The 72,089-nt window shown below is 39.0% G+C and overlaps 1 protein-coding gene across 1 annotated transcript; it reads left to right on the top strand.

The window, feature by feature from the left end:
* Nucleotides 1-16,612: 16,612 nt before the first annotated feature.
* On the top strand, nt 16,613-63,761 carry LOC137913539 (contactin-5-like). The gene is made up of 22 exons (XM_068757183.1): nt 16,613-16,790; nt 21,571-21,694; nt 21,801-21,976; nt 29,497-29,592; nt 33,101-33,304; nt 36,452-36,554; nt 39,891-40,072; nt 43,699-43,835; nt 43,983-44,112; nt 46,584-46,728; nt 50,309-50,436; nt 50,848-51,035; nt 52,322-52,442; nt 54,663-54,821; nt 56,486-56,635; nt 57,497-57,567; nt 61,250-61,484; nt 61,563-61,672; nt 61,748-61,934; nt 62,087-62,199; nt 62,953-63,121; nt 63,572-63,761. Exons 1-22 carry the CDS (start codon nt 16,613-16,615, stop codon nt 63,661-63,663), a joined length of 3,198 nt encoding a protein of 1,065 aa, XP_068613284.1. The 3' UTR covers nt 63,664-63,761.
* The last annotated feature ends 8,328 nt before the right edge of the window (nt 63,762-72,089 follow it).

Genomic DNA, 72,089 nt, shown 5'->3' with positions numbered 1-72,089 from the left:
TTCTCATTTGCCTCCTCTTTGTATCAAAGTTGTGGTGTAAGTGAATGGGGGAAGAGGAGGAGGAGAGGCGCTCAGAGGTGGTTACTTATTTTAAATGTTTACCTAATCCGTATTTTCTCATCGAGCCAGGGACCAAAAAGTATGTACTTCCATGAAACAACCCACGTTTCTGCAGAGTCACAATGATTCCCTCTGACACCTGGTCCATCTCATCAGTTTAAATAATTTGCTGTAGACTGAAGATGACTGGGCTAAATGCTAGTAGAGTCAAAATAAGGTCCTATTTTTTAAGTCAAATGAGTGAAAATGTGATGAGCATAATCCCTGTATTATCCTGTTTTGACATCCCGTTGCTTTTGGATTAAAACCTCAGCTGTGTGTAATGAGGCTGATCCTGAATAGCTTTGGTTTCTTCATGTAGAAATATCTCTGCATTGTCAAGGACCAAATGTCACTATCAAAATAAGCTTATGAAGGAGTTTACAGTATGAGTTCTGATGACTTTTAAAATTATCTGATCCCAGTATGTGGTACCTCTGTGTCTGTTTTATTTCCCAGGTCTGCACCTTAACCTGCTTTATGACGTAGAATATTGTGGGCCTAGCAGTTACATTAGTTTATAGCATTATAATGCACAGATCAACACTGATAGTTCTGAATCATATTAGTATATACATTCTACCACTAACAATATACAAAACTGTATGTGTAGTGCACATGTCAAAATTCTAATAGAAAATGATCTAAATGACAAATAATGTTTATTGATCTTTACTAGTCTACTTAATTCCTATAGTGGTATAACAGCATGAATGCGTGCGTGTGTGTGCTATAAGTATTGAATGCCCTACTCTGTTAGATTGAAACTGAATACATCTTTATTTTAGATATTATGTCCTTGTTTTCTAATTGGAATCGGTGTCGCAGCAGGATAATAGGTGGTTGTGGGAATCCGAATCTGAGTATATTTCAGTTTCTGGTTGTAAACATGGTCTTGGACCCGCCTTTGACCCTTTGTTAAAATATACAAAGGTTAGCCCGAGACATCTTTGTGTTTTAATCATGATTTAAGAAACAGACAAGTTGAAAGTAATCCACTATGCATACGCAACATGGCACTGTGGCAATCCTCCACGACTTGTGCGACAAGTTTTATGAGCATATTGTTAACACGCCATGGTTTTTCCAGTATGTCAGCGCATCACTGTCTTGCTTTTGTCTTGAAATGGTGCAGCAATGCCTTGTAGAAACACAGCCGTGATCCAGGGAAGATGTAACACATTCAGAGATGTCATCGGAGAGAAGCTCCATAGAGAGCATTCTAGTGCTATTCTCTTGTTGCCCATTATGCTTGTCTTTAGGATTTTTGCTTTCACATGATTACTGAGGAGAAGCCAGATGCTGCTTCAGCAACTGTCAGATACTTGTGCTGCTTCTCTTGGATGCTTATAGACGACACTAGAATAATGCTTCTACGACTCTCCCTTGAATTCTCCTAATCATCAATTCCTCTACCATTTATTAGCCCAAATTATATGAGTGATGTCTGAATTTGCTTCACATGAAGCACATCTTGCAGAAGCACTGCCATGATCCACATTCAGAGATGTCAAGACACCTTGTTGCACCTCGTGCACTACCTCATTAATAACCATTTGGTGCAGCTGTGATTGTCTCGACTGCTCCGCAGCTCCCGATGGTAAACGGCACACCTGGAAAAGTCAGTTGCAACACAAGTTATTGTGAAAAATTATGTCTTTATAGAGCACAAAATGAAGCAGAATCCACTTTCAGAGACAAACAAGCATAAAGGTGAGCGTCTATCTACTATACTGCATCCTACCTCTTCTCTTCAGAAGAGGAAGAAGAGCTGTCTATTAATACTTTTTGAGGATATTAAAATTAAGATAATTTTATATTTTTAATTGATAGGTTGTTTATGTTTCATGTTAATGTTCCCTCTTTCGTAATGCCATTTTCTCATTCCTACATGATTGAAGTGACTTTTTCTTGCTGTGGTCGTCTCATCAAAACAGATTCCACCAATTTATAATTCCCTGACTCCAATGTCTGGCAGATTTCTGTGAATCACTGAGCAGCAAAGTCTGGTGAACTTTAAGATGCATTTGTGCAGACCAACTTCATTTGAAATACACAAGAGACCCATGTTCTCTCAGAACCATAAATCTTTGACAGTAGACAAGAAATCCAAAAACAGTTACTCATGTAACACAGGCATGTAGGATATTACATTGCAAAGGCATTAGACTGTACTTTATCCTCAAACAATATCTGAAATATTCATATTCTGGAAGATACTGGTGTTTGATTTTACAATGCAAGCCTGATTTGAGATGTATAATATGATTCAAATGTCGATTTTGGGTGGACCTATGCAGCCAGGAACAAAGTGCTGAAGACAAGGGACAACTGTCAGGGTCGCAGACGGTAAGAACCCAAATGCACGACAGGAGAAGGGAGTTCCAGGGAAACAGAGCTTTAATGTTCAGATTCCGTAGGTCAGTCCAAATAACCAGCAGACACATCAGGATAGGGCCAGGAAATAAGGCTGTTCCAGAATTCATGCAGCGATCACAAACCAGGTAATCAGTACTATCAGGCAGAAATTCAAGACAGGCAAGGGCAGGTACACAAGAATTAATAAATAGAGGGGTGTGGCATGAGCAGAGCGTAAGTTGAGTCTGGGCTGATAAGCGATGAGCTGCAGGTGATCACAGGAGCACAGGTGACCGGAATGAACTGATTGCAGGAGGATGATCTGGGAAGACAGGAGAAGTTAGTGCATGGAAAAGTGCTGGTCCTCCTCATGCTGTGACAACAACGAAAGCTTTCTTATCAGAACTGTTCAATCTGATTGTTGGACTTATGGTGCTTTTATGTACAGAATAGACTTACAATAATGTTCTTTCACACTAACGGTACTTTTTTCTTAATCCATGTATTGTTTTCCACGTGTGTGTGAGAGAGATGAACAGAATAGAGAGGTAAAGGATGATGGGAGCCTTTTCATAAATAGGAGTAGTTTTCAGGAGTCTGACTGGAAGGCAGGCTTATTTAATTCTTTATATTAATTAATATCAATTTCGTGGTCTTACATTTAGTGAGAAGACTCGTTGATTATAATGAGCTAACATTCTGCAAAAATGTAGCAAAAATGGCTTATATTACATTATGTTTTTTCTTTCTTCACCTCTCATTCAACATTTAAATTTTTCTTTTTGCCTCTAATCACCAAGCCGCTAGTTATTTAATCTGGTATCATGCTGGTGCATTATTTGAGAATAAGGGCTAAATGAGGTGACGCAAAGACAAGGAGGCATAAATGATGAATGCAAGACGGCTCCTGCTGGATCTGGACATCTTTCCCCTCAACCCTCAGAGCTCTCTGTGGCACTTCATTAATAACAGACAACTTAAATGGAAATGAGTGAGGCAGTTTGTGAGACAGGAGAGGGGGGGGAGAGAGTGCACAAGGACATTCGGACTTAACAAGACTGCCGCAGTTTTGGTAATATGATTGCTACCAAACACAAAATCATACATGATGCTACACATTACACAACTCGTACTGTTTTCGGTGTGCTTGCATGCCGTCCCCCTGGAAAAGGGACTGGCTTGCAGCTGGAAATAGTTTTAAACAGTATTTTCAATCAATGTGTTGGGTGTGTTAAATGACAAGTACATAATGAAGCAATGTGAATACTTTTACTCAGAATGATTCCAACCACAATGAATTAAATTAACTGCAAACTCTTATAAAGTAATGGTTTGTTATGCACTGTATGGAATGATATAATCAGAAATATCCTACTATTGAAAATGAAAGCAATGAAGAAAATACCGTTAACGGTGCTTCAGAAAATAGTTCATGCTGATAGTACAGATGCAGTTTTTGTTTGTTTGTTTGTTTAGGGCACTTACATTATGCACTCTGAATAATAATAATGATTTGTACAACAGGATATGTAGTGTTTAAATGGGCTACTCCCTGGTGGAAGAGGATTCATGCTGAACTCTCAAATCCCAAACTCAACAGTAAGTGTTACTGGACGGGACTTCCTTAATGCAGATGGCTAGCTCATGCTTTATGATACAGTTCAATGGAGGTCAGTGCGTTAGGTCCACATTATGTTTCTGGCTCTACGTTCAGTTCACTGCTTTCATACAAATGATCATAATGTGTTCATAGGTCATGTCTCTCATCCATATCTATGACTCCCTCTTTCCTTCAACAGCCGGCACGGCAGCGTGTCTGAGGAAAAGGTGATCTCGTGGGCAGCATATAAATAACATGCCATTTAAAATGCATCTTGTCATTGTCTTCAATGTAAGCCTTTTTCGTGTCATTAATACCGCCCCCATGACATCAAAATGTTCAAGTGTTTTGCTATATATAACCTTCGTTGTCACGTTTTTGAAGCTGAAATGTACAGATCAAAACTGCTTGGTGACTGTGTTGTCTGGGTTCAAATAAATTAACTTGATGATGTAAGTTAAAAATTAGTGTGTATATTAAAATATGGATGCATGTGTGTCAAAACCACTGATTTCAGAAGACAAACATTCCTTGGTGAGCATCCTCCCTTTGTCCCATCTGTGACTCGAGCCTCCCTCATGTACAGACCTTCTCTTCAGACCGCATCACCTGACAATGTTTGCTTTGTGCCATCTGTTCTTAAAATGACATGAGGAAAGCTACTTCAGATTGTGTTAAATGGCATGTAAAAGGACACTTCGTTTGTGATAATACTATAAATGAGTCCTCGTTTTCATACATCATTTGGTTAGACTGCCCAGGACTGGGCGGAGGGGAGCTAGTTGGAGGAGTAGTCCCGATGCTGATGATGTTGGGTCTGGGCTGGGCTTTCTGTCTCCACAGAATTTTAAATGTATCAGTGAAGATTTTTTTATTTTCTATTATTATCACATGTAGGACAAAAACAGTTGTGCCCTTATGTGTTCCAACTTCTTCATTATGTTTGGACCTTGTTGTCTCTAAAATTCTTATACCATGTACATACAGTATAGCGAAAAGGTAAGCCAACTTGGTTGTAAAACGGGCAATGGCCCATGTTAAATTACCACCAGATGATGTTGCAAACAGTCACAGTTTGAATTATGGGCCCTCATAGTTTCAAATAGGAACACTTTTTGGCAACTCGTTTGCTTTGATGGATGGCAAAAATATATATTCTACTTACGCAACAGGAACACATTCGCTGCAAATCAACCAGGCCAACAACTCGTCTCTTGCTCAACTTGCTGTACCGTGTCTGTAGTGATCTATTTGAATCAATTGTAATTGAGGAATAGTTTATTTACAGCATTTTTTAGAGGTGGTTTGGATGTGAATCAGCAGCACAGTGGCGTAGTGGTTAGCTCTGTCAACCCACAGCAAGAAGGTATAGCAAGCTGGGATAGGCTCCAGCAACTCCCATGAGCCGCAAAGCAGAAAAGCGGCTGGAGATGAGACAATCATCTAATCTACAAAAAGATGGATGGATGGATGGCAATCATAATCAGATGTTTTCAGAAGTATTTAATTTTAACAGCAACAGATCACAGCACCACTTTCTTCTCACTTTTCAGCAGCTGCACCGATTGGACCTGACTCCATTCATTCACAATATCATCCCCTTTACCAAGTATAGAATGGTCTCAAATGAGATAAAGTGTTTTGTACCACATTCAATTTGTACCGTTAAAAATATAACTTCACAGGCTTCTGCGTTTTTAAAATAATTACCATAGAGGTTACAAAAAACCCGTTGAAGCTGAAACTACGCCCTGCGTGGTCATTAGAGACAGTAAAAGCCATGATATTAATATTTGAATAATTTACTTCGAGGTCATCCTCTGTGATCCATCCTTTATTGATCCAAAATTCTAAATACCATTTAGTGAGACTGGCGGGGTGATTATGGAGGAGGCCGTAAAGTCCTGCTCTTCCTGGCTGTGTGTGTGATACCCAGAGGAATAGCCTCTCACCAACTTATATTTCCTCTCTCTGCTTGTAGGCACAGCTTTAATGAAGAAACAGACCTGCTAACCTTACTGCAGAAGGGACCCTCGCCAGTAAGAATGGGGTCACAATGGAAACTACTTCTCCTCCTGTCTGTCATCAGTGGCCTTTCAGGTAAGAAACTCAATACGCAGTGTTCACCTATAATTGTAAGATATAGCTGCAAAAGAAAAAAAATCAATTGTAAGCTGTGATATTAAGAAGAGTCGTACACTATGCAATGAAAGCATGGCCGTTGCAAATGTGCGTCTAGCTTTTCATGTTAAGATCCACATCTTTAAAATGTCTGCACAGACATTTGACACAAAGTGACAATGGTTCATTTAACGTTCGTTCCCATTTTGTTAGGCAGTGGCGTCTATATTTGAAGGGCTTGCTTCAAATTTTCTTTGAGTCTATGATGGCTGACCTTAACTACAGTAAAAGTGATGAAGCCGCATCACTTCTCAATTATCCACTGTCCTTGAAATAATTTGTATGGTAGGGTTTATAGCATAAATTATGAATATAGCTATTTTCAATGTAAATCAAAAGTAAAAAGAGACGCTATTTTGTGAACATCATTACCAGCCACCTCCTATCTGCTGGTTTCCTTCGTGCCTCAGTGACCCAGTGAGCCAGACCTCAATATGCCACAATTCTGTTGCTGAGACGAGTCTTCCTAGCAGCATATCTTTTTGTGATCAGCATTGAGTGCATAAACTAGTGCTTCTTAGGATTGGCTAGAATATGTTTGCCAGTCTAATGGCTTCTGCCCTCTTAATGGTGAGCAGAGTTCATGCACTCTGTAAAACACATCACTGACTTCTCTCATCTTTGCGTGCTTGTTAATCTTGAATATTAACTACGAACTAGTGCGTCTAAGCTTTCTTCCTTTGCCTCAGAGGACCAAAATTTTATCTGAACAGTTCTGTGACTTCCTGATATTCTTATTCCTGTTTCATGTAAATCAGCAAACTGTTACTATATTGACTGCTATTCTGCTCTTATCTGAGATAGTGGTTATGAGAACATATAATATGGCTCTTTTTTAGAGGGCTTTACCATGGGATTGATTTTCTATTTCTATGTTGCACTCACAGGGAGAGATATTTCTGAGTTTTATTCAAAATGAAACTTCCTGTCAGTAGTTGGTAGATGGTCTGTACCACTTTACGATAAACTTAATCTGAGATCAGGAAATCATTCCCCAAGTACGAATTAGAACACCATGCATTTTCTTTAAGTGTTGCAGTGAAGTTCGTGTTTTTACATGATGATATGGAAATTATTGACTGCAAGTCATTAATTTTTCTGCAATGATACAACATTAGAGTATAATCACAGCGTCAAATTAGTAAGAATGCACGACCAAGAATATCTTGTTTCATATGGTGGCCTTGTTTGTCTGCTCCCAAGGAAGAAAATAAAATAAAAATGCATTGCAGATTTTGAACCACAGAGACTCACGTAATAAAGCTTACCGTTGCATTAAACACTCCTCCATGCAAGAGGTTAAACTTCCTATTTGAATTAAACTGCCTGATCAATGTTTGCATACGGGTATATCTGGAACTCCATAACTTAACATAAATTATTTAAATATTCTGTACATTCATATTCTTAACCGCTTTGTTTGTTACCGGGTCGCGGATTGTGCTGGAGCCTATCCCAACGGGCGAGAGGCGGGGTACACCCTGGACAAGCCGCCAGTTCATCGCCGGGCAACACACAGACAGACAATCATTCACACACACATTCACACCTATGGACAATTTAGAGTAACAATTTCACCTAATTTGAATGTTTTTGGTGGTGGGAGGAAGCCGGAGAACCCGGAGAGAACCCACACAGACACGGGGAGAACATGCAAACTCCACACGCAAGTCAGATTCAAACCTGTGACCTTCGACTGCACCACCGTGCTGCCAACATAACATAAAACTACTCTGATATTACACATAAAACATTTAATTTCCTTAGCAGATGATTTTGTACAGGTGGCACGGTGGCATAGTGGTTAGCGCTGTTGTCTCACAGCAAGAAGCTGTCGGGTTTGGATCCCATCTGTGCGGCGTTTGTACGTTCTCCCTGTGTCTGCGTGGGTTTTGCCGGGCATGCACTTTAGGTCAATTGGCTACCCCAAATTGTCCGTAGTGTGTGAGTGTGTGCGTGAATTGGTTGTCTGTCTCTGTGGCCCTGCGATGCGCTGGCAATGCATTCAGGGTGTACCCCGCCTCTTGCCCATAGCAAGCTGGGATAGGCTGCAGCGACTCCCTTGACCCGCGAAGCGGAAAACGCGCTAGAAAATGAATGAGTTAATGTTTCTGTACGTGAACCTAACCACATTACACCATCAGTCGTGATCACCATAGTCCCTGCACATATTGCTACATCTTGTTTAAATGTATCTGGCCTGCCTCACTCTATTGATTCCTGGATTTTCTTTAAAACAATAAGCCAGAAGCTATAACACCAGTCAGAGTGTTCAGTGTGTTGTTGTCGTTTAAAACCATTGACAGGTCTTTGCTTTCTTTGTTCTTTGACTGCAGGAGAGATTTTTCAACTCATCTCTGTTTACTTGTTTCACAGGATGAATCTCAGAACTTTTATCCATCTCCTAGAAATGCATGTAATACCGCTCATGGTCCATCCACGCATCCACACAACAAAGTGTTGCTTTTATATTGCTTGCAGTGCCAATACCATCATAATAAATACGACTACAAAAACAGAAAAAAAAGCGTTTTGAACTTTAAGAAGCAAAATGTTGAATGGATGCATTTTCTGTGTTTGCAGAAGATTTGTTGATTTTACCCGACAATTACGCCACTGATGTTAACAAAGTAAATCCCTAAAGGCAGGCGGTTTCCACTTCAGGGAAAACAGCGCTCAGACATGAGTGCACTCGAGAGAAATGTGCGGAAATGTGTCATATTTTCATAGAAGTGCTCCTTTTCAAACCGGTTTTTAATAAGATCAGCACAAGCAGCCTCTCCCAGGGGTGTCATACGTTCTTTAGATATTATCACACTTCTGACATGATGACTTGTTTTAATGCCCTGCTGTTCTCACTGAATATTCTGAAAGCACCGGCTTTGATGTCAATAGTGCTCACATTTTGTTGTTTTTATCTCCGTACCTCTATGCACAGCCGAGTCCCTTTGTATGCCATACTTTAGATTCTGTATTTAAATAGCGCAATTAGATTTCTCTCATGTCTAAAAGTAGCTGAACAGGCAGCAGGTATGTCTTGGGGAGTTTTTACCTCTCCTCAGGCTGACGCTTATAGAAGTCCGGTGTGGAATAGTAATTCAACTCTTCCTCAGCTCGGTCTCAGGTCTCTCAATATTAAAAGTAGGTTGCAGGAAATATAGATGCCTAATGTTGTATAAGTGATACATGAAGTAATTTTCACCAAGGGCAAAAGAGTCACGCATGAGAAATGTGGTTGTGTTATGAGTAAATGAAGGACTATTTGCAAGCACAACACAGAGTTGAAGCATGCAATGAATATATTTACTGCATGCGTGAAAAATAGACATTAGAATATTGAGTTTTCTTTAACGTGAGTCCCACGTCATGGAGGTCAGTTCGACATATATGGTTTGTAATGCTTCAGGCAGACAAAAATAAAGTTAGTTTTTATAGAAGACTTTAAGTCATTTTTTTTCTATATCCTAATCGCGGTCAATGCAAGCAGGTGCTCTTGCAGTAACAGGCACTTTCTGAACCAAACTATTCCTTTAATTCAACCCATCCAGACCAGTCTGCTATGTTTCCACCTGCCCACACATACTCTGAGATGCCTTCATCTGGTCTGAACAGAACTGAGAGAGACTATCAAGCCTGGGCTTTCTGCATGCTATGTTGGCTACCCAGATTCTAATTGACTCTATTTTCCCCAGGATTCTTCTTGTCACTCAGGTCAAGATGAGCTATTGTTTTTAAAATGTGCTGAGTTTGAAAAGCTCCACAAACTGCTGTCTGCAGGGGTCGCTTGCTCGCCGGCCTGCTACGCTTTCATAGCTTACTGTGAGCTGGCTGGAGCACTTTCAGTAGACAAGAGGCTTTTATTTCCCTGCTGATGGATGCTTTGTTTCACACAATTGTCCATTATAAAATGACCAGACACATGTCCTTGCCTGCATTGATCTTCTTTGTGTGGCGTTTAGGTCTATGGTCACTGTTGTAATGCAGCAAAGGTGGTCATGAAGGACACCTGCCTCGGGACGCTATTTAGATTAACTGGCTGCACCTGTGTGTGATGAAGACAAGGGGATTGGCTGTGAAGAGAAGAAAGGGAGCGAGTTGGGCAAGGGGTCGTAGGTATGTGGGAATGTCATTTGGCGTGGAGAGGCAAACTGGGTGTTTATTGCTGGTGGTTGGAGCTTAAATAAACCATTAGGTCAAAGCCCACACCCACAACAGCCACCGGGAACCTCCTGAGATGAATAACAAGTGTCGCAGTAGAAACAGACTGCCTACAGAAGCCTCAGTGCAAAACGAACATCCGTCGACTGTAACTACTGTCGGGTATCCATTGTGTTTGAATCATGCTGAGAAAGTATTTCTCTTCCAATGTTTGAAAGTTATATATTGAGTCATTCCTGAATGTTTTTGTACATCCAAAAACATATATGTTTTTGGATGTACAATACTTTATACTCACAGATAAATGAACAGGACAGCATTCAGCTCTTTTCGCCTTGCAATTGTTGTGTGGTTTATACAATACAAATAGAGTGTATAGTGCACCAAGGTTCAGAAAGCAGTCTGCAGGAATAGGAGGTGAGACGAGGTTGCATTTGATTTATGGATTGTTCTATCTCTGATGATATTCTGTAGAATAAATGCTCTCCAGCATAATCGGCTTCAGTCAACATCATCTCCTTGTGAAGGTCTTCATTAATCATACAGGCTATGGCTAATCATGTCCATCTACTTGAGCCCCCATGAGCGCCTCGCCTCTACTTGCTCTGTGTTATTATAATTAAGTTTTCACACCACAGTCCAGAGGTTCACACAGTATGCCTGTTTGAGACGATTTTGAACACCACATCTTGCTGAGTGCACTGCACGGTTATTAGTGATTTTGTCAGACTTGACAGAAAAAAGATTGAGGAATTTGTGGAGGTTTGGCTTCAGCTCTTTTCTTTATGAGCTGCAAAATAGACATTAGCGCGATTTCTTTCCCCCTTTTTTCTTTGGATGGAAGTAAATCGGAGAATTGGTTTTGTATTTTTCATGCAGTATTCAAAATAGACATCACATAGCATATAAGTGTCACGACGCATCTCCTACATCTAACAGGGAAGAAGGTCAATGTTCAGCTCAACCTGAGAATGAAGATGGAAGACCAAAACTATACTTATTATTCAGTGTTTGCTAGTGTCTTGCCTTTGTGTTTTGTATGTATTGTATCTTTTTATGTCTCTTTTTTCTTCTACTTCTTATTTAGAACATTTACAAACAATCAAGTTGGTTTCTTTGTGTCAGTTCCATTGTCTCAAATCCTCATTGGGTCACAGTGCATGATTTGATAAGGTGATTTCCATTCAAGTCATGCTTCTAAAAATATCACAAAGCGATGGCCTTTCGTTCTTTATATAAGTTGGTATATAATGCTGTATTGACATTGTATTTTATCCTTCGGTGAAGATATCATCACGGAGGTGATGTTAATAACTGAGCTCTGTGAAAAGCTTTGAGTTCAACCACAATGAGTGTTTCTTCTTTCCCGGAATGTGAAAGATAGGAATCGGAAGCGCAGCTGTTCAAGGGTCATTGTGTTTATCAGGTGGAGGTGACAGCTTTACAAGATGTTAGTTCATGTTGACTTCAGTCGTCAAAAGAAGAAAAAATACTTTATAAAAGGCTTCACTGTATTTTTTTCAGATTTAGCCTCAGTCTGGAATATTATTTTCCTAGAAAAATGTAATTAGGCTACAAAATGCAAAGGTTGTTATTGACAGAATTTTCATGTAACCTATACTATGACAGTTATGGAGATGGATGGATAAGCACTGCCTATGAATACAAGATCGAAAGTCATGGCAAATGTTCTGTCTCACAAAGAGGAAGTAGCATATGCGCTTTCCATTTAATTTATTTATTTTAAATTGGAGGATTCAAGAGTCCTCAGTGAATTAATTTAGCATATGTTTTCAACCTTAAATGCTTTTAATTTTCAGTTTTTTGACAAAACCATACTTGCATGTATTTCATTTTATCTGCTCATTTAACATTTAATTCACAAATTAGCAACTAAATGAGTAATGTCAAAATATCTACTAGATTTTCCTCAACCTTGGGTCAACCTTGGCATTAAGATTTCTTAATGACTTGCCAACTAATTACTTCTGGAACATCTTGTTATAAATATCACTTCCAATCCAGTATAACCCCTTCGCCCACCCCCATCCCTACCCCATCCTGAACACCATGTTTTAAATACCTTGTGTTATTATAAATGTACAGATGCGCCGGGTCACCAATCAACCTTTCGTTCCAATTTGTTACTCTGCAACAACATTGGCTTTAACATAATCCTGATTATAGGACGCAAACAAGGACGATGACATTTACTACACGTTGAGCCAGCAGGCACTGAGGTAATAGGACATGTTCACATTGTCCATTTAGAAGGATAAATGGACTTTTAGTAGTTATAACCTTGGATAAATGAAGTCGGTGTTGCTGTCATTTTCTTCCAGAACAGTTTCCTTGTGATTGTTCCCTGCTTCTCTCAACCGCACTGCAACTGTCATAGCAGAGATGACACCCGGAGACGATGTGTTGCACCATCTCATAAATCTGATTCAGGTCCAGTCTGCTGCTCCCAGTTTGTTCTAAATCTTCAGACGCGTGGAATGGCAGGTGTGGAGAGGTGTGTGTTTTTTAAAGAAAGATGAAGGACAATTAATTGTCAACGATTACACGTTTAGTATTCTACTAAACGCATTTAGTATTCTACTAAACGCAATGCTATGAAATACGACATCGTAACGGCAAACCAGAATGCCAGTAAGTAAATGAATGTACTGTAAGTAACTATGAACAGCTGGGCATAAACAGTATCGAGAGAATCACAGAAATATAAATTTCTGAGATGAGATCCTGTAGAAACCTTTTTGAGGAACCCAGCAAATGGGGCATGATGATGTATGACCTTGCGGAAGAGATGCAGATGTATTGAGGTCATTTATATGGAATCAGAGGGTATTTTTGCCGTGTCCTTCTTTTCTTCTTCTTTGTATACTACTAGTACTTATAATTTATGTTGGTCTACAAGTTGTATTCCTCTGCAGCACTCAATATTGTTTCCAGTTTTCAAAACCATGCTAATCATTCTGTTCCTGATGCTGCACATAACCACATATTTTCACGAGGAAGTATCCTCCTCTGTTATTGTTCTGTAGATGAACACATTTTAATAAAAAAAAGTTAAAACTGGCAACGTACTTAAAATGCTCAATCAGTAATCGTGTTACTCTATCTAATTCTTGACAATTGGTACTCACCCATGATTAAAATAGTTGTGAAGTATTGTGACAAGACATATGCAACGTTTAAGAATCTGTTATTTCCCTCATCTGTAATGCTAATGTAGAATTTAGTATTGTGTTTCCTTATACTGAACCTAAATGACGAGGAACGGACCAAATCTAAATCACTGAAGAGGTTAATAGCAGACAGTTGATCGGCGTTGCAATGCCAAGGATGTCTTCATAAAGTCAAAACAATTTTAAATAGTGAATCAATAAATCAGACATCCGCATTGGAATTGTAAGAAAATGCATGCTGTCAAATCAATGACACCTAATTCAAAAGAGAACAATAGCCTGAATAAAAAGTGTTGCTAAATAATGCTCTTTGAAGAATTGCCATTTAACATCTTCAACTCATTATCTGCATTTTATGATTATAATTTTGCCTTGTCCAGCTTCCAAACAAAATATTGAACTCTGCATTGAAGAGTTGACCGTGGACATCGACGGCAGGCAGGTGATTTACATCTTAATTGTGCTGATTCTCAGCAAGATTACTTTAACTGACAACAGGCCGACTTCTAATTGCATTGCTTATCAGTTTTCAAACGCGCGTTACCTTTAATCTGAAAAACGGTTCCATATCCTGTTTCTCCCAATGAGATGTGATGCAGTAATTTATAGAAAGCAATATTTTGGAGCTGTCAAGTTCCCTAGGGTAGATAACTCTTTCTCTGTTTTGCTCAGTTCCTTCATAGCACTTTATCATGCAGTGCAAAACACTCCTGCTCCTTGGAAAAGCTCTAATTATTCTCTTGCTGAGCTTTAAGCTTCTCCGATTTGCATTTTTCTTTCAGTATCATGAACAAAACAAAATGGTCCCATATCATTAGTATTATCAGCTATTTGATTTAGCTGTATTGCACTGTATGTATTGGTGATGATCAGTCAATGTGGAACTAATTGTATATGAGTTGTGATATAAAAAAATCCGACACTGACTAAAATAACTTGCAATAGCCTGAAAGTGGCTTTGAAAAAGTGGGCAACCCATGAATATGGGAGTAACAGCAACAGTTTGATTAGATGCGGAGATAATGCTAAATTACTTTTAAGTGAATATTTTATCTCCTACTTGAAATGTGTATAATTTCCTGATATAATTTTTAGTACTATGAAATTAAGATGACAGAGTGAGAAGGAGCTGATGCACTCACTGGCAGCTGCACTGATGGTGATGGGTGTTGGGCGTTCTGATTACAGAATGTTGAGGATTGGTGATTTCCTGTAGATCAAACACACTTCCATACATATGTTGAATTAAATAGTACATTTCAAATTACATTTTAGTCACACAGTGCATGCAAGATAATGTTATTAAAATGTGTTGCTCCCTTGCTGTTTACGACGAGTTCATTACATACTGAGGGTCAATAATCGTTGCTATTGTTGAATTGATGATAATCTAAGACATTTTATTAAGTAAATGTGGTAAGATTTTCAGAAGAGTGACATTGTTCTTTGCATGTGACCACATTTCTTCCAATATTATTCAAGATCATAAATGAGGGCCAGCATGCTGATGGTAATCACGCATGTTAGGGCGTCATTACATTAATTATTTCCTTTTTTACAGTGATCTGATCTGTAAAATATTTTATTGCGGGTTACAGTTTCAGCAGCCCATCTGTCATATTATTTTCTGAATCTTCTTTGAAATGTCTGGATTTTTTTTTTTTTTTTTGGACACCGAGCAGTCACATTCACACCTCTACCCCGCTTGTTTCATTTCTGTGCTGGGCCTGATGCAACTGGTTGATTTAATTGTCAGCTGTTGTACCAAATGCTTGCTCGATTGCACAGAGAATGGTTTGAGGGGCTGGCGATATTTGTTGAACTTTGTTCTGTTGTGCATTTGAAATGACCTTCCGTAGTAGAATAGCTAACTCCAAATGTAAGAAAAAGAGATTTGTGTATCTTAGCTTCACCTCTAAAGCTAACTAATATGAGAACGTGAGAGGAATATCAACAGGCAGGAATCTTTACCGAGCGAACATGCGTGTGACAAGGATAATCTGCTCCCAGACCTCGTTGTCTCATTGAAGCTGCTTGCTCCTCTGCTGTGTCAGACTCAACACTTCATACAGAGTGAGACTTCGCTGCGAGTGAATTTCAGAATTTACAACCAATCTCTGGTGCCTTTGTGTGAAGTGCATCTTTTCAACAGAGCATCATAATTAAATCATTGAGCATTTGTTATGGAAATAGAAAATGGAAACAATAAATGAATATAGTTATTTTAAAGAGGTGTTGTGGTGGTAATTTGGAGAGTTCTTTTTCAATGAAATACATTTTAAGGCTTAAATAAGGGCCAAATTGTTGAATTGGGTTTTTATCTTCAACTATACTGCTTGCTGGCTAAAAGTGGATGTTTCTTCTTAGATATAGTACACAATTTTCTTTTTTTTTCAATGGAAGTTGCTGACTGTTGGAATTGACTTCAAAGTTCCCCTAGCTATTCCATTTAGAGCGAATTTTGAAACACAACGCCTCCACATCTAGCTGTCTCTGTTTCTTTGTTTCTCTTCAGCAAGGTTTCTGCTTTGTGGCACGCTTGTTTGTTTGCAGGTTATTCCTTATATAATTGAAAACTAACATAAGAAGAGTATGATATATGCATAAAAAAAGTAAATACCATTTTAGCATATGAAGGTTATGATATAATAATGTAAGAGTTTCAGTTGCTCCCATCTGGCTAGAATTAGGCAGCCAGAGATGAATGGCTGATGGCTAAATAGAAAGCACATGATAATCTAGTGAAGAAGGAAAGAGAATAAACCAGTGCATAAGGTGATGGGAAATTTTTGTATGCATAAATGGAGCAGAAAGATAGCTTGTATAAAACATGGACAGTCCGATTGTAGTTGTACATAATTGTTGTGTAACTCATCAAATAAAACAAAATTCCTTTTTTTGGTTCAAATATTTGAGTCGATCAATTTTCCTGAATGGCTTGATAATATTTTATGCATCTCTTCACTCTTTCCACCTTTTTTTTTTTTTCTTTTTAGACTTTGCAAGCGCAGTAGCGGCACGGCCTATGTCGTATGCGGCAGTATTAAGAATGAAATCAGACAGCTCGTCGGTGCTCAACTCACGAAGCAGAGTCCGACAATACCACGCTGGTGGGCTGACCGCACCCGACTGGCCAGCTTTCTCCAGTCATCCCCTGTCAGCCCTGAGTCTGCTCAGCTCCCAAGAGGACTACAGGAGCCCAGGTAAAACTAATGGTGCAGGCAAACCAACAGTATGTTTGGGCTTGTCTGAAGCCAAATGAAAGCGTTTTGCTTTTTGATCTGTTCACAGTAAAACTATTCTTTTTTGCTACAATTTTTAAACCAGCAATGCTAGGGGAGATGATGACCCAATAAATGGCTCACCACCGCCCTGCTGGAGAAATGGACAGCAACTAAAATAAATGTAGTTAAATTCATTAAAAAAATTATATATATATATATAGCAATTCCACATTAAATATTTATCAAATTATATGAGTATTGTAGTCTCATGTGACATCTCAGTTGCACAAAATACACAATTAGCACATCATGGGCACATTGTGCATGAAAAAAAAATTCACTAAACATCATTTTATGGAAATATTCCCACAGGAAACCTATTTATTGAGTTTTTCCATACAGTATTCTCAATGTATTTATTTGAATATACAGTACAACTTCGCCCCTGTTCCCACACACCGACGACAGCACTGCGTGTATCTTCTCACAGCAGTACCACAAAGAGATTAAACATAATTGTAGTTTAACCTTTGCAAGTGATCCGTGGATCAAACTATATGTAGTCTGATCTGGGGACACCAATCAAATCAGAACACGGATTTACTGTGGTCAGCTGCATCACTAATTGATAAGCATGTATCTTCAAATGTATAATAAATAAATGGATAAACGATCAGAGTCGGCATTTCTCTGGTCCAGTCCGTCATTATTGACAGATATTGGAATGGATACTGAAATATTTGATAATATTTGGTATAGAAACAATATTTTGCGCCTACTGTTGGACTGGTGTAGGGTCTCATTAGCAATAGGCCTCTACATTATAGAATGAAGATTGTCCCTGTATCGTTGGTAGTGGGTGCCATGAGGAAAGATGAATGCAGTGTGGTTGTCTTTTCAACAGAAGAGACAGGCGTGGGGTTGTCTGCATTCTGCCTGTTTTCACTTCAAGAAAGAGCAATGAAAAATAATGATCACATTGCCTTTTCGTGGTGTTTATTCCCGAAATCTCAGATCTATTTGCCTCTCCTGAATAAATAAACTGAAGGAGTAGACGATCTAAAGTTTGTACTGATGACTGGTGGGAATGCACTCTGCTGTTTCTGCGACTCTCCTCCCTGTCTGGTGACACATGCGAAGATTTGTCCAGATTGAGTTCAGAAATTAATCTTACCTTTATCCATCAACAGCACATGGTCTGCAGTGGCTGGGGTTATGCCCTTTGAGAAATTGAAGTGGGGAACATGGCAATATCCAGCTGTCTGTGTGTTCCTGTCAGTAAAGAAGTGATAGATATGATGGATATCTTTGTCAAATGGGATTTAATATCTCAAAGACAGCATGGAAGCTCGATGATTGGTCACTTCCTAATTTAGAGAACAAATAATCCCAGAGTATGTAATGATGTGTCGATGCTTCACAATGGGATTATGTATGTCATGTTTATTGCATCTGGCATGTTGAATTAATCTGAAACATGAAACATGTGCGTGATTTTCAAAAAGGCTATTAAGCACCCAAGTATTGAGATAAAAAAAATAAAAAACAGGAACACACTCCTCTCTATCTCTGCTTATACTCATCTGTGTTTTTCTATCTGTTTCTTTCTTTATGCGACTCTGCCTACTTTGTCTTCTTTTAACTTTTGTGATAGTGTTATCACTGTGTAGCCATAAAAGGACTTACATCTCTATTACCAAGGTGAGAGCAATGCCTCCCCGTTGTCACTGGTGACAAGTGCATTATGCCATTGCACTGGATTTATGTTCAGTGAATGGAATGGATGCCAAAAAGTAATGCACCTCTCATGGCTTAAAAAGGATATTGCTTTTTTTTGACACACACACACACACACAAAGAGCATTTATCCTCGAGTACTGAAACCTTTCATTCAACTCTTTCAAGTGTTGTATGTGGGCACAGTTTTAATACATGCATCATTACCCTTACTGACTTAATTGTTACCTGCGCAATCACTGCCTTTTAAATGTCTCTGTACTTATATGATATACAATTTATAGACCTGGATCACTTTCGTCTGCAATCAATGGCTCACATTTCGTCGTTTTGGCTTTACCCTTCGTCACAGTGGATTTGAAATTAAGCCTGGAACTGTTTCCATCAACATCACATCATGCATGCAAAATAAATTAAAAAAGTAATACCTGTCTGTCCTCCATTTATGACTCACTAGTGGTGTGTGCTAGTACATCTATCTACAGAAACTTCACTTTACCTGGAATGCACCGTATTTTCATTCACATACTTTACTCTATGTTGCGTAGCTAGCCAATCAGCAGTGGTGGGCTGTTACATCACTGTCTCTGCATCCCTCCTCCGGTTGAGCTACACAGACACAGAGCAGAGAGCTAAACTGCCGGCAAGACGAAACCTGCACCATGGCTCGAAGGATACAAAATGCTGCACCTTAATGTAGAGACATCCAGAGGTGATGATGATGATGATGAATATATTTATTAGATAGAATGTTAGAGTACAAGTACAGTCAAACGGTAGCATGTATTACAGTACAAATACAGTCAAACATCCTGTCTAAGAGGAGCATTTCAAAAAAGCCCTTGCGGTCTTGTTTCCGTTGAAAGTCCTTGGTACATAAATCATTGACATTTAACAATACAAATAAAACTAATATTAAATTACTCAATTGATGCAAAATAACAATAAAATAAAAATAAATTACACCACAGATTCAAATTAACAATAAATTAAAAAGACACATAATATGTACAAGGTGTGAGTGTGTGTGTGTGTGTGTGTGTTTGTAATGTGACCAACATGAAATGACATGCCCCTTTCTTCATTCGGTGTCCACCTCGCGATTACTGCTCTAGTGTCGTTGACGCTATAGAGCGGAAAAGGTCATCATGGTTTGGTGTTTTCAAACAGCAAGAGGTAAATGACTGTTTGTACTCTATATACCCACACACATCAGCAGGTTTTGTATTTCCACTTGTTTCTTGTTTGAATTGAAATTGAGTACCCAAAAAAAACAAAAAAAAAACTTGATGGTTAGAAAGATGAGCTTGTGACCAGGAGGTTGAGAGTCAAATTCCCTAAGGCCCCTAACCCCCCCCCCCCCCCCCCCCCGAGTGAAAAGGCTCACAGGTCAGATAAGACGAGATGTATTGGGCAGCTTCCAGGTGTGAATGAGTGTAATTGTGGAAATGTTAAGGATGCTCTCCTGAACAAGGAGGAAAAAGAGGCATCATTTGAGATACTATTAATTTTCTTATTCAATATGATCCACATGATGAACATGGACAAACTCAGCATGTTGGGTTCATGCCACTTTTAAACACTAGTAACACTGAAATTGATTTTCTTTGTCTGCACAGGCAGGTTTGCAACTTAATACTGATTACTTTTCTCCCACCGATTGAAGGTATTCATTCAGAACTGTTTTATTTCCCTGGAGAGCAGTAAATTACTTATAAAGGTATTGCGAGATTACACATGTCTTGCTTTTTAGTCATTGGGTCTTTCAGAAAGAGACAAAAGGGAAGCCCTCACGATTTGTGGCTTGCATTGTTGAATTATTTATGTTCCAGATCAAATGTGATATAAAAGCTCAATACAACGATGTGCTCTCTGACAAACAGCATGAACATAAATCTATTGTGAAAAAAACAAAAACAAATAGAGTAACTGCTGTTTTGTAGTGACACATGTCATCACATAAAACACAACTCTATGTGTTTACTAAGTTTACAGTCCTAATTGTTGCACTAAGAAACATCTCCTCTGTACATTTGTCTTTAGTAATCTGGTGCAGTACATCCAGGAAAACATTTCCAATAAATGCATCACTTCTGCTCGAACAAAAGGGCAGATCAAAGAGTAGAGCGGTCTGAAGGAACAGAGGAGAATTGCTGCAGGGACTGTCACCCAGAAACTACTACATCAGCAAGCATTTCCATATGGGGGTGCATTTTGTTCTGAGAAGAGGTCAAGTCATGCCAAATCACCAACAGGAGCAGGGCAGGTTAACTGGGGGTAGACTAGTGTACGTAGAAAGAAAAATCTGTGTTTTACTGTTCAAATGAAATTAATTGCAGCATATTGTGACCGACTGTCTGGCTGGGTACACTTGAAAAAAACATTGTTGCTCGCCAGTTGCTAAATATTTCTTTTGAAAATCCTTCAGGTGATAATTTTCTAGTATGCAGCAAATGCTTACTGATTAATATTATCTTAGACTTAACTAATTAACCTACTGTTTAATCTACTGCAATTTGTATTCCAAACAGGTGACCGGTGCACCTAAAAGAGGCAAAACGATCAACCTTACACCTGTTAATAAATGATTAATCCTGTGCAGCTGCAAATAAGATTTGAGAATAATTATCTTTATCGGGTATAATTTGGAAGCATGCCCTTATTGTCACGTAGATTTATAAAGCAAGCTGTTTTATTGCATTCATTTATAAATAGTCTAGAAATAAAGCTATAATGACAACATTAATGGCTGAATTAATTGCGGAACTGTGGTATAGAGTGCAGCACCTCTATCGCACAGCAAGAAGGGCATGGGTTCAAATCCACTCTGGATTTTTCTCTGTGGAGTTTGACATGTCTCTGTGTTCTCCAGCTTTCTTAGTGAGGCTTTAATTAGTGAAGAAAAATAGGACGCTTCATGTTGGTAAATCTCATCTGTCATGATGATGGATGTTAGAACTGATTGATGGTCATGTTGTGATATATCCAATAATCCATGTCTTTGTTTCTGTTCCTGTCACAGAAGGCGAAGCGTTTGGCCCTGTTTTTCTGCATGAACCAGACAGTATGATTTTCCCTTTGGATTCTGACGAAAGGAAAGTGGTGATGCACTGTGAAGCACGCGGGAATCCACCACCCACATACAGGTGTGACATGCATTCTCCTGTCTTCTATTAATTGCGGCCACACTTGCTATTCTAATTAGCTTGTTGTTCATCGCAAATTTAATCCCTCTCTTCTTGTGTTTTCCAGTTGGTACATCAATCAGACACAAGTAGACGCAGAGACAGACTACCGCTACAGTCGTATTGATGGGAACTTCATCATTACCAATGCAAGTGAGATCACAGACTATGGGAAGTACCAGTGTAAAGCAGAGAACAGCTTTGGAACCGTCCTAAGTCACGGCGCTCTTTTACAGTTCGCATGTGAGTAAACTTCATATTTGTCCACTCATAATGTGTAGGGTACGCTCCATCCAGTGACGTTAACCACCTGTGTTTGATAGATGTGCATTTTAATGCATTGGTCTCATGTGAAACAAATCATTTTCCTCAAGCTCTTTGTTTCTCTGATTCAACATCAACAGTTCATTGAGGATATCATGGTCTCGCCGGCTCCATCTGAGTCACTCTGCTAACAGGGTACATGCCCTGAAATGCCATGTCTCACCAGTAAATAAGCGCAAAAAAGCACATTTCTTCCTCCAGTAATCTCCTGGAATAACTCCAAAACATCATTACATTCTAAGGCAGCACACATGGAGAGTCCAGCGGCATTATGCGCAGAGGAAAATGCTCGTTTTCTCTACAGTTTCCTCAGGACCAATGAACTTAATAGCCCTGTTGGCATGTCTATGGTGGGATTTCAGGTTTCTCTCGGTGAGGCGTTGCGAGAAAGCACAGGACAGGTTCTCACAGGTTGCTGAGAGAATTTCCCTCTGAGATGAATAAAGTATTCTGATATTATATATTGTCGTTGTCTTCCATTGGGACTCGTTGCTACAGTAATCACACTTTATATGTTTGTGTGTGTGTGCACTCTATATTAACTATGATCTATATTGGTAGACAGAAATGCCCAGATGGTGAAGCACAAAAAAAATAAAAAATGCTGCTAGTTTATGGGCGACAGAAGCTGCGTCACATTATGTACCCTTATCTCAATTGTCCAGATCGTTATCTACTCCTCTTTCCACTTGAGCATCAAACCTCAATGTGAAAATAAGATTGCAGCATATCAATAAAAAAAAAAAAGCAACTAAGTAAAAACCCTACTTACCTGAGAATGAGCTATTTTAATGTCGATAATCATATATTAGTCATACCTTCAAGCCAAGACATGGCTATCTATTATTATTATTTTAGCTTTGTTATGCATGTTTTTAAACGTAACCCATCACATTACAAGCGTGTAATATTCTCCAAAAAGTTGTAAAACTGTTTGTAATTCTTTTTAGAGAATCAGTGTGGTGAAATGCAACACGCAAACATCAAGATGTTTTGAGTTTATGTACCTGTGTTTAGCTAATTATCATTTTTAGAACTTTTTATATAAGCATTAGTGTGTCAGATATTGAAGGGCATCCGCACTGAGCTCAAGCACCAAAAAAACCCTCTTTGGAGTCCTTGCCCTGGTGGTGGTGTTGATGACTGATGACTCGATATTGAGACTGATGAGGAAGTTATGAAAGCTGTTGATTCTGCAGGTAATGTAGGGTTCACATAATAGCAACATGAATAGCCTACGAAGAATCATATTGAAAGGAGCACGGCAACATAACAGAGGAAAAATGAAATGATGTCACTGTGCCACTGGGTGTTTGCCTTCCGAAACATTTTAAACTCCATTTTTTTGTTCGACTAACGAGTTGTTCGAGAACCGAGGTTCCACTGTACCAAGAATAATCTCATAACCTTTTGATGATGATCCAGATCACCATGTGGACGGTGTAAATCCAATGATGTGGTAAATGATCTGCTTTGCTGAGGTCTGCGCTCTCTGAGTGCTTTTCTAGTTACTATTATTATTATACATTCTGTAATTAATTTGGCAAATTATGATTTCTTTTATTTCAGAAGCTCAAATAGGCATATTGTGGGCCGTGCTTATTTCAGCTTTATTAATTTGGCGTTTCAGGAGAAACAATGGCCACTTGCTTGCCACACATCAATTTCACCCAGGCCACCTTTGTACAAATTGGATTTTCCAGTTCAAATAAGAGGCCGATCAGTCAGTACCCTGTTGTTGAGTTCATGACAGGGCATAATGTTGAAATACTCAGCACAGCCTTTCGGCTTTTGCTACGGGGGTATTTGGAGCCTTTGACCAAAATGTATCACTTATTTGCTAAACACATGTTGTTGTCCCACTTGCACTATTGAGTCAATAACAAATCCCACACCTCACCAACTGCTTTTGTAAGCTGTGAAAAGACTGCCACAAATGTGCATATGAGAAAATTGATCATTCTCTGCAGGCAGTGTATGCAGATTGTCATATAATGAAATCAACATTTAAACAACCATTTGTGCTATGCATCGCCTGAAATAATATAAATAAATAAACAATCTGTAAGAATATCAATAAGCATGCAAGTGGTGAAGTGTGTGAAGCATTGCATTTGTGTTTCTACTGCTTATGCACTTGCACATATTCAGCAATCTTAATGCGTGATAGGCTAGATCTCTTAATATATGACCATTTCAAAAGCAAAACACAGAAATAAAGAGAAAAAAGGTACCCTGCGGTTCACATTTGGATGCAGAAGCTTCCCTCTCTCGCAGCATAACTAATGGTCGGTATTTATCACCCAGCATGGAGCTCAACTTTTACATCTCGTTTCATGTCCCCACATTCTCAAGTTGGCGAGTGCCTTAACGACGCCGATTACACAAGAACAATTATTTTAATTCTGTTAATTTAATTTTATTCCTTTTGAAGAAGTAATTATATGCTTTATGTGTTGTTATTTGTTGAAATAAAAGTTAATTGTTTTGTGCTACACAGTTATTTGACTGAGTTGTCAGAGTCACATTCAGCAAACTTATTTTGTATAAGAAACATTATTCCACCAATTACAAACTACCCAGCAGAGCATGCAAAATCCCTGAATGAGTGGGTCAGGCAGAGTTTTGCATTCTGTTCCACTATACCCTCTGGTCCATCGGGTTGTTAAGTCAAGCTGATGAACTGAACACAGTCTTGCTTCATGCAGGGAATCAGGCGAGAGTTTGAGCAGACCGGCTAGAGTGCATGAGGAAAGGTTCAGTCAAGGCTCTCGATACTCTCCTCCCCGCTGGTCATGTACTCAGCTCGTTTCAGGATGGCTTTTTTTTTTCTATTTTGAAATTCTGAGCTGTTGAACTCACACTTGGGCTGTTTTTCAGCCGTGACTTTGAAGGCAGCAAGCAGAAAGGAGGTCTCTGATCTTACTCCCCAGAGAGTTTCCTCTGTCTCTGCAGATGTAGCTCTGGCTGAGGCTCAGGTATCGAGCCACTCTGAGCAATACAGGAGTAATTAAATTAAAGGAATGCTTCAAATCAAGCATGCCAAAAATCACATGAGAACCACTCTCTGAAATGTGCTATGTATAAATCTGAAATCATCAATTATTAATGTCCATTAATTTAATTCCTACTACTTTTATATTAACTGTTGATTCGTAATTTTTCATGATGATTTAATATCATGAATAATATCAACTGGGGGTTGCAGTTCGGGGTGCTGAGGGTCTCATCGCTGCTTTTTGCAGACGACGTGGTCCTGTTAGCATCATCGGTCTGCAACCTCCAGCACTCACTGGCTCGGTTCGCAGCCGAGTGTGAAGAGGCTGGGATGAGGATTAGCACCTCTAAATCTGAGGCAAAAAAAATCAGGAAACTGATGGATTGACTATCCCGGGTAGGGAATAAGTCCTTACTACAAGTGAAGTTCAAGTACCTCGGGGTCTTGTTTGCGAGTGAGGGGACAATGGGGCGTGAGATTGGCCAGAGAGTTGCGGGGGCAGTATTGCAGTCGCTTTAGCGCACCGTTGTGGCGAAAAGAAAGATGAGCCGGAAGGCAAAGCTATCGATCTACCGGTCAATCTTCGTTCCTACTCTCAGCTATGGTCATGAGGGATGGGTCATGACTGAAAGAACTAGATCGTGGGTACGAGCAGCCGAAATGGGTTACCCTTAGAGATAGGGTGAGAAGCTCAGTCATCCGTGAGGGGCTCGGTGTAGAGCCGCTGCTCCTTTGCGTCAAAATGAGCCAGTTGAGGTGGTTCGGGCATCTGGTAAGGATGCCCCCTGGGCGCCTCCCTTCAGAGGTGTTCCAGGCACGACTAGCTGGGAGGAGACCGCGGGAAAGACCCAGGACTAGATTATTTCTCCACACTAGCCTGGGAGCGCCTCGGGATCCCCCAGTCAGCTGGTTAATGTGGCCCTGGAAAGGGACATTTGGGGTCCTTTGCTGGTGCTGTTGCACCCCGTGATCCGACCCCGGATAAGCAGATGAAGATGAGTTATGAGTGAGAGATCTAATATCCATGGTGTTGTTATACTAATACTGTACCTTTGACATGTCGCCACAACAAATCAGCCTTCTCCACTTCACCCTGTATTTTGCATCGTCCTCTCCACCACTTCTAGTTCCACCTCCTGCACTCTCAATTGAAAAGTATTGCTGAGATATATAAATTAATTGAATCACTTAATGCAAACCTCAGAAATTCAGAATTAATAGTGCACTAAATAAATTTAAAATAGATATGACAGATTTTTTACTGGACTAAAATATAGTTCGGATAAACATTGACTCCTGGTAATACTTGTATGAGTTTAGGAAGGAGTTTAGGAAGGGAAATGATTTGGTTTTGATTAGTCACAGGGCATATGGAAATATGATGTGCTGGGTTTCTAGAAAGCAATATACACCACACACATAAGCTGCTATTGATTTTTTTGACATGGCTAAAATGGGTTTTACTGTCCAGTAGAGTGCATTTAAGGTTCCTTCATCGATGGTATAGCTACTTCTCCAAAGTAGAATTGCATTGTTTGCTGTAAACGTTGGTTTCTTGTCTTTTTTGCACAGAATGCACAATGTTGCTCCTGTCTGTCTGTTTGTCTGTCCGTCCACCCGCCTGCCTTTCTGTCTTGTCATCATTGTCATTTGACCTTTTCAAACACTGTTGACACAATGTTGTGACCTCACTGAGCATCAGTGTTTTCTTCTGCACTTTTCTGGTTTATTTGCCTTCGTGTTTGTATGAAATAGCAAATGACTGAACATTGCCTGGCATTGGACAAGCAGGAGCCTCATACAGCATAAGAAATGCTTATGTCAATGTAAATGATGGAAAGCATCAACAGGATTGCGAAATAAAGGGCATTAAGGGCAGAGTCGTCTTGCAGAGGTGGCCAGTCTCCAGATTTGACTTTTTGGCTACACTGACCCAAATGTCAGGGTAGTGACCGCTGCATGTGAATCAATAGTGAAAATGCTGAAAATCAGTGGCTCTAGTCTATACTCTGGTGTTTCATTAGGACAGATATAACAAATGAGCCATGATTATGGGCTTGGGTTTACCTCACATAGTAGTTTTAAGGTGAGCAATATTCTTCTTTGCAGCCATTCTCATCAGAATGTTTATTTGTCTTTATTGTTGTTCCAGGTTGCATACCATCCAGAGCTGAATAGCTGTAGGACTTGACTGGCATGGCAGATTAAACTAGAAAAGCACTCAGAGAGCGCAGACCTCCGCCGAGCAGCTCATTCCTCTCATAATTAAATGGAAACTCCAAAATAATAAAGCTCAAATAAGCACGACCCACGCCATACCTGTTTGAGCTTCTGAAATGAAAGAAATCATAATTTGCCAAATTAATTACAGAATGTATAATAATAACAAGAAAAGCACTCAGAGAGCATAGCCTTCAGGCAAACAGTTAATTCCCCTCATAATTGGATTTACACCATCCACATGGTGACCTGGATCATCATCAAAAGGTTCTAAATTGTTCTTGGTATCTTTATACACCAACCATGAAAAGTAACAGTGAATCAGAGTTGATGTGTATTTGTAACAGATATTTGAATCCGTAAATGGGGTTTTCAATGTTAAAACTAAACATGTTTTACTGACTACTTTCTGGATCCGATCCGGATGAAATGTGGTGGTGAGATAGAGGACCCCACCCTACATGACTGTGTCCAATTTCATAAGCATTGGTCAATAATCAACCGAAATATTGAGGAACAAAGTATGAAGTTCCATTCCAAGTTCCAATGTTACCAAAAATTTCAAACTGATCCATAATCCAGGATCTCTTCTGGATCATCACCAAAATATAATAATCTGTTTCTGGTAACATTCCCAAAATATCCTCAAAATATCCTTAAGATCCGTCCAGAACGTTTTGACTTATCTTGCTAACAGTCAGACGGACGGACGCTGGCGATTACATTACCTTTCGTCGTTGTCGACTGGTGATTGCTTGCAAATTCAGGTTAACGGGCTTCTCTCCTGGTTGCAGCATTCCACATGAAGTTGTTACATTTCCTCTATTCTTACTGACATTGTTTAGCTGTTTGAAGACTTATCATTACTCAGTACAGTAATTTATTAAAAAGAAACTATTTTTTTTTCCTTGAGCAAATCATTGTTGATGACTGTCAAGCTTGCTGTGCTCTTTACTTTTGGCACTTGTATCCGACCTGGGATGAGGAATCCCTCATCTGTGGCTCTCGCAGAGCATTCTTCTGTATTTTCCCTTTTTAACCTTCTCCGCCAAGGAGGTTATGCTTGTGACGGCATCTTGTCCGTCTGTCTGTCTGTCTGTTAGCAGCATAACTCAAAAGGTTACAGACGGATATTTTCAGGAAATGTTGGGAACAGATTATTACATGTTGGTGATGATCCAGAAGAGATACTGGATTCTGGATCACTTTGACATTTTCTCTAACATTTCCGTAAACAGAGCTTCAAAATGTGTTCCTCAATATCGCTTATTAACCAACGTTTATGGAATTTGGCACAGTCATGTGGGGACCGCTATTTTACCACTGAATTTCATCTGGATTGGATCTGGATTGCGGATATTATCAAGATATTTTGAAAAAATGGGGAGTACACTTGCGTTTGGGCCTACTGTGCATTTAATATTAGAGATAAATATTTCTAACAAGAGTCGTCTTATAGCTGAGTCAATTCTAATAATAATATCACGTGTGAATCTATGCTATCTAAATACAATTTGGACTGGACTTGTAATCAGTACAACTAATAATGCAATTGAGATGTTTTGAAAATAAAATTACGTAGAACAAAAAAAATATTTTGTGTCACAATTTGGAAATTAATAAATGTGCTGGAAAATGAGAGAAAATGCAGGTTTTACGAGTCTCTCTGAGGTGTAATAATCCTTCACTTTGTCAAAGTGATTAACTGAAAGTGCTGACAACACAGACACCCACTCTGGGTCAGAAGCCTGATGCTTTTGACTAATTGCTTCGACTCGAAACAGATATTTTTATTTCTCACAAGGCGGTGGGCTGCTGTGTCTTACTTGCATATAAATAACCAGGTGAAACAAAAATAATGCAACATTTGCAATTAGTAATGGTAATTTTATCTTACAAACAAAATCATGACATTTCATGGCCTTAACATCAACCATAGAAGGTTAATGCCAGTTGCAAGTGAACACTTTACCACTCAACGGTTGTGAAGGCGATCGACGGAAATGATAGATGAAGCCTTTTTTCATTGTGTCAAAACATATATCAAAATGCTGATGGCGCAATGATTTTTCTTTTTTTTTTTTACTTTCATAAAACATGTAAGGAAGTTGAAGGTTGCTTCAGGGCTGCAATGAGATTTCTTGCCCTTTGTGAAATAACATATAACCGTGGTACACTTCACTGTTTTGCTGAGTAAGATTGTCTTTCTATGCTGTTCTAGATCTCGGTGCGTTCAACAAGAAGACCAGAGGTGGGGTTTCTGTGCGTGAAGGCCAAGGTGTGGTACTCATGTGTGCCCCTCCTCCTCATTCACCAGGTCAGATTCAAGACCACCAGTCACTTATATTTATTTGAAAGGATAAAACCCCTTGAGATGAAACCATCTCGTTTTCAAGAGGGTCCTCAATCAAAACAAAACAGAAACAGAAATAACAGCAGTGCAAATATGAAAAAACAACAGCATCAACAACAACAAAAAATAAAAAATACTCTCTCTTTACACACAAACACACATCCACACTCAAACTGCACACATACAAACATGCACACGTAGCTCTGTCAAAATAGTAATAATAAACTAAAATTGAGAGTTATAACATGAGAAAATAAGATAGCAACACAAAATTAAAAGCAGTTACAAACATTTTGAAAATGTAACAATAGGGCATTTTTAAACATATTATAAGATCTTATAGAGCGGATGGAGGATGGAAGACTGTTCCAATCCGCAGGAGCTTTGAAATGGAATGCGAATTTCCCTATTTCCTTTTTTATCCTCGGAACAACAAAAAAGGTTTGGTCAGCATGATGTAAACTATAGGAAGAGAGAGGTTTTCAGTAAACTCGTCGCCATTCAAAACCTGTCCTATGTTTTATTATATATTTATTTTGTGTTAAATTGAAAGTATTTTCTCACTCCTTATTAATCGTTACATATTTTTTACAACTCTTTTCTCATTTGCAGTCATCCGTGATGTCATGAGTTACAATAGAATGAGCTGGAACAATGGAAATGAAGAGAAATGTTATTCTGTCAATTATTTCACATAGGCAGAGCACATAGCTTGAATGTGACTCTGCACGGTCCTCTAATGTAAGCTCTTTTGTGAGCCATGAATCATCCAGGCTTTCTGTTTACATCAGCTCTGTCGCACCACTGCACTGCACCCATGGGATTGTTTGCCAAGTGCTCTTCCGCACCCGTTTCCTTCCCTGGATGGCATTTCAAACAATGCAACAGGAACTATTGTGCTGATTAAGAAAATAATGTTTAATTAATGATTGACTCTGCTTATTGACTGATGAGCTAACAAGTGTACTGCAGATGATAAAATTCAACCAGTTGAAGTTTGCTCCAGGTAGTGTAATTTTTCCACAGTGCATCAGTATTTAAAATTACTGCCCATACATGCTTTCACTAATTCCTGCTAGGTTCTATAAAATGATAAAATGAAATGAAATGGAAAAAATGTGATTGACATGAAATTAAAATCGATTGCTGGACATGTTTTTGTAGAGGGAGGGCAATACAATGGAAATAGTGGTTTTCTGTCATCTAAGATTAGTTACAGTCTGGATGCCATAAGCTGTTAAATTGACTCAGGTTTTAACCAAGATGACATATTCCAATAACCTCATCTAATATAACATCATTCGTATTAGAATGAGTGGCTGGATCAATACAGAATGTATTATATACATTATCATTCAAATGTTGAATGTATAGCTCTCCGAACTTTATAGTGTGGTGAAACACTGGGACCAGTTTTCACGTTTTATTTCTTTGCCTTCAGTTTTTTTGTATTTTACATACATTTGCCAAATAACTGTGAAAGTATTTGCAGCCGCTAAAATGAAAATCGATATCAAAGCTTTTGGAAGTTTACATTTTATTGTATTTATATGGCAGAAAATCAAAGTACGTCTCTAATGAGATACTTGATGATAAATTCTTCACAGGTTTACACAGTCCATCTCTGACTGTGCCGCTAAACTTTACAAAGCAAATGTTACTGTATTGTACCTACACAGTTTATTAACAGTCCTGTTGTTTTCTGATGGTTAATGTTGTTTGAGCCAGCCTTGTCACATACTGTATAGATTACACTTTTAGAATGGGTCTGCATTGCTCCTTCTGGAAAAATTCACCAACATCACAATAGGCTGTCGAGCCTTTATTCTTCGTATTATGCACAAATATACAACATATAATTAATTTCTTTAACATTGCTGACGTATAATAAAAAATGACCTCCAACAACTAAAATAATTTTAAAAATGCCACAGCCATGAAATTCATTGGTGTGATAAATGCCTCTGTGAGTCAGACCATGGCAGAACTAATCTTCACACTGTGTAGGGAGTGTCAAACAATGTTTGCGTTAAATTGGTTCTCATATGATCAGTCATTAAAATGTGAAATGAAATAGGTAGGTGGTATGAATTAAAATTATTTGGAATCAGCTTGATCCAAAATCAAAACTTTCAATAATTAATTTTATAAATAAATAAATACTTTTTCACAGCTATACTATAATACTTATAATACTAATAATAATACTTTATTATTAATACTTTACTATAATAATAATACTAATAATAATAGGAATAATTCATTCATTCATTCGTCTTCTTGAAGATGAGATGATTTTAATGGTCTCGTCTTCAGCCACTTATCCGAATTCGTGGTCAAGGGATGGAGCCTAGCCCAGCTGACTACGGGTGAGAGGCAGGGCACACTCTTTAGCCACTTCATTGCAGTGAGACTAAACAGAAAGATGGACATCCACTCAGGCCCACAATCATTCCTACTGATCATTTATAGTGACCTGCGTTTAGTGTTCGACTAAATTGGAGGTGGGAGAAAACTGGAGGACCCAGAGAGAACCCACATAGACAGAGGGAGAACATGCAAACTCCTCTGTCGTATTTCATCCATCCATCCATCAAATATTGTCATTGTAAAGAAACTATAAACATGATAACAACAGATTCCAAGAGATTACAAAAGATTCAACCCTTAATGTAAAAACCTCCATCATATTTAAAATATTATTAGTTATGCTGTCACAATAATCATGCTCTGCACAGACACGCACACACACGTTCACGCGACCAAACTCACTGGAATCAGATACCATGGATTCTCAATTAACATCAGCAGGTTTTACCTTTCTGGTGATATATCCAATTAATTACAACAACATGAAACAAGAGGTTCATTAGTCTGCATTCCAAGTCATCGACTCTTTGTTGTTCACAGTTTTACATTTTTCAACTTCGAACAGACTAGCACTCATCTCTGCTGACATACAAGCTGCTCATTAGAAAGCCTTGTTGCTGCTCAAATGAAACCCTCAGTGCTTATTTAAGTTATTATTGCATCACAGTCATTGAGCATTGATTACTGGAGACATCATGAATGTTCTGAATTCTAAGTGAAATTATAAATCAAGTAGCACTGAGTGATGAAGTTTTACGTGTGTTGAGGCAGTTTATACAGTATCCAAATGAAAGCATGTGACAAACCCTAAATTTAGGTTATAGCATTAATAACAGTTGAACACATGACATAGCAAATGCACTTTTTTTTTTCAAAACCCAATCCTACAAAATATAAGATGCTATTCCTGCACTCTATTTACCAGCCATCTCTACTCACCAAGGATGGACTATTAAGACTGTTGTTGATACAGCATAAAACAAGACACTGAAAACAATGCGTGCAGTATTCTCTGCACAATTGCTATATGATCAATGCTTTCTGCACAAAATGAGATACCTGCTGCATTTCTAACCTGTATGTTCTCCATTTGCAACTATAGAAATCATCTACAGCTGGGTATTGAATGAGTTCCCCTCCTTTGTTGCTGAGGACAGTCGGCGCTTCATCTCCCAAGACACGGGAAACTTGTACATCTCAAAGGTGCAGCCCTCTGATGTAGGAAGCTACATCTGCCTGGTGAAGAACACAGTGACGAATGAACGAGTCCTGAGCCCTCCAACACCTCTCACGCTTAAAACTGATGGTGAGGCTTTGGGATTTGTAATACATTTCACACAAGATAGGGCTTGAAATGTAGGAAAGCCCTCAGCAGATAAATCTACGGGATTCCATTAGATAAACTGTACAAAAAGCATTGCAGAGACCTGACTCTGTTCACTCCAAAGTACTCAACTGTTGTGAGTTTTTATTTTCAAGATCTATTACAGTACTTCCTTCTTTTTGAAATGTTTTTACAGCTGAAAATGAAAGAAAAGTATAATTTATGTGAATAATTTTAATATCTAATAGGTTAATAACTAATTCTGTCCTCTTCGCACTTATGCTGAGAGGAGCATTGAGAATTCTATGCACACTGTAAATAGATAGTGAGCAGTGCTTTAACATTAGTGTGGGGAGTCTTCTTCACTCACAATTTGCTTTGGTGAAACTGGCCATCAGGGAAATTATTTTCCAGCATAAAATTAACTGAATCAATGGCCCTTGCTGTGGAGGCTCTTTAATACTAGCCTCTCTGGAGCCGTGCTGTGGAGTTGTTTGTTGGATTCAGGTGTGGATTCCCTCTACAGGCTTTTTAAATCTGACTGCACAGAGAAGCGTCCATCACTTCATACAATTGCCTGTCATTGTGAAGGTTTCAAAGAGCCATAGAGATTACATCCCTAGTGAAGCCATGAAAGAGTCTCTGCACCTCAGAAGATGGTTCATTCCAAATGTTGCTACACAAATAAATGTGCATCTTAAGGGTTACATCCCTTCCAGCAAGATTTCGACTGTGTTTTTGCATAACCTTGTATGAAAGGGCCTCGGAGACATATTCAATTCAAATTTATTTATATAGCGCCAGATCATAACAAAAAGTTATCTCAAGGCACTTTACAGGTGTTGCAGGGAAAGACCTGCAGAGAAAGACAGAACCCAACTTGACCCACCAATGAAAGCACTTTGGCGATGGAGGCAAGGAAAAACTTCCTTTTATTAGACAGAAACCTTGGACAGAACCTAAAGCTCATAGTGGGCGGCCATCTGTCTTGACCGGCTCGGTTGAGAAGGAGAGAGAGAGAGCAGGAGCAGACAAAAACATAACGTTTTTGTTCTTGACAGTGGTGCTGGGGGACACTGAAATGCGATTTAGTTCAACTACAACACTAAAGCAAACATTTCTGAGCTGTTTTGGCCCAAGAACCAGTACCTCAGTTTTATTTAGATTTAATAAGGAAGTTAAGGAAGTTATTGGTCATCCAGGAGTTAATGTCCTTAAGGCACGTCTGAAGTCTAACTAACTGATCGGTTTTGTCTGGCTGAACTGACAGGTATAAATGTGTCATCTGCATAGCAGTGGAAATTTATGCTGTGTTTCTTAATGTTACCTAAGGGAAGCATATGCAGCGTGAATAAAATAGGTCCAAGCACCGAACCCTGTGGAACTCCATATTTAACTTCTGTGTACATAGAAGATTTATCATGAACACGTACAAACTGAAATCTATCAGATGAATATGATCAAAACCAGTTCAATGCACATATGTGCAGTAATATAATACATAGCACATAATAAAGGTGCTAAACTGGTTTATGTCTCTTATTAACCAAAAGTCTGCTGTCAGATTATAAATATGGTTAATTGTTTTTAATTTTTTAATAAGAGAAATAACCTTTCTAACATCCATGTTCTGATATGTAACTGTGGCACGTGGGTTAATTGTACTCTTACCTGCACCATAATACAACGCAGCCAAGTCCGATCTCTCTCTACAGCTGCTGCACCATTGTGCCAAAGAACATCTTGGCATATCTTGCCCTGTGAGTCTCATGATGTTTAGCAGCCGTTAATATTGTTAATTGTTGGTGTCAATGTTTTTTAATTGCACTGGCATACACTTTGACTTACAAGTCAACCAAATGTTCCTCTGTTTTGTGCATTCCAAAATAATTGGAAGCAGTCCAATCAATCAGATACCTCAGTCTGCACCTCAGTAAAAGCAAATGTTTATTACTTTATATAGCTGAAAATGTATGACCACTTTCTGTTACAACCATGAGACTATTAAATCACGCTTCTGGGCTTGTATCCCAATGGCGTGTAATTGATCATCAGCCACCTTGGCCAAAGCTTGACCAAAATGTGTTGATTTTAAACAAACATGCAGAATTAATATGTAAATTCCGATATATGAAAACTATACTTTTTCAATATCCGTGTACATTTCTGGATGTGCAAATATTTTTTAATTGGTTTGCAGATAAAACTAACAACTTGAGACTGAATATAATGCTGAATATACTCTGGTTAGTAAAATATAGCAAAGTCATTCTATTTGGAGTTCTCCTGTGGAGCAATAAATGTTGTAAATGAGACTGAAAAGTTATCTGGAATAAATACAAAACCTTTCACTGTCACCCACGATTCAATAACCCCACTCCCTTCATATGGTATGCATTTTTTTCCACACAAAAAGCGTGAAGTGCATGCAAGGGTTGTACATATGGCTTGTCAAATATCATGCGAGTATTTTGTTTTAATGATCATCGACATCCCAGTGCCCACTGAATACACGACCTTTTCTTGGTAAATCAGGAAGGTGCTAGTGAAAGTTTGCAGTGCTCTCCACGTGCTATTATCTGTGTATCCTAAATTAATCTGTAAAGGGCAAAATGCTCATGTAATATTAATTTTGGCCTCACATTTATTAAGTCAGATAATAGCAATTAGATTCCCGCTGAAGGTGATTTGCTTTGTTGCGCCTAATGCTCAGGAATTACATTATGTCAATTTGATATAAATAGCTGCCTTAACATAAAGCTGAATAATAAATACATAAAAACATAACCTGGAAGTGTTACTCAAAGTACCACTTAGCGAGACATAGCATGTTATTGCATGAATCATTTGCAATTTCACTGTTGTGTAGCAGGGTGCGCAACTCCTTAAGGTCTGCATTCCGTTTGTCATCGTCTGTTAGTTGTTTCTACCCTTTTTAGTGATTCAAAAGCCAGTGTATTTTTGAGAGGCCTGTGCATCAGTAATCCTCTACTTGCTTTTTATCATAAATAGGACAATAGAATATATCCTAGCCAGTTTCTCTGCAAGAAAAGACGAGAATGTGGGAAATGGTTGGTTTGTAGATCTCCCAATCTCCTTAGTTCTAATGTTTGCTGTTTCTTTTTCCAGGTGTCATGGGTGAATATGAGCCTAAAATTGAAGTGCATTTCCCCACATCTGTTCTAACTGCCAAAGGAGTCACTGTCAGGCTGGAGTGCTTTGCTCTGGGGAAGTAAGTAAACACGGACATATTGCACAAATATAGGAAATTGTTTATTACAGCAGTTTCATATTAATAACCACGAACCGCCTATCATTGCTCTGTTCCTGAGAGATTCTTTAGATAATCCTTTGTTTTTCCTCACTCCTTTAAATTGCATTATTCCATTACCTGAATGAGAACCAGGCATGTCCTGTCTTCAGGCAGGATGCTAAGTGACTGTGGAGAAGCGCAGTATCGTAACTTGGCTGTTGGGTGGAATGTTAGTGCATGGGGGGGTGGGGCTGAATATGTTGTTCAGCCCTGGGGAGCCATGTGTTCTCATAATTGAGAGCCCTAATGTATCTGTGCTTCCTGGGTGCTTTCAGGGTTTATTATGAATGTAGAAAGCCAAGGCTATGTCTATGATAAAAGGAGAATTCCTAAGAGTAGTCTGCCAGGAAGGGGAAGCACGCTTTTTTCCACTGACACAAAAATCCAGACCACAGATTATAAAAAAATTATTATTGCAGGCCTCTTATCAAAATAAAACGTATTTTAAAGGGCTAACCGTGGGTTAGCTGTATCTGAAAGGAAGGCACCCTTATTTGTACAAATGTGATCATTCAGATCAAATGTAATTACAAATGATTTAGAACCCTTTCTTCTCCGAAGCAAGGTTATCGTGTTAGTCATGTAACAAATAGCTATTATTGTACAATGCGATCTTTTATTATTCCTGCTCCAATTTCTTCATAGTTATTCAGAATGAATTATTCATTAGTGATTCTGATCTTAAGTGCAAACAATCTTTAATCTACAAATGACTAAGGACCTCATTATTGTTTACCTTGATTCCGATTAATCATACACATTACAGTAAGTCATTCTTTAAATATACCGACACTGCATCATGAATTCAGACCCTCAGTTCAAGCTGGGCAGGATGCTTTTGGATGATTGTTGTGCAGACTACAGATGCGAGTCCGTGTCCTGTGCCTCTCTCATTGAAGTAATTTGTGCTTGATAGCTTTCAGTCAGACAGTGATCCCAGTGACTTACCCTTTTATGTAGAGATGAATGATTTATCAATGCACTCTATTAAGAAATGCCAGTCTTTATATAGCACTGAAAATGAAGTTAAAATGGGCTTTGTTCTCCTGTTGATTAATATTTATGATGGCACCACTATCCAAGATGGGATAGGAAAGATCTTTGTGTGAATGCCAAAGCACCTTGATGTGGTTGTCTGTTGTTTACCAGTGACAGTGCCTCATTGGCCCTAATTAGGGCAAAGGAAACAAGGGAAAATGGCAGTTGGTAGTGTGGTTTTGGCTAGAATCGAGTATCAATGGCACTTTTCCATCAATACAGATGGGTTTACCACATATTTAATATTGACTGCACTTGTATTCAAGCAAATTGTGTGTGGTTGAATTTAGCTCAAGAGCCATTATCCAGAATTGCATGACATCTATCACTCAACGTAGAAATAAATCATGCAGACATTGCAAACCAAACAAAAAGATGCTGAGGCACCCCATTTCTTCTTCTTAACTACTTTAGCCCACTGGCCTGACTGGTTTTCAGCTGAGCCTGTATTTCACACAGACACGGCATTAGTCCGCCCTCAGGCTGACAGTAGCCTCACAGGCCAGGAAGTGGGAGAGAATGAGGTAGCCAGGATTCTTGTCCTCTTGTATTGGCTTTTCCCTCCATCAGTACAACTCACCTACAGCTAAAAGCGAGGACAGAAAAAAAAGGATACTAACACATGGCGTTATCATCTGGCCAACAATGTAAAAGGGTGCAACGGGACTATTCAAGAACGTATTGTCTGTTAATGACAGCATGTTTGATCCTCCTAATGTTAAGTTAACATCTTCCACAAGCTGCTGTCAAAATTATGTTGATTGGCTACGAAACGCACTTTTTGTACACTTTGATCAAACCCACAAGATCTGTGTTTTAAATTTAGGCGGATCCCATAAACAGCGCCACACATACGACACTGACACGGAAGGGTCGGGAGTGAGTCTATTCTCTTCAACCCATCTTCAGTCCTACGAACATGGCTGGTCTGATACAAACTGCAAAGACAAGTTCTGCCTTGGACTCGCTAGTTGGGAGTTTAGTTGGAGCAAAGGTCTCGCAAAATGTTCCATCAATAACAATTGAGGGAGGTTTTTGTTGCAACTAAACACTGTATTCATGAATACTCATTCATTTGCTCTGCTGGTTGGCTACGATTTGCTTATGTAGGTTTTACTCCCCACGGGGACATTAAAACGGGTATGTCGTATTAAATGCAATCCTGTTCGACCACAGACATTTGATCTTTCCTCAGGCCTCCTATTTTGCTCATAGCAACCATAATACAGGAGATGGGATGATATTATTTGTGTAGACGACTCATGATTTATGTCTGTTAGTTTTTTCTCTATATGATTTAGTAAATTTGTGAATGACTAGAATTAACAGTGATTAATACATTGCTTGTAAATGTTTATGCATGTATAATTGTGCGTCATTGCCTGCATTATATTATGATCTACCGGTAATATGTTTCTCAACATTTCCACTTCCTTCATAACCATTGCAACCAAAACCACTTTAACATTCTTGTGAATTTAGAAGAGGTAGGGGAAAAAAAAGACGTGGGGTATTTCACATTTCCATCTTAGCTAAGTGATTGATCGGTTCACTGGAGGTTTGCATGGTGTCACATATCCATCTTTTAGACAACTGTCAAATCTGGTTGTTATACAAGAGCAGTACCTTCACTGAACACTGTAGTGCATGTCATCTGTCATCAGGATCTAGAGGAAAGCCATGAATAAACAGCGATGGATGACATTGTTTGAACACTGCTCAGTTGTGCCTGCCTGTTTTGAATATTGACCATGTCCATCTAATGAAACAATGCTGCCGTGGTTTGGTACAACAAATTGCAAGAGGTATAACTTCAATTATTACTATATTCGGAAGATCATGAAATATATTTTTCTTCAAAAAACCATCATACGAATGATAATATGGGTCTAAATTCTAAGGACAGGATTTCATGGTCAATGACTCATATTATTAGTTATATCATCGGACTATTGCTTCAAAGTGCATTGACATGGTGGGTAAAATGGGAGGTCTGCACTCTCTGAGTACTCCTGTCATTTTTCTTTTTTACCGTTATCTATTACTTTATTTATTTCTTACTAATGGCTTTGTTGTAAATCCCTTTCAGCTGCATGTTTATATATAAAAATGGTTTGTTATTATTGTGTTATTACAGTAGCCCACAGCTCATACAGTGCACATGCTGCTTATTCTTTTATGTAGGCCGTTGTTAATCCTACTCTTTTCTTGTCACAGTCCAGTGCCAACAATCACTTGGAGGAAGATAAATGGCAACATCCCCAAAAAGGCAAGACTTAGAAAGTCTCAGGCCGTGTTGGAAATCCCTAACATTCAGCTAGAGGACTCTGGAACTTATGAATGCAAAGCTGAGAATCCCAAGGGAGGAACTGCATTCAAAGGACATCTGCAGGCCTACAGTGAGTCTGAGCATGCTTTCATTCTCTGTTCACGTGTTCACACATCTTTAATTCACAACGAGCAGAAATGATGCTGTGCTGTGGATACATTGTATTCCAGGGGAGGCTCTAAATATAGTCTTTAAAAACACAGATACAAGTTATTTTATTCATTTGCACATTTTCATCACCTTTGATAGTTAATTGTTACATTGTTAAATGTTTGAAAGCTTGGGACAAGTCTTGGTCCGTGTGTTTTTCCTGGGAAGTTCAGGAATTAGAGTTAGGGCGTTCAACTAGGTGTGTGAGTTGTTTTCTTTCTTTGAGAGAAGATTGAGTCTCTTAAACTAAAATTCTATTAAAGATTGTCGTGTTCTCGTTTTCTTCTAATGGTTTGTTGTAGTGTTAATCTCAATTGTCTCAGCCTCGGCACCAGCAGCGCCATGGCTAGTGGCATAGAAATTATGTTTGCGAGCTGCCCGTCTGTTGGTGTATTTTTCCCATTTTTGTCAATATGATTTCTGAGAAAAGCCTGCAGGAAGTTTCATTACATCTGACACATCATCCACTTGGAAAATAGGATAAACAAATGAACATTTATAAATCAAAGGCCAACGCCAAGACACGGCTTTAGCCATTCCCTAGGAATGCATATGCTCATTATGATTCCAGCATCCTTGAGAAATGAATGCAATACAACATGGAATGAGCCATCGAAATGTATTTTCAAAACTACAAATATGTATTTAAATACTATCAATAAAGTACCGGTAATTGTCTCTGGAGCTTATGCATATAATAAATAAATGATCGTGTACATGCAGGTGGCTGTAAGGACCATCGGCTGTGATTTGCATGTTAATTGATGCATTATATTTGAACCCACTGATTTCCTGAATCCAGGCCAGAAACATGGTATAAAACGACGTTCCTCTGTCTCTCTTTTACAAAATCAACAAGTCTAGGGCAACAACAAAATATTCTACAGGCATGATCAATAATTTCTGTCAGCACCAGAAATGAAGTGACCCATGCGCAATCCAATCCTCTAAGGTCTTGTACACTTTTTTTGTTTCCTGTTGCAGTAGCCCTCTGGATTACAGAACTGTGCTAGGATGAAAATGGAAGAGGCAGACTCAGGCCATGCACACACGTAGCTAGGTTTTTTACAAAACCGAATATCCTTCCCCCACTGCTTCAAAATAAAATTGCATCCACACGACCTCATTACTTTAAAAAATATCCGTGGATGGACCAATCTGTGCCGTAGTTCCCCAAATCCTATCCAATCAGAACGCTCCATCTCTTGACGTCCCTTTCGAAAACATGAATGGTGCCAGGCTCGTTCGTGTGGAATGGCAAGGAGGCAGAATTGCTCCTAAACTTACTTTTGGAATAAAAAGTCAACAATTAAGCAATAAACCGTAAGTTTTGAAGGCATCTGTGTTGTTTCTGAATGTAAACGCAGGTCGCACACAAATGATTTCACAGCAGTTTTTGTCACAACAGTGACGTTTATAAACATCACGCAGACACACAAACAGAGTTTTCAAAAACCATTGTTTTTAGTGACAGAAATATGCAGTTTCGTTTGGATGATAGGCCAAACGGAAGAACAATATCTTCGTTTTTGGAGATACCCCGGCTTCGTGTGTACATGGCCTAACCCTCTGCCTTCAGCCTTGCAACAAAAATCCAGATTTGTAGGGACACTGACTGACCCTGAGTATCAGACAGAAGGATTATCTTTTTTTTTTTTCTTGTTTGCATTTGTGCTCGAAAATGACTTCCTACATGGTGTGCAGTGAGTGTGTGTGGGAGGGGGTGGGAATCTTTAGCTATAGTATTGGATAGCTTGGCTGTTATCCTCTTCTCACCCACTCCCTCCACAAATTCTAGAGGGCATCCCAGAACAGAGCTGAACTTCATAATGAGTTTGTCCAGCCTATTCCTGTCAGCTGCTCCTGAAGCTGCTCCCACAGCACACCACGCTGTAGAAAATTACAGAGGCCACAACAGAGTCATCGAAGGCCTTCAGGTGACCCCTGCACCCCAATAGACCTCAGCCTCCTGAGCAGATAGTCTGCTCTGTCCGTGTTTGCAAAGTGCGGTGTTATGTGTATTTCAATGTTTTTACTATGTTAAGATGCGAAAAATCTGATATACGGGGGCGGGGGAGACCATGTGAGACCATGGCAAATGTTTCACCCGTGGGTCAGTAACCATGCAAACATGTGGATCTGTTTATCGAGTTTTTGTCTCTTTTAGTTTTTTATTTTTGAGCTTTCCACTGTAAATATGAACTAAAATGAAGAAGTTTTTAATATTCTGTCATTTGTTTTTAGTTTTACAGCAGATCACAGTTAAAATCTATATATATAAATCTAAGTGAGCCATGAGTAAATATGCTGAATTATGACATTATCATAGACTTTTCTCTGAGAGTTTATTGGGGGGGAGAGTTTCCCCCATTTCTCACCATTTCTAACCCATGTGCACAGGAACAACACAATGGACTGCCTCAGCCTTGGTGGGGCACATTCCTAAGGCCCTGCACTGCTTGACAGCTTCCATTCTGTTGACATCACAAGGAGAATAGGGAGCCTAACTTGTAGCAGCCTCACGCTACATCTAATTTACACAGGTCATTTGCTAGTTTGAACTCTCATTGTGAGGTAGACCTTCCTGACCATAATCATTCAATCAAATAAAAAGTGCTGCTGAAGATGTACAAAGAGTAGCGAAGAACGTGTCTGGCATGTTAGCAAAGGGGAAGCAGCTGAGTGGTCCTTTTTGCACAGGAAATGCACCGCCACCCTTTGTAGATCGTAAGGGCCTGACCTGGCGTGTCATTAATCTAGATAAAAGATAATAAAGATGACGTGTGGTAGATGTATTTGGAAATTTTGTTAGCGAAGATGTCAACGGCAGTATTCCTTCTGAAATTTGTGAATATAGAGCTTAAGCAATCTTGTGATTTCTTTTTTCCTTTTTTTTTTTTACCTTTCTCATGTCTTAGCTTGGTAATAACATTGTAATCGGTACTTTTTCTGAGGTGGTTAAGCAGTACTTAACAATGAAGTTATAATTAATTGGAAAGGAAGAATGGAAAAAGAATATATATATACATACTGTATACATATTAGATAACACTAGACTCCACCAGTGATAAATATCCTTGATATTTTGTGTTATATTCAGAAAGGAGCTCTGATTATAGTATAAGTGTAGCAAATGTATATAATATATTGTAAGCACAACATTGTATTGTGGATTGTCATAATACTTAAAATATGATGCTGTAGACAGACTGTTATATAACTGCATTTCCATTTTTGTTTCTGTTATCTGTTACTGCACGACTACAACTTCTTTAAAGGATGATTTTTTGATGATTTTTGTAAAGTGATAAACAACTATAAAAGTTAATAACTTATAATTTAATTAAGTTGGAAAAAAATAACACTCAACCTCCACTGTGTCGAATACATGTTCCTGAAATGGGGGTTCTAATCGTCTAGATTTACATGTCTCAAATAATAAAATAATCTAAAAATGATTCTCAAATAATATTGCCAAACAAAACTGAGTTTCTTTCAAGGATCTATTATTTATGCCAAAGTCTTTTTTTTTATTCTATCTTTAAGCCATCCCTCAGTGGGTCAGAATGATTAATGACACTCAGCTGGATAGCGGAGAGAAACTCCAATGGGAGTGCAAGGCCATGGGGAGGCCTCGGCCCACCTATCGCTGGCTCCGTAACGGTTTGCCCTTGACATCTGAGGTACCCGTCTTCCTGCATGCTACCATTGCCTTTTGCATCATGACTCATCTGAATTTCTATGAAGCCACACATCATCTATATATAGTGTTACCCTTTGCTGGGTATCTTATTTCAAATATGATGTTCCTTGATATGTTTTCTTTACAGGGTCGACTTGAAGTAGTGCATGGAGAAGTAACCATTCAGAAAGTGCAGCCAACGGACTCGGGAATGTACCAGTGTGTTGCAGAAAATAAATATGGGGACATCTACTCTAATGCTGAACTCAAGATTTTAGGTATTTGCATGTTTACATTGTATTTTAAATGTCATGAAACACGGCTTTAAAAAAAGAAAAAAATTCAAAATGTAACTTTTGCAACTTTTCCTGTAAGCCAAGCATAAATTTGACAAAAAAAAGAAAATAAATAAATTGCTCACATCGGCATCAGAGTGAGGTACCAGAGGGAGGGAGATTGACATGCAAGAGGGGAACTTTTACTGTGAGATGTGCTGATTGCCAATCAATGGTTTCTGATTTAACCCAGACAGAGCATGAATAAAATAATAACCCTTATGGTTGTATTCAATGAGGTGCCTGCATGCATCAAGTTGGAGAGAGTTTGGAACAGTTCAACATTATTCTGAATGGATTGCTTGTAGGATTTATACTAATGGGAGCAAACACTAGAAGAGACACATCAGTGGTTTTGCTGATGGAGTTTAATGACTCCATTAGGGTCTTATCTCCTCCGCTCTATCGTTTGTCATCAATGCACAGCCTGCATCACAATCCCCACTACTCATAAACCTTCACTTTGGGTATGACTTTCATCCAGTTTTTATTCGTCGCTGGTTCCTATTACCGTTTCGTAATAAATGATCAATAATTCAACTCCTGCACTTTATAATGATGCCATTATTTTTGAAAATAATGTTTGTATCTTTAATACATGCTTCACAATGTACTCAGACATGTACAATCATGTGACAAAGAAAGTGTGCTCTTCATACTTTAGGCTTCAGGCTAAAAATCATAACCGTCATCGTGAATGGCCGTCCACTGTTCTGTGTTGATGCACTATTTTCTCCTTGTCATCTTCCATACTGGGACACATCTGGCGACACCCATTCCCCTTTCGTGTTTCCCCGAGGGACAGTTTGATTTACTGTCTGTGTGGCCGTGCCCTTTTTGAAGGGTGCACTCTGGCATTTTGAAAACCTTACAGCAAATGAACAAAGTTTTTTTTTTGTGTGTGTGAAAGACTTAGAAAATGTTTTCTGCGGGAATCATGTAGCATTTGATGAGCTTTATCCACGCTGACGAGGAGACACATCTGCCTTCCTCAGAGTCGCAGTCACAAAGATATGTGGAAGCTGTGGTGATGAGTGTTTTTTAACGCTACCCAGGGCGTCTCTTCCCAGTGGCCTGTGCTCTGTGGAGATTTCCACGAGCAAACACTATCAGGACAGATTACATGGCTAATAACAGCCTGCAGATGAGCGATCACTGGAGGCTATATGGGCCAGTGACTGCCCTCGTGCCTGTGATCTTGCCCCAGATCCAGCTCTTCTGGGAGCTTGTGAGTAAAGCAATAACGGTTCTGGGCTGTCACCTGCTGTAGGCGTGCTCTTATTTTGATTAAAACAAATGAATGCAGCAACTGCTCCGTTTTCAGCTGCTATTCGTGTCTAGAGGGACCGCTACCACTCAGACTACTGCAAAGACACAAGTGTTATTGAGATAGGGGTCAGCTTGTAGCTCCAGATGGGATTGAATTGTCATTGTGTATAATGTCACCTATAAAGCATCACTCAGGATTTGAATAATCACAGTTGACAGCGCCTTGCAGCCTGTAGATAGCCTCAATGTACGTGTCAGTGCCACATCAGCTTGAGGCCTGAAGCCTTATTTAGACCATTCTGTATCTTACTTAATTTAGTATCTTAAGTAAAGCACAATTGTTAGAATAGTTGTTCTTATTATGGATTATTATTATATAACTATGGAAACAAATGAGCTAAAAACTATTTTCATAAAATCAGTACAAATCATCCAACCATATCATCATAATCGTGATGATAGTTATTTAGTAATCATTCTGCACAACATAATGCATATTTATATTTAAGTGTAGTGGATACTGAACTAGCACAGAATTAAAACTGAGTGTGGTCGGCCTGCATTATGCAAAGTATGAAAGTGCATTTGCAGGAATCCTGGTTTACAAGCATGTGTTGTAATACTTCATGTGGAAAATCCTATTACATCGAAGCAAATTAGCATTTTGAGCCATGATGTGTCACTCAAACCCTCTAGCATTTCTTTTTTTTTAAATAATTACTTTGAAATGTCACAGATGAAAAGGTGTAAAGCATGTTACATTTACTTATTATGTACGTATTGTATTTTGCCAACCATACAATAAATAAAGCAATTTTAAAAAGGGTTGTTTTAGTAACAAGGGTGTAAAAATTTCCCCCAAAAAATAACTCATAGAAGTGAAATCACCGATTTGAGTTTGCAAGAAATATATGGTATGTCCTGTCATTTAAAACAACTGCTAACATTTTTATACAATCCAGAAAAAAATTAGTTTACATGACCAGAACACTGTTGTATCTCATTAAGTGGGACTGCATTCAGTGGAAGGGACACGTTTAAATCAGTGTTTGATCCAAACATGGAGAAAATATTTTACATCTCTCCTGTTTTTTTTTTAATAGCCTTTAAAATAGTTCTCTTTTTTTTTCGTCTCCCTTGCACAGCATCTGCGCCTGTCTTTGTCCACAATCCAATGCGGGTCATTGCCACACTGGGAAAAGATATATCACTCGAATGCAAACCCAGAGCATCACCCAAACCCCGGATAATGTGGAAGAGAGGAAACAGAAGGATACAGCCAAGTAAAAGGTACTGCAGCTATTTCAACCAACGATTTTTTATCATACTTGATATCTCATTTTTGACTGTCAGTCACATTGCACTGCTTTAGGAAATAATAATAATAAAAAAAAACATGTGCAGCTTGTGAGAGACACTCAAGTAGCACAGCTGTTTGGTTGCACAACCTGAGGTCATCATATCAAGCATTACTCCAATCTAAAGTTCACAGTATACTGCTTTGTGTGTGTGTGTGTGTGTGATTGATAATAAATTCAGTTTGAAATTTTAATTGAAATCGTTCGCTGACATCTCATCACATTTTTGCCATAAAGCTTTCCTGGTCATTGATTTAATAATATAAGATGAAATATTGAAGCGATGGAGAGATCCCTAAAGAGAAGCATTACGGAAAATAATATATTGTTTTGCAAATAATCAGACGGTGATCCAAGCTCCTTTGCTGCCACTAGTTGTAGTATTGAATAGGAATAGATATGTGTAAAACGTTTTATTGTCTGCAATCAAAACAATAAAATATTTTAGACTTTTAGGAAAAATTCATTTCTCCTATTATAATTTAGATATATGCTGTATGTTTTCTTCAAATACTGGAGCTGTCTTTCAGTAATAGTGTCAGATTATTTTCTGTGAATTAAGGAAAGAGGAAATATTACTGGAATATATTTTTAACCCTAACCCTAACTGCTCTGTGAAATCTCTATCAAGTTATGAAATGTTACTTTCTCTCACCACCTCTCACCATAATTTAACGGAATAATTCAATTGTTATCTTTTCGTCTCAGACCCCCCCTCCCCCAAGGAATTCTGTGCATGTCTCGTTGTCGCACGTCACTGTTTCATTACTGTAACTGAAATTAAGTGTCACCGTCAAAATAAAACACCTCAAAGCTCTGGAGACTCGTCCCCCCCCCCCCCCCCCCTCTTTCTAAGGGATCCTGACAATTTAGACCTCAGAATTGCATTTGGAATTCAGATGCATCATCTTTTATGAGAAAACGTCTCTCCGTTGCTCCTCGAGGGGGGCTGAGCAGGCCGAGCGACCATCAATCAAACTGAGCGACACCGCTGAAATTATCAGTCACTGCTGAGCATCCCAAGTTTTGAGTGAGAGAACAGGACCTTTTTTTTTTTATCAGCCAAGATTCAGCAGTCTGTTCAACAGTTCACAGCAAGGAAAGCCAGTTGATAATCAGATCCTCGGTGCACCACTCCTTCAAGCAGGCAGCAACGATGCTTTAGTGACTCTAGCAGCTGGATGGGAGCACAGATCCAGGTGAACAGTGTTGTAGAAAACGTGCAAAATTAGTGGTTTTCCACTAAAAGGAAAACTACCATTTGATAATTTCCGGACCTCTGTTTTTTTTTTTTATGAAAGGCCTGGTGCCGTTAAACTGATGAATGGGGGAGTCAGTCGCCCTAAAATGGTTATTAATGGTTCTGCCTTGTCTGGACTTGATAAAATCTTTGAGGTATTTGTCACACCCTTGCAGTTGCAAATCTATTTCTCAGTTTTGTTGGCAGGAGATCTATAACAGTCCAAACCTATTTTATCTTGAGATTAAGTTGTGTCTTAAGAAAGTAGAGAATTGTTAAAAATAAATAAATAAACACTGGGAAGACAATAAATCTCTACCCTCAAAGTCATTTTCGGATCCACTATTGCTCAGCGAGTCAGACCAAGCACGGGCAATAAACATGTCCGAATCCAAACCTTCTCTCACAGATTCATTTTAAACGACCATGATTATTGCCTTTTTAAAAACACAAATTCAATTAGACTGTTATGTACTATAGCACATAAATAAAGGGCTGAAGCGTGTTGAGATGGTTGGTGTTCAATTAGAGAACAGCCTTTGTAAAAGATGACGACTGTCTGAAAAAAGAAACTAGGAGGGGCCTTTTCAGCTAGGCTTGATTTTCTGGCCTTACTAGTAAAGAGTTTATGAGGAGAGAGAAGTGCAAGGGAGCGATCGAAGCGGCTTCACGTTTATCTAGCAATGACAGCTGCGCTGACTTAATGAAGACTGGTAATTAACATGGATTTCCACTAATGTTCTCGGCTTTTGTCTCTTAAATAGAAAGCATTAATCCCATTAGTTTGAACGTGTGTGGTAATTCAAAGCCATGGACTCTATGTCTAAGAGTCGATGCATGTCTAAGATTATTGAAAATTGTGAGGAGATTAATATTACATAATATATTACAGCATGCCTACAGACAACTACTATGAAGCAACCTGTTTGAATTTAACTCTTAAAACCTCACCTCAAATTTAATCATATATATTTACAGATGCGCCCGGTCCGTGGTCTTCTAATGTCCCCGTTAAATAATCTCATTTTGAATTGATTTGCATAGAGCCAACAGAGCCTGTCCTTGTCAGATGGGAATTTCCTCCCTAATTTGAAAAAATGTCTCCTGGCTGCAGACTGCTCATGAATTGTCTATGTGTGGCAACATTTTCTCATGCCTTCATGGGTTTCCCTTTGCCAATTTCAATCACCTTGCCAATGATAAAAGAGCTTAGTGTTGTAAATATACAAAAAGCACCCATGCAATTTGGCTGAAATGATGCTTTGCTGTCCCCTTGTTATATATCCCATTTGATTAAGGATTAAAGACATCTTCCAATCAAAAAAAACAAAATAACTGTAAATATTTGCCTCTGCCTTATAGGTCATGCTGAAATCAGATGTGATTAAAATACTACATCGGGAGTTTTTGTGAACATGGGGGGGAAAGCAATGGCTCGTAATCATTTGACGTACTATGTACTCTGTGCGTGACACCTGCTCAGAAGCCATTTGCTCACACCCCATCCTCCAGGACATGCATGTTCCGAGGAAGACCGCTCCCTCTCATCTACGTCTGAGTTTTGCAGCTTGAGCTTTGAATTGACTAAACAGACCAGTATTCACACTCTGATGGGTGAAATTCATAATGACAGCACAGTTTATTTAGAGTTAAAGAAAAAATGCTACGGAGTATAAAATACTAAAATACTAATCTACAAATTTTGTTAAATTTTGCTTTGATTAATTTTAGATTGCACTAGAATTAGTGGTCCAGTTGTTGCTTTCTTTCAAAGAGAGGATTGGATTGAGTGCGTGCGTGTACCTGGATTGAAAGTCAGAGAAATGCTGCGTTTGCTAACATCTATACCTCAGTGACCTCTTTTACAGAAAGTCTTTATCTCTATCTTTCAAAGCATCTTTGTTTTAATGCTGTTGAAGATAGGGTCACTTAGTTGTATCTGCATATCAGATCGTTAACACATTTAAATTAAATTGTTGATTGATCTTTAGGGTTAAGGTCCTTTTTCCATCCAACAAAAATAAATGCTCCCAGTGCTTTTATCCTTGTTACAGGATCAAAATTGAAGAAGTACCTCCTCATCAGCATGGAAAACAAAATCAAGAAACACCTGTGAACACATTTGGATGATTATTTAAAGGACATCTGCACAGTTTATTTTTAGCTTTGCTGGTCATCTGACACAATGACACTGCTGCTTGTACTTGTAATACAACCATTACATGTGAATGTATGTGTCATAGCAGTATTGATTTCGTGTCCCTTTTTACAGGATTGTGTTTTTCCGGAACAACACTCTGAGAATTGTTAACGCCAGTCGAGCGGATGAGGGGAACTATATTTGCCGGGCAGAGAATCATCTGGGCTCGGCAGAGATGACTGCAATACTGTGGGTAAAAGGTAAGTCATGGCCTGGGGGGGACTTTATTTTCTGCCAAATTAGCAAAAGTCTCCACCAATAAACATTCCCCAATGTCACCACCCCCCACCCCACCCCATCCTTTGCTCAAGTGCTAGGGAATGTATTGCGCTTGCTCCACCATGAACGAAGGCTTCTCACATTCAGGGATCATATTACAAGGACACACTTTAACAGTGTGAAGGCCTCTGTCTCAGGGAGCAGACGCCCTGAACGTAGTGTAGATCAGAGCCAAACAACATATTTAATCGAACAAAGGTGAGAATATTTGTGCCCAAATCAGAGTTGGTGCTCTCACGATTCCTCTGGCAAGTAATGTCACAGACAAAGTCAGCTTGACATTAGCTTTTGGGTTAGGGTTGGGTGACAGTGTAGCAGCTTTGTGCTTCCAGATGCCATGCGCGTGGAGCTCAGCCCAAGGAAAGTGGAAGTGACGGTGGGGGAGAGTGTGGTTCTCAGCTGCAAGGCGACACACGATGCATCGCTGGAGGTGGCTTTCCAGTGGTTCTTCAACCAGAAGCCAATCAACTTTCAGCAAGACGGGGCCCATTTTGAATACATCCAAACAGTAATAGCGAGAGTAAGAGCAAAATTTATCTTATATCTGTCTGACTGTCTGTCTGTATTGTGTAATAATATTTTGATTACAACACACCAAAAATGTGTTATACAAAGAAAAGGAGAATTTCCTCTGAAGGTCTGACGATCTTGTGAATAAACAAAGATCTACATTGATTCACTGCATGTCTGTTGGTCTCAATTACACCTTTTTCGGACTCATGTTTCCTTTGAAAGTTAATGAGAGATGAAACAAGGCAGCAGTGGTTTAGAATGAGAAAGAGGAAAGAATATAATGGAGAAAATCAAACATTAACAAAGATATATGATAGCTTGATGTGCATTACTGCTTTCAAAACCCCTCTGACATGGAGGAGCTTAATTGCATCAATTCTTTCTGTCTGCTTGACCCCATCTGGAGCAGGTTATGGGATGCATGGTCAAGGACTGTCTGAGGAGACTTTATTGTTACCATGTCACCATTAATCCTCTATTTTATTTTATTTTTACAATTACCATGTTTTATTAATGCTTTATTACAGCTGTATTTTTTTTAACCAGGTTCATTTCTTTGCTTTTTTTAAACAAAAGAGTTATGTTTGTAACAACAAGCACAAATTACTCTCTTTATTCTAGTATTGCATAAAATGTATAGTCCTATACACACAATTCCACACAGGAGGTATAAAAAAATAGATACGTAAAATGTATCTATCTTTATTAAACTGAATTTAAATTGCTGATGTGTCCCTTTTTAGATGCATCATTTTGACACCTAAAAATTACATTCATTCACTTTTTACTTTTTCTTGTTTCTGCAAGACTGATTCAGTTGTATATTTCCTCAAGCAACAAGAAGATATCTTCTTCTGTATAATACAAAAAAAGTCATTATTGTCTAAAAACCATTAATACGTTTTTGCACCAGTATCCCTTTATCAACTGTGGACGTTAAAATCTATCTGTCCTGATGTGTCTGCTGCTTTTACTCAAGCTCTAGAGAAAACGTATTTGCAATGACAAACCTTTACACGCACACCAGACTCCTGGCTCAAGCATGGCTTGTAATTGTAATCAGTTTCTGTGCAGACCTTGAATTATTCCCAGCCTTGCCTAAGGCATTCACATTTCAGCAGAGGAAACATACAAGTGGCTGAAGAATATAGCAGCAAGTAGGCACCTGCATTAAGTAAAAATCTATCAAACGTCTTGAGCTTCTACTTATTAATATAAAGAAATCACTTTTTTTGTGTCAAGCACATTTAGGCTTGTTTAACAGCTGCCTTTGTCATTCTGTCTCCTTTTCAGCAGTCTTCGACAGTGGATCTACTGATTAGGAATATTTTGCTGAAGCATGCCGGCAGGTTTGGTTGCCAGGCCCAAACTAGCGCTGACACCGTAGTTACAGAGGCTGAGCTTCTTGTTCGAGGTGAGCTTGTTATTATTTTTATAGCCAATTACTCTCTGAAAGTTCAAGCTAGGACAATGAAATCCATGACTATGGCAATCATGTATTTTGTTATGTCAAGAAATCGTGTACTGTGAAGTAATGTTCAGATATTTTGTGAATCCATGAAATTAGGCCCCAATTTGTTAGATATATGCTCGATATGGGAACTGGGATAATTAGACAGCATCAGAAGTTTGCTCCCGGTGGAGACATTTCAACAGTAACAATTTCCACATGATGACCTCCTTTTGACTAGCTCAACTCATTTTTTTTATCATCACTGAGTGTGGCTGGACAGACGGTCTGTCTGCATGAATGGCTTTAATATGCTGTTAAGCAGAGCTGATCTGGCCTGAAATGCCCAGTGATCAGATTCTATGGATGCTGATTGTCATCTAATGTAATTCTAATGTAATCTAATTTAACAATTATTACTTACCCAGGTTCTGATCTGATTTTGACCATATTCTGAGATAAGAATTATACATCTTTACAGCTCACGTACCTTTGGAGGTGACATCAAAGGAAATGTTATATCAGTCATTCAGCCAGTACTATGTTGAGATTTGTTGTTGCTTCATTAAACCCCAGCCTATTTTTTAGGCTTCTGCCCAAACGTGTCATACCCAGAATGAATATATTGCTACAGCTACAAGGTTTATTTGAATAATGTTGCTGTTAAAAATAAATGGACCCCTTGTGACATTTGTGCAGGTGTGGCTCAGAATAAATTAAGATGCTACACAGCGTGAGTGAAAGATTTAATTTTTACATTGACTACCTCTTTGAAATTATGCAGGTGCTGCTCTAAATTTTAATCAAAGCAAAACAACATATCGGGATATATGTGTTGCCTGGAGATTTATTAGTTTAATGTGTCAAATATTAATAACCCATTTTTTTATGAATAGTTCCAAGAAGATTAATAAAAAAAAATTGGTTTTGCTTTTAAGTGTAGTTCTCATGTCAGATTTTACAGATAACACACTTTACACTTCTCTAAATCATGTGCTCTATTTTTATCACTAACTAGAAAACGACAATCAGAGATTGCAGACCCTCGCCTCCAAAAGACTATTCGATCTTGTGAGACAGTAAACAGGGCTTCCGGATCAGAGGGGCCAAACCTGCTCTAGCTTGCTGCTCCGGAACGTACTACAAGACTCCTTCTGGACTCTTTTTCCCATCATGCCATTCGTGTCCCTCCCTCTTAAAGTGGCAGTTTACAGCACAGGCACGATTCCAGATGTAAAAATAATTCTAGAATCTGGATCCAGATCCGGATCAACGCCATTCTCGGGGAGGACCGAGCCACGGACAGAACCTTGCTTGTGTAAAAATTTCAAGTCGATTGGGTTACTAGTTTTTGAGTTATGCGCTTGGACAGACAGACAAACAAACAGACAAACGCACCCAATTGCAATACCCTCGCCTCCTCTTCGGCGAGGGTAATAATATGCCGTGATGGTAATTAGTTGCCTGTCATTTTCCAATAGGCTGTGATACAGTTGAGTATTTATGCCATGGCATGCTAAAAAAGGTGGATGCTGTACCTACAAAGAAATTAAATGCATCTTAATGTCCAGAAATGCAAAAGCACCTTGCTGCACAAACTTCTAATGGGCACTTTTTTGGGGCTACAGTACATTGGCTTTGAGCACACCAGCTGCCAGGTTTTCACATGAAACTGCCCCCCCTGAGTCCTTAGATGTATACTACACTTGCAGATTGCATTTACTTCTGAAGAGTGAGGTAAGCATATGTTCTGCTGTATTAAAACAGGAAGGTCTAAAACACAGTCATGCGCAGCAGAACTGACGGACCGCTTTCAAAATCCCACAGAAAAGCAAGCTTCAGTATCTTTTAATCAGCTTGAGGTCCTTGGCAACAGATGTATGTCAGCCGGGATCCTGCTTCAATTTAAGTGTGGGATGTTCTTGTCTACTGTTTGTTCAACGTTAACAACACAGAATTGATGTTGCCACCATAAGTATACAGCCGTTCATCCTTCATATTGCAGAGACACACTCTTTGGTGTATTTAATAGTAATTCTGCAAAATGAAGGCATACCTGTTTATACGAGCTTAGAATTCAGAGATTCATTGATTTTCTTTTACCCAGTGTTTTGACATTTATTAATTTATTGCCGAGCCACTGGAACTCATTTAATCAATGATTCCCATCTGTCTATACACCAGGTCCTCCTGGACCCCCTGGAGTGGTGATAGTGGAGGAGATCACAGATATGACAGCCACTCTGTCATGGTCTCGTGGGCTGGATAACCACAGCCCAATAAGAACCTACAACTTACAGGCCCGCAGCCCTTTTTCATTAGGCTGGCAAACTGTCAGAACAGGTAATCAATAAGTAGCAAATTGCTGCATCTCGATCTGTGGACATTGAAGTGGGGTCATATGGAATTTCCTTAATTCTGCTGAAAGTCAAGCAGGGAAATGGTAAATCATTCAAATGCGAGGAGGATTACTGCATTCAAGAGACATGATTAGTTTTATCAGAAATCTCATCCTGAAAGTCAAGCAAGTGTCTGGCAGTGTTCCTCTAAACCGAACTCTGATCAGGACTTTCTCAGATGTCTGTTGAAGAAGATGAAATCCATTTTTGACAGATTTTACAGTCAATTTTAGTGATTTTTATTGACTTCACTTTGCTATTGTTTAAAAAAAACCATCTAAAATAAAATTGAGCCTATATTACTTTGAATATCAAACAAGCATTTCGTTTTCAAATTAACCTTTTGGATTTGAATCGGAACCTGTAATGTGTTACTGAACTTCCCCTGCTTTGAGGCAGATTTATATGAAGTAGACATCCATTATTTAGCGTAAGGATGTAAGAAGGAAGGCTTGCTGAGTGTGTTTAATCTGTTTTAATATGCCATGTGAAAATATTAGCAGAGTTTAAGGTGTGATAATGATTCATCCCCCACAGGTATATAAATCATACTTTGTATACACTCCTCTCACATCGCATCTGTTCAAGCACATTTAATTCAATAAAGCACAATTAGGACTATGTGATTTATTGTCACATAGTCCACAAGATTAGCATAAAGTGGATCAGCCTTTCAGTCCCCGCGCCTCCCAAACACACTTATCAGCTCATGTTTGAAGACCAGCTTGCCTGCCAGAGTGGTCGCGTTGTTAGCTGCTTCGGATGATTTCAATTGAAGCCTCGCTGCTCCCCTGGATGTTGCCTTGGTTATCAGCGAGAGGCCTGCGGTTCATTTGTGACATGGATATGCTTTCAGTCAACCTGACTTTTCCTCTTTTTTTTTTTAGCTGCACGATGTGATTTACCATAACTATTTTTAGTTTATTTTTAGATGAAGTGACATTTGTACTTGTAAGCTGTTGTTCAGTCAACAACGCATTTTACTGATATTTGGCTTTCAGTAAAGTGTGTTTATTGTGACAACATTTTGTAAAGACATTAAGTCACGGTGACTCTGGAGGCAAACCGTTATTGTGTTCAGTCCATTTGAACTGAAGTAATGATATGTTTTTTTCCTCTTCTTGGGAACTGTGCTCCAACGGCTGCAGATTTGAACTGAGACAGTGGCTTTGAGGTTGAAGTGGCATCTCGCAGCTTATAAACACTTTACATTTGGGTGCATACAAAGTACTTTGACAAGTTCATACAGTTTTGAAGTCATCATATAAAGTCATTATATTTGATGACTGTCTGCAAGCTACGTGGACATATGCCTGGTGTTGACTTCACATCCTGTGTCTTTCGCTCTGGCCTTAAGCAATGAAAAACACCTGCTCAATTGCTAAGCCAGTGCAGAACATCTTCACAAATGTGCAGCCATAAAAAGAAGTCCCTGACTGCTTTGTCTGTATGCTAAGAATCATATTCTTGTATTGTTTGGCGCAGAAGACTATAAATCCTGTACTTGTAGCTAAATATAATTCTCAAACCTCCTTAAAGTTGAATGTTGACACTTGAGGCAGTGCATGTTTTACATACAGAACTTTATACTGGGAATGTTGTTTGCAGACCCAGACCCTGTGACTGGGGATATGGAATCGGCCATGGCTGTTGACCTCAACCCCTGGGTGGAATATGAGTTCAGGGTGGTGTCCAGTAATGCGATTGGAACTGGAGATCCTAGTGCATTTTCCAGAGGTGTCCGAACTAAAGAAGCAGGTAAATCCTCAAATCCATTATTGGATTTACGCTACATTTACGCGATCCAGGTACCGATTATAGAATTTTAGCCTGTTTGCTTAAAGGGGCTGATTCTCCCTCTCATGGACATATTACTTCCCGTTATTAGTACACTTAATTTAAATTGAGTAAGAAGTTGAAGGTATGCTGCGTACATGGATTTCAACAAGTTTAGTGTTTCTGCAAACAAACATTTCCCGTAATGTCCTGAAGTAGAGACACGTTAGAATGTACTATTTATGATGGGGTAAAATTGAGTGAGACAGGCTTGTTAATGTCTGCTGCTTCACTAACTGCTGGTTTCTCATCTATAAATTGGAATAATTGCAAAGGTCATGAGTCGTGTAGAAGTAGGTAATTATATCTGTCCTGTCTCTTCAGCATAATTAAGAGTCTAATAAGTGTATCTACACACAATTATGGTAATCTGTCCTTAAAGTTATAGACCAAGTTCAAAATGCCAACAAAGTGTTTAAAAGTACATAAATAGAACATGCTCTCACTCCAGTTTGATCGACTGGTAATTTAATGCAGGAAGAAACAATAAAGCATAAGTGATATTGTAATGTATTCTTTTAAAGGTTACTTCACTGTGTTTTTCAAACTTAAATAAAAACGTTATTTTCAGTTAGGACCACTTTACTTTTTTGCGATTCAGTTTATATAAATACAACAAATACAATTTGATGTACTACTACATTATAATGTTTCTGTATTTCTCTTTGTCGTGGCTGATGTGCAGGGAAGTTGGAACGCAGGGTTTTTTTTCCCAGCAGCATGCTAAAGTGTGTTTGTAGTGTTGGGTCAGTGATGAAGTGCTAACCTTTCTGTTTCAAACAGTTCCGTCAGTTGCACCAGCCAACGTAAGTGGAGGGAATGGCCGCAGGCATGAACTAGTCATCTCGTGGGAGGTAGGTCTGCTGCCAACGCCTTCTGTAGCAAAAACATTAATAACATATGTACCAACAAAACACATTTCACTGTGTGTTCAAACTAACTTCATGAGTTAATGGAAGCTTTTATTGACTATTCACACTTAGAACTACTCTTTGTAGTAGTCTGTCATTTCTGCACGTTAACAGTAAGAGCTAGCAAATATTTCATTATTACATCCTCATAATTATAAATGTCACAAATAATATATATATGGGGCGACAGTGGTGGTTGAGCGGGCCGTCCTATGATCGAGAGGTTGGTGGTTCAAATCCCGGCTCCGGCACATGTGCACAATGTCGTTGTAACCTTGGGCAAGACACTCCACCAACATTGCATGTGTGAATGTCGGTGGTGGTCAGGAGGTTGGCTTGGGCGAATTGGAATACATAATTTATCAGACATTATAAAGGGGGTAAATCCAGAAGGAAAAAGTATATTGCAAGATATACAGATGATTGAGTTTAGTTGAGTTGAGGTGTGATGCAGTATGTAGCTGCAGTTTTGCTACTTCGGAATCGCGGACCTATATTTTTTGTGCTCTTCCTCGAAAAACCAAAATGTGATCTAATTAAAATTTAGAAGAAAGATTCAACGACTCAAGTGAGAATAGATGAAAGTAGTCAGGAAATGTTCTTAGCATTCTGAAGACAGATGTATTGAGTAATTGCCTGGAGTATTTAAACCTGCAGTTTTTGATATAGGACGAGGGTTTGCATGTTCTTCCTCTGTCTTTATGGCTTTGCTTCTGTTCCTCTGGCTTCCTCCCACAGTTCAAAGAGATGCATGATCAGGTAATCATTGCTTGTAAATTGCCCATAGGTGTTAATGTTGTGGTGAATGGTCAGGCAACCTGTTCAGGGTGTACCCTACAGCTCGGCCAATGTCATCTAGAATAGGCTTCAGCCTTAAATAAAAAACACTCTGTGAAAGATAAGTGACCCAAAAATGATAAATTGATGGAATTATGAAGATATGGGCAGAATTTTAGCTCAGACATACAGATTGGAGCTTCTGTCGCTCGGGGTCTTTTAAAATAAACTGAGCAAAATGATGTAGTTTGTGATCGTGATTGCTGTGTTGCTATTATAGTCTATTAGTATAGATATCTGCCAATGATAATTTTATTTAAGGCACAATTCATTACAAGTTAAATAAATGTGCTTCTCATTCACTGATAGCTGTGGGATTATCTGCCCTTCCTTGATTAGTAAACAGTAATCAACTCAGAGGAGGACTTTGTAGTGTCTTGTGGGTTGTGACAGGTTTTAATTTTCACTTTTCACTCTTAACTAACATCTTTTGTACTTTAGAGGGGAAGACCTGGATGACCCAACTACTATTGCACGCTACCAAATATTATACGACTTGAATTACTGAATATTATTTCCAAATCGGAGGGTTTGTGGAGAAAAGCACATTAAGCTGTCCCAAAAGAAAACGCTTCAGCCTGCAAGTATATGATAACATAAGATAAAGACATCAAGATCATTTGTTGCATTTTAAACAGGGTCACACTTTCATATGCTGGAAATGTGCTTAACAACCCAGGGTCTTGGAGTTTGAGGGCATGACTTGGTCTAAATTTGCTGACAAAGCTGAAAGCAGAACAGCTGTGTGGTTCGCAGAGCTGCATCAATCAGGCAAGCGATTAAGATTTGAATTTTAACTGAAAGTCCCACCAGAAGCATAATGATGACAAACCCTGAATCTCCAACTCATTCGCAAATACATCCGGGAACGTTCAATGAGAATATCTGCTTGCAATCTCAATGATTGTACCAAGTGTAATAAACCTCATACACAAGTAAAGCGGATATTAGTCTGAACTGTTTCCACGTGGACAGCTTGGCTCTCAGCCAGATTCAGAGCACAGCATGTGCAGAATTACTGTGAGCAAAGCTGAGAATTTGCTATCAAAATCAGCCGAAGCATAGTAAATTAACAAGGGAACAGCGAACAGCTGTAGAAGCAACTGACAGCTTTTCTTGTAGTTATTAAGTATGGGAGCCCAAGTGCCACTGAGATGATAACGTTGACATGAGGGGAAGCACCCCTCAGTGCCACATCATGGGAGATGATGCCCATTCCAGATGGGATTGTGTTTGGGAGTAGACTGTCCTATTCATAACTCCAGACCTTTGCCAGATTAGCTCGTGTAATTCGATGACAACCTCCTTACAAGTAATTACAGAGCCCCATGTTGTATCGTGGGATACTTAGTGTTGAACAAATCGGTGTTTGATGGTTAGTTAGAGATAAATAATCTCAAGTCATGTATGAATTTGAGTACCGTAGTTGCAAAAAAATTATGTTTAGTGAATTAAATAATTAGAGGAATGTCTCTGAATTAAAAAATATTGAGTCTGCTTCTTTGTTTTCATCCACACATTTGTACACGCTTGTGTAGCACACAGTATGCAAGCGTACTATAAAAAAAGACACTGTTGAGAAACTCCACCCTGTGCAGCCTCCTCATCTTAATACTTGGTATTTTAAGTTGGTTTAGCTCTACCCTATTCCTCTTCATTTCTGCTAAATGCTTTTGGAAATAAGGACTTGGTCAGTGAGCAATGGCGATTGATATGAAAGGAGACGGGGCAAGAGTGTCAGCCCGTATTGGCAGCCGAGGCATGAGAGCTCGCAGCAGTTCTGCCTTTCCAATCATCTGTGGAGGCTTGTCAGGGCCCGGACAGCGACGGCGGACGCGGTTATTAAGCAGGATGAATGACTAAATAGTCTTTGCAGCTTTACTCAGCCTTCTCATTAGAGTTTGCTGGTGAGAGACTGCTTTTTCTCGGGGAGCCATTGAGAAGAACATTCATGCTGAACTCACAGCCAGGGAAATCAGCAGATGCCACATTTTCATCCACGGCACTTTAAGTGGCATCACCCATCTCGCCAGCTACTCTTGTCTGTGACTGTCTTAATTCATAATCCAATACATGTTTCTAGTTTTAGCGCAGTGCTGCCAGCTGTAACATTTGCATTGATGGCAGCAAATTCATGTTCTGTGATCATTATGGTAATTAGGCATTTGGGGTGATTGGTTGTGGAACGTATTAAGAATTACACACGACCGATCCATCTGGAGGAAAGATCGATCACTTGGGTAATACCTTGAGGGGACTGCATTACTTTGGAAGATCCAGCAAATCAATCAACACATTGAAGCACAAGCACTTGTTTGATGCCAAGAAACACGCAGATGTACAGGTTTAGCCAAAGATTTAATCCCTGAAGCTCACATTTTAATTTGATTATTGTTTATCTAATAAATTTGATTAAGCACAGAGCAGCTGCGGAAGACGGCTCCCAGTTTCACCAATTCAGGAAAATGACAGATAAGTGCTGAAAATTGGACCAAAATAAAAGTCCTGCTGTCAGACATGGAAAGACAAATACCAATGTAATTGGCACATCTGAGCCAGATATGATTTATTTCTTTCATTAAGACTTGGCTGCTTCGCTTAGCATTGACAGACAGTTATGGTGAAAGGCTAGTAAATTAAATGGTGGTTATATCAAACTATCTCAGAGGAAAAGCTTGTGCTATATTCAAACGCTGCACCTTCTGTCACGTTGTGGAAGTGCTGCAGAATCAGCTCGCTCTGTGGAAGACGCTCCTGCATGACGTTACTCTCTTCCCAATGCTTTCAGCCTGTATCGGAGGAGTTCCAGAATGGTGAGGGCTTTGGGTACATCGTTGCATTCCGTGCCAACGGAACCAGAGGTTGGAAAGAGAAGATGGTTACTTCAGCGGACTCGACGACGTACAAATACCGAGATGAGACTTTCCCTCCCCTTACCCCGTTTGAAGTGAAGGTCGGAGTGTATAACAATAAAGGAGATGGACCGTTCAGCAGAGTTGTCGTCATCCATTCCGCGGAGGGGGGTGAGTTTGTAGTTTGTGGTTGCACGGTTTCAAAAAGAACAGATGGATCCATTTTCTAGCCACTTTACTTATTTTCAGAACCGAGGGAGGCGCCTTCTGACGTGAAGGTTTACAGCATTTCTTCATCAGAAATTAATGTAGCTTGGAAGCCACCCAATCCTGGCCCTGGGAGACCACAAGGATATGAGGTGCTTGTTAATTGTTTGCATGTACATGGTGGGTATGCACACTTGCATATTTACATCTTTTATTTCCCCTAACAGGTCAGCTACTGGAAAGATGTGGAGCAGGAAGAATCAGGAAAGAAACAAAGAACTGTGAAAAATGAAACGTCCTTGGTTTTGACAGGACTAGAGGGCAACAGTCTGTATCTGATCACAGTGAAAGGCTTCAACAACATTGGCCAGGGTCCTGCTACTGCTGCTGTCACAGCCAAGACCAGGAACGCCCGTGAGTACAGCACTGACACTAAACTATAAATGGAATGGAGGCTACTTAGGTTTGTTCTAAGTTGCCCCTGGAGAGGGTAGTAATTGACCTTTTGCTTGAGTCTCTGTTCAAAAGCCTGAATATTCACCCAGACTGTTGCATTCTCACTTCAGCTCCTGCTCAGCCTCCAGCCAACCTCATGTGGATTCAAGAGGGCAACAACGTCTCTCTCAGCTGGGATCCAGTGAAAGCAAAAGACAATGAATCAGATGTCATTGGTTACAAGGTAATGATTTAGTCACGCTTATTGTGACACATTTAAGACTTCATTTAATTTAGAGACTCTCGATTAGCTAAAAAAGCTTTACACTGAACTGAAATTTCTAAAGGTCTGGTAAAATAACTCTCCTCCCATGTTGAGGTCTGAGGTCCCAAATCTTAATTTCTAAACAACACAGAATAATAAAAGAAAGAAGCAAAAATAAAATTATACAAGAACATGAAATTAAAGAGGGACCCCTTGGAGTCAAACCCAGGGCATCTTATTAAAAGTTGACTGAGGTAAACCAACACCTCTGCCAGTACATCTGACACCACAAATTAGTAATATAATACATTGTTGTCTGCATGGAACACTGAAGTTCAGCATTTGAACTCAAAGCAGCAAATTGTTTACCCCAGCTGTAAATATTATTGCCCCATATTTTCCCCCCAGGTACTTAAAGGCTAGAACAGAGCTTTTCATCATTGTTGTTAGAAAAAGAATATCACAAAAATGTTTATTGATTTATATAAGGCTGGCCAATGATCTGAAGGCAAATCATTTTAAACTGTCCTCAATGTTTTAGGCCATATAGGCTATCACAGCCATACCCAATAAAGCTATCCCTTGAGAACTGCGGTTGTTTTCATAGTTTACTCCTAATATTTCCATGCACACGTTCTTATATATGTCTGTTTATATTGAAAGGTATTTATTTTTCAAAATTACTCGACACTCATAACGCTGATTATAATAGGAGAGTTTAATGTCCTGCAGGTGTTGCTCAAACAGGAGGGCAGAGGCCACAACCAGGTGACACGAACCATCAACCCTTCCACCATGCTCTCACTGCCAGAGGGAGGCACCTACATTATCGAAGTGCGTGCCCTCAGTGAGGGAGGGGAGGGAGCAGTCAGCACCCAGGTTCGCCTGGTCACCTCCTCTGGTAACCTCTTTTTCTACAAACTACACTGCATGGCCTCTGAAATACAATTTCTATGCACAGGCTGTTTTCTTATCTTAGCGATCGTGTGTTCAGCCCTTAATTGAGTCGCTGCTGCTGTTGTGTGATCCAAGTTTTCTTTGGCTAATACTGTTTTAATTACCTCGCCCACGCAAGCCTTCCAAGCCTTGCACAGCCAATTAAGTTCTAAGCAATAGGATGATCAGGAGGTTTTCAGCACTGGTTTGTGACATGACCAGCCAGCCTCTCTCTGTTCCTTTTTTTTTTTTCCTTTTCTCTTCCTTTGAAAAAGTCATTGCCTGCAGCGACAGAATTCTTGAGACCAATTCAGTCAAAAGATCAGTGTAGTAAAATATTATTAGAAATGTATTGCCAGCATTTTGTTTCAGGCCTTTGTTCTCATCATTGTTTACCCCCCCTCATTTCTTTCAGGTGTCCGAGCCAAAAGCAGCCAGTGCTCTTTGCACTTCCTGTCACAGACTTTAACATGCACTGCACTGATCCTGCTTCTTCTGGTGCCTTGAGCTTCCTGGTGAAGCCGCTGTGCCGTCTTCGGTTCCAGGAGGCACCCACCAGTCTTCAACTCCTTTTTCTCCTCCGACTGCCTTTTTGCTTTGGTCTTACCCATCCCAAAGGACCCAAGGCTGGCCAAAGGGGGTGTAGTCTGCCAGTTACCAAGTGACTCTTAAGAGTTCGTCCTTCCTTTGTTTTGAGACTTTGGGGATTTGATTTGCACAGTTCTTTCCAACATTGCAATATTGTTGTACTGTACATTGTGTGGAAAGATTTCTTTGATTATTTACTTTATATCTTGTGTTCATTCCATTAAATGGCATCAAATCACTCGCAGACAAACTCCTGCAGCTGTGGGGCTCTGCAGGATGTGAACAATTCTTTGAAAGCTACTGCAGTGGTGATGCAGGGGTACTCTGTCCTTTTTCTTTTCATTATTTATCTGCATCCGTTTACCCTTTGGCTGCCTAACAAGCAATGCAGCAGAAGCTCAGCAGAGATAAGTGCATTGTTTTCTTATTCATACATGGAGAAAAAGGTTTTTTATAGAACCAAGAATCTTACTATTTCCAGACCTGCTTTTTGTACATTGTTTTACCTTTAGAGAGAGAAAAAAACAGTGGTGTGTGTCAGCTATGTCAAACTCAGTTTTTGATAGTAATTAAGTGATGCTTGGTGATACAGTTTATTGACTGTTGGATATAAGGCAGTAGGAAACGGGTACTCGCCTGTAGTTCCCAAACACATCAATAGACAAAGAAAACTATGTATCAACTCTTGGTATCAGTACAAATAAATGTGATGTATATTTTTTAAACACTTGTTGTTTGTAATTTCTAACACTTAGAAAAAAAAAGGATATTTGATATAATTCCATAGGACTACATATAGCATTGATTATTGTTCATTTTGTTGATTATTATATATCCAAAGAATTCCATATTTGAGAACAAGGAGATTAAATAAAATAAAGTTAAATAACATGTTTGGTATTCTTGCTTGATAAATAGCAAATGATGAACGCACAACCTGAAGTTTACTGACAATGGTCTACAAGCTTTTCCTAAACAAATTTAAATAATGATGCGTTTCACAAAAGGATGAACCTCTTCCTATCTTTTCTTCCATGCATAATCACCTGTCACTAGTGACCTCGTTTACCCTTGAACGTAGCAATCAGCGGTTTGAAAGCATTCCGCAACATCCTCTCTTGCCCCTGTACCTTGTTTAAAATGTCTTTCTGGTGTAATAACCTTTTTGGAATCTTTTATTTTATATTTTTTTTAATGGCTGATTTATTTTGTTTACAGATCAACTTCAGCACTATAATGCCCCCTAAATTACAGAAATACAAATCACTGATGGCATGCTTATTGTTGCATTTAATGTTGTCAAGAGCTTACTAACCCATAAGACAGGAATGCACTTTTTGATATCATTTCCAGGTGTTACGTAAAATCTGGGTCAACGGGATTACACACACGAGGCAATAGAAATGTGCTTTGATAAAAGAACCAGTGGAAAGCCAAGTAGGACAACTTTAAAATATTGTCTCTCTGGCTCGTCTCTGCCTTGTCTGAAGAAAGAGCTTATCTCTAACCGAGCAAAAATCCAAATGAATTTGTTAAAATGTAGATCTGCAGTCCTGAAGCCTGCTCGCTCTGCCTCCAGCTCACTGGAATCTCCATTTCAGCTTCAGAGTAACCTGGCTCACCCACTCAGGTTCAGACAAGGGTACCTGCTCAGCCACAAGTGGTAAGACCACACACACACACACAAAGTCGATGGACAAACAGCACTTCAAGCCATTTCTATGCTGTCGTTACTCTGGTTTTAGAGAGGAGCACGCAGGTGAGGCTGATCTCCTTATGTCTAACTTTACATTTCCGTCTGTACTGCAAACCATTAAGGCGTTTAATGTGGATGAAGGGTTTTTTTGTGGGGCTTTTATTCAGTTCAATGATGATCTGCTTAAACACATGCCTTCACACAAGTGCTAATGTACTGACCTTTAATTATTCATGCAGCACCTGTCTGTGTTGGCGCTTCTGAGTTATGATAATGGCTTATGTATCCTGCAAGAGAGCCAGAATCTACAGAATCAGCAATTAAAACAAACTGCCATTAGTTATCTGCACTGTTATGTTATATTATAATGTTATGTTCAGTCATCTTAGCACTGATATATTTTTCTGAAGCTCATTTAGTATAGATTGATATATTTGCAATAATATTTTGTCCAAGGAATAGTCCATAGATTGTCATCAAGAGAACGACAGCTATTCACCACCAGTGGCAATGACATGTTCTTTTTTGCTGATATTATAAAGGTAGTCCTTATAACTACATGACATTATATGGTTTTTGTGTGTGAGGACCTCCACTTTTCTTGCATCTCGGTTTTTGAAGGACAAAGATCCCCTTCAAAGCAAAACAGCTGATGATTTTTTTTAGGGCACCCTAAGCAGAAGACCAGTTCAACCTTAAAGTATTACCATGACCTGGATGAATGAAAATGAGATTCTTCATTATCATATTTTTAAACACATTAAACATTAAGTGTCTCCATTCAGCTTTTATAGTCTGCAATCTTCTGCAGCCCGAGATCCCAAAGTTATTTGGAACATTGCATAGACCTTTTTTTTATATATAAGATAAAATCTCCACTGAAGCCTCTAAGCTGAAAGTGTGTACCCCATTCTGAGCAAGATGCATAAACTCAAATGCATGTACGTGCTTTGGCCCAGATCAGTGAGGACAAAACCAGAAGATAACTCACAGCAGCTAAATACAGTGGAACCTCGGTTCTCAAACGACTCGGGAGTCGAACAACTCGGTTTTCAAACAAAAAAAATGGAGTCGTGTTTTCACCTAAACAAAAATTATCGTTGTTTTTTTTTTGTCTTATGCTTTGATTAGATGTTCTCTGTGCACAAATATCTGCCAAAGTATGTCTGATTAATAGTTCTATGATTTAAAGCTTGCATGTGATGTGTTCCTTTCTGAGACATTCCGAAGAAAAAAGTATGTATAAATTGTTTTAAACACATTCTGTAGTTTTTGGCATTTAAATGCGAACTAAAAATGTGAGACTTCTCTAATATGTGATTGCTTTGATATCTGAATTTTACAGCATGCTGCGCCCCATGGCAGTGGCAAAGATTGCAGAGAATGAGAATTGGGGATGCATGCCATGTTCTGTTAAAGACTGTGAACAGAGGGATTAAACAAGCAGCTTTGCAGAGAGAGTCAACATCCAGTATAGTATTGCACATGTCCAGTAATTCTTGAAGTTATAATTGAAGTTGCTTTTTGACCTGTACCTCCAGCTGCACTGCGTATGAAGCCAAAATGCACGGCATGTTCTGCTGTTCGGCTTTGCAGAACAGAGAGAAATGATGCCTGCAGCATTTTTTTGTACCATCACACAAGACAATAATGTGTTCAACAAATATGCAGGAGGAATCTAATTAGCTGGTTTGTGATCAAATGTACTGATTACAATTAAGCTCTGCTATTTAACATTTACTCTGTCCCGCAGGGTGCTGACATAAAATGCCTCACATTTTTGCTGAATGACACATTTTACATAATGTATGACTTTTCTAGATATTCTGTTACAGCATGTTGCAGGTTGCCAGTTTAATTAGATAACAGTATGATGATGATGGAAATAATCTTGCATAGCAGGTTTAAATCTTCTCAGGAATTGAAAGTCATGTGTTCATCTAAAACCAAACCCCTTTAAATTAACTAAGGTGACGATTTCCCTTGACGAACCAAGCCACCTTTCTCCAGACCCCATTGCATGAGGAATTATAATGGAATGGGTCTGTAAATCTGAGAATAATCTATGGGAAATGCATATGTGAGGATGTATGCCGCAGTGGTTTAAAAGTTAAGTCAGAAAGCCGTCAGATCAGTGCAGACTTTATAATTCCCCCACTGCTTTTGCAGTGCAATTTTGATCATGTAAAATGATCAAAATTGCTTGTTTGAGGGCCTCTATGAAAAGTAATTTTTTCACAAAACCAAAGCTTTCTGATAGATGGACTGGAGCAGTATGTTTATACCATAAAAAGTTTTAGTCAAGGATTTTTATTGAGACCAGGGGAAGGGCTGAATTCACATATTCCTTTTTTTAGCCTAGAGTAAATCCAAAATGGTATGTCTAATACCACAAATATTTATTTGAGATTGACTCTGACTGTAGAAAAGCACTCAGAGAGCGCAAACCTCCACCAAGCCGCTCATTCCCCTCATAATTGGATTTACACAGTGACGTGCGGTGAGGTTTGTGGCTGGTGAGGCACTGACTGTCAGAGTCAGAGGTACAAAGGTTATGTTTCTCATATCTCATACCAGCTTTCTTTACACACACATACATGTTTAACCGAGCAAGAATGTCAATGTTAATTAATTGCAGCTGAGAGAGAGCATATTTGCTTTGAACTCTGTGTTCTTAATTTGCCATTGCAATGCAACAATTCTTGCACATTTAAAATTGAAGTAGAAGGGGTGCAGCATCAACAGAACAGAGGAGACATATGTTATAAGTAACTTCGTGCAAGTCCATACAAGACGTTGCAGGTTAAAATAACCCCTTTCAAATGGGCTCTCGCTTGAACTGGCTACCAATGCTAAGACCCCCAAACTGGTGTTATACAGTCAGAAGCTACAGAACATTTATTTTGCATTTTGTTTTAATATGTCGCTTATATCATATATTTTATAGTTATTTATACATGATTGCATTTTGAATGGTGGAAAAACATATTTTTAATCTCAAAATACAGCACTTTATCTCCAGAAATGACTGTGGGGACGAGCACTTTTATGGTGGTTGGGGTTCTAAATAATTTATTCAAAAGCAAATATTACCAAGCCGATGGCTCCAAATTGTGTGATAGTTCAAATAATGTATTTTTAAATAAAATACTTAAAATAAAATATTTTTTCAAGAGTAATATTTCTCTGAAGGCAAGGGACAGAAAAATTGATGTTTCTGTAGAGGGAGCTTGTTAGCTTGTCAAAATGGAACATCCATTATAATGTCTTGCACATGCATTGTGGGTGACAACGTGGCTCAGCAGCACTTCAAAGTGAGGTTATAATTAGGTCAAATGAACATCGTATTAATATCTTTATATTACAAATAATATTTTCCTCTCAGTAATTAATCAGTTAATCAATTTCTGCTGCTGCTGTGTGTTCAATGTTTATCAGCGCCACCAGAATGCCGGGTTCTATTGTTGCATACAATGTAAGATAATCCCACAAAAGGACTCTTCACAGAAATGCTTGTATGTTTGAAATGAAATGCGCTGCTATTTTCAGTTTATGAACTGGTAAAGTGTCAGATCACATTTTGAAATAGTTTTAGTTTTATTTGAACAATTCTGAATATGCACGTTGTAGATTATAGTATTTATAGGAGAAATCTGTCTATTTGGTCCTTCCAAGTCTTTCAAACAGTGGTTGGGTTTGAACGTTTGTTATTGACATTTGTGAACATCTCTACCCCAAAATGTGCTATGTTGTAAATGTAAAGTAAATCCCTAAAGGTTCCCAGTTTATAAATTGCTCTGATCAGTCCAAATACACTGTTTCTTTTGTCTCGATTTTATTATTTTAAAGTCTTAGTATGTGGTAATCCCTAATGTTTTATTCATTGTTTTTAGATTCAGATAAATCAAAGTCCCATTAATGCCTTTAATACATTAGCTTTTTTTTTTTTGACCTGTCACTAAGATGTTCCTGCTTCCCCCAAAATCCATTTTCCATGGAGAAAGGAGAGAACAGTAAATGCTGGGTTTGTCCTTTGTCTGGAGTCTGGGTGCACGAGGGGGCATCAAGTTCATCACTTGGCCTTTTGGAGCTTCATTGCCTACTTTACAGTTAAAGCCAGGTGCAGCGAATCTTTCATAGGGCTGACATATTACATGATTTAAAGATTCCCTGGGTAGCAGGGCCCAGTAAAACCTGGATCAGTTCAGGTAATCTAAGGGTTCCTTCAAAGTGAATGTAAGTAATTAAACAGAAAATAGGCCACATTCTCTTGCCTCCATATTCATTTTTGGAGTCGATGTATGTATTTTGTAAGGATGCTTATGACCAAGCATTTCAAATAGTTCAGTTAAATACTCTGCTGTGATGCATGAAATTAAATCCATAATCTGGCACAATGCATAGTGTGCAGAGCATAAACAACCCATTAAATCTGATGTCAGTAAAACACAAATAGAAGTTGTGTATTCAGCATTTGTGGTGATTTACCTGCTAAGATTGCTTTGAGCTTGGATGCATTGTAAAGAGATGAATGACAGGAAAGAGTATATGGATGCGGATTATGATAGAGGGTTTAAAATGGAAAACGAGATACGTAAGTAATTTTTACAGTTTGACATCAGTGATCTTGAGTTATTGTGCACAACAAGCTACACACCAGTGGACACTGATAAGTATACTACAATGACACATTATTTGTCCATCCATCCATGAATTTTCTTGTAAGCAAGACGACATCAATCATCTCGTCTGCAGCTGCTTTATCTGTCTTGAGGGTCACAGGTGTTGCTGGACCCTATCCCACTTGACTACAGACTCAACGTTGCCATCGCATCACGGGCCACACATTCATTGTTTTCTCTGAAATGTGTCAGACAAATGAATCTGTTGGATCCAGGGCACAGGCCCAGGAACCTTCCTGATTTCATAGCTTCCTTTTGGATACCCGTGTTATTACCTCTGCCGAGGCGGGGGGTTATGTGATCACGATCATTTGTCTGTCCATCTGCTCACCCGTCCGTCCGTCCGTCCCTAAGTAAGATAACTCAAAACGTTACCAGGAACACATTATTAAATTTTGGTGATGATCCGGAAGAGATCCTGGATTATGGAGCAGTTTGTGTCAGTTCATTTACGGATTCATAAATCAGTTAAAAATACACATCAACTCCGATTCACTTTTACTTTTGATGGTTGGAACATCAAACGAGTTAGTTACACAAGGTCATGTTGGTGTAATTCTCAAACACCCTGCAGGAAATTGACATTTGAAGGGTGGGCACAGCAATGATACTCGTAGAGTCAATGCTGGCATCGTTACTATAAAGAATCCCAATACACTCAAGGCTTAAATCATTCACCTTTGATACTTTACGGAAGATGTTGTTACTTTATTTATTTCTTAGGACAGTTTCACACCATCAAAGTCCAACAGCAACCCGAGGTGTCGTCCCAGTAGAGCTCCATTTTTCCTGTACAGTACGGTAATACCTTGACATACGAGTATAATTCATTCCTGGACTGACCTCGTAACTCAAATCATTCGTATGTCAAATCAATTCTTCCCATATACAATAACTGAAACCAATTTAATCCATTCCGGCTGTCTAAAAACACCCAAATCAATGTTAACAATGGGGAAAAAAGTTTGTTATTTCTAAACACAAACACAATGATATAATAAATGATATACAGTATTACTGTAATATAAAATTTGGTTTTACCTTCAAGACAGACGATAGCGCTAACAACAGTGTGCCGTTCGAGCAGGGGGGGGGGGGAGAGATGGTTTGTGGATGCTTTATATTGTAATTATACCTTAAATGTACACTTACATAAACTTAGACATAATAGTTATTCCTCTGGAAGGCTTTGTGTTCTTGATGGCATCCTTCCGTTTGAGGGTTGTACATATCGCTGGTGTACTCCGCTTGTACTGGCGTGCCAAATCACTTACAGACACCACGGTCACGTTGATCGATAATTGCATGCGTCATCTCCATCGTCATCGAGCGTCTGTTCTTCTCACTGCCATCCTTACCACTCGCTTTCTTCGGACCCATCACTTCTAAGGAATACTCACAGATACAGCCAAAACCACGTAAATAATGGAAACACGGGAGACGTGCAGGAGACAAGAAAGGAAGGTGGAGAATACCTGAACTGAATGAGTGACACCCACTCGGAACGCTCGGGCATTCAGTGCCAGAATCTGGAAGTTACTCGTGTCTCAAAGTAAAATACTTGCTTGCAGGTTTGCTCGTGTCTCGAAACACTCGTATGTCAAAGCGCTCGTATGTTGAGGCATTACTGTATATGCATGTGGTGCAGAATCAATATGCAAGAAGACAATGATGAAATTTGCCAGACGCCGAGGTCATTGAGCATGCACGTTCATATAGTATCATAGTACTGCATTCAAATTGTGCTTTGTATGTGAATGTTTTCTCTTAATTGGAAGCCAGAAGAGGTTTATTACCCAAGGTGATTACCGATCTGTAACACAGACAACTAAAAGGAAATTCAATTCAGGTTTAATGAGCTGTATGCTGGAAATTAAGGTTTACACTCATTGGTTGAGCAGAAAGACACCTTTCTTTGGTCTGAAGAGATGTTCTCTTTTTAACGCTGATATGTATTCTATGTTTGA

Source organism: Brachionichthys hirsutus, unplaced genomic scaffold (assembly GCF_040956055.1).
Source record: "Brachionichthys hirsutus isolate HB-005 unplaced genomic scaffold, CSIRO-AGI_Bhir_v1 contig_1003, whole genome shotgun sequence".
In the NCBI taxonomy this organism is placed as follows: Eukaryota; Metazoa; Chordata; class Actinopteri; order Lophiiformes; family Brachionichthyidae; genus Brachionichthys; species Brachionichthys hirsutus.
The sequence above is the reverse complement of the archived record's forward strand: the minus strand, read 5'-3'. Positions and strand labels throughout refer to the sequence as shown.

Bases quoted from the DNA above. Each gene is read 5' to 3' on its own strand.
- LOC137913539 (XM_068757183.1), top strand. From the start codon at position 16,613: ATGTCGTATGCGGCAGTATTAAGAATGAAATCAGACAGCTCGTCGGTG. The intron at 16,791-21,570 runs GTAAAACTAATG...TTCCTGTCACAG, and splicing joins AGAGGACTACAGGAGCCCAG to AAGGCGAAGCGTTTGGCCCT. The intron at 40,073-43,698 runs GTGAGTCTGAGC...TCTATCTTTAAG, and splicing joins AGGACATCTGCAGGCCTACA to CCATCCCTCAGTGGGTCAGA.